The sequence below is a fragment of the Myotis daubentonii genome, chromosome 2 (assembly GCF_963259705.1).
Source record: "Myotis daubentonii chromosome 2, mMyoDau2.1, whole genome shotgun sequence".
Taxonomy (NCBI): domain Eukaryota; kingdom Metazoa; phylum Chordata; class Mammalia; order Chiroptera; family Vespertilionidae; genus Myotis; species Myotis daubentonii.
The window spans coordinates 105504416-105576504 of NC_081841.1; the positions used below are offsets into that span (position 1 = coordinate 105504416).

The 72089-nt window shown below is 42.1% G+C and overlaps 1 protein-coding gene and 1 pseudogene across 1 annotated transcript; both read left to right on the forward strand.

The window, feature by feature from the left end:
- Nucleotides 1-6899: 6899 nt before the first annotated feature.
- TEX26 (testis expressed 26) lies at nucleotides 6900-60258 on the forward strand. Its single transcript, XM_059681055.1, is given in 7 exon segments — nucleotides 6900-7220; nucleotides 11115-11196; nucleotides 44525-44786; nucleotides 45782-45935; nucleotides 52229-52405; nucleotides 54450-54611; nucleotides 59543-60258. Coding segments are annotated over 7 exon segments (981 nt in total). The 5' UTR covers nucleotides 6900-7159; the 3' UTR covers nucleotides 59626-60258.
- LOC132228154 (neugrin-like) lies at nucleotides 20395-21255 on the forward strand (annotated as a pseudogene).
- Nucleotides 60259-72089: the final 11831 nt, after the last annotated feature.

Here is a 72089-nt window from a genome sequence, read left to right on the forward strand (position 1 = left end):
GCTGCCGGCACGGGTTTCCTCCGGCACCCAGGACCCTGGCCATCGCTCCGGCCGGAGCCGCCTTCACAGCCCTCGCTGCTCTGGCTGGAGCCACCTTCAGTCTTCGCTCCGCCACTTTGCGCCTACATATGCAAATTAACCACCATCTTTGTTGGTGGTTAATTTGCATATCTCGCTGATTAGCCAATGGGAGGCGTAGTGAAGGTATGGTCAATCACCATGTTTGTCTATTATTAGATAGGATAGATAGTATTCCATTGTGTAAATGTATCATAGTTTTTTTATCCACTCATCTACTGATAGACATTTAGGTTGTTTCCAGATCTTAGCTATTGCAAATAACACTGTTATGAACATAAGGGTGCATATATTCTTTTGAATTAGTGTTTCTTGGGATATATTCCCAGAAGTGGGATCATTGGGTCAACAAGTAGTTCATTTTTAATTTTTTAAGGATCCTATATATTGTTTTCCATAGTGGTTGCACCAGTCTACATTCCAACCATCAGTGTACTGGAGTTGTCTTTTCTCCTCCTTGCTAGCACTTATTGTTCGTTGATTTATTGATGGTAGCCATGCTGGCAGGTGTGAGGTGATAGCTCATTGTGTTTTTAATTTGCATCTTTCTGATGATTAATGATGTTGAGCATTTTTTTATATGTCTATTGGCCAAAAATTTTACAGTGTAAGGCATTGGTAATTACCCAGTGGCTGGCCTGGCCAGCTTATTTCTTAAGAGTTCAGAAATGAGAAAAATACAAGAATCTAAGAGAATAGGATGGCTCAGGAGAGAGGTGACATTTATACAGAATTGACAAGAATTTGATAGAAGCAATAGTCTATACTTGCTGATATGGCTTTATTTGGATAAAATGTAAGTTTAGTGAGTGGCTAGTTAGAAGCATAGTTTAGACTTTCCCCCATTAAATTGGATTATCTCAATAAAATAGAGAATATTATAGAATTTTCTGAGTTTTTAAATAAAAAGTTAGCAGTCATTCTTTGACTTCTCACTATAACCGTGCTAGTGGCATGTAAGAACTAGACCTCAGGAAGATCTGAGTCTGAGATGGTTAATATTATGGGTCCAATTGGCTAGATCAGTGGTCGGCAAACTCATTAGTCAACAGAGCCAAATATCAACAGTACAATAATTGAAATTTCTTTTGAGAGCCAAATTTTTTAAACTTAAACTAAATAGGTAGGTACAGTGTTATTAACTTAATTAGGGTACTCCTAAGCTGGCCTTTGCTAAAAATGTCCTCAATCTGATTGAGGTACGTTTGCTGAGGTTGATCCCTTCCAACTCTCCCATCCACACTCGCCTTGTATACTTGTTTCATCTATCTTTTGTCACCCACGCACGATTTGTGGACGCAACTAGCACTAACCACTGTACAATGAGACTGCTGACTGACTGGCTCACTCAACTCGTGCATGAATCGCGTGTGCCTCCCCCGTGCTGCATATCCTGAGGCCCGACCGACCAACACCCCCCACTTCTTCTAACGCCACTTCTTCAAAATAGACTTGCCCAGGCCAAAAACTGACTTCTGCGCATGGGCCACAAAGCTTCAATCGCACTATACATGCAAGCCCGCATGTGGTATTTTGTGGAAGAGCCACACTCAAGGGGCCAAAGAGCCGCATGTGGCTTGCGAGCTGTGGTTTGCCGACCACTGGGCTAGACCATAGTGGTCAAACATTATTCTGGATGAGGGTGCTTTTTTTTTTTTTTTTTAAATTAAATCTTTATTGTTCAGATTATTACATTTGTTCCTCTTTTTTTCCCCCCCATAACTCCCCTCCTCCCAGTTCCCGCCCCACCCTCCGCCCTCACTCCCCACCCACTGTCCTCATCCATAGGTGCACGATTTTTGTCCAGTCTCTTCCCACATCTCCCACACCCCTTTCCCCCCCAAGAATAGTCAGTCCATTCCCTTTCTATGTCCCTGATTCTATTATAATCACCAGTTCATTCTGTTCATCAGATTATTTATTCACTTGATTTTTAGATTCACTTGTTGATAGATGCATATTTGTTGTTCATAATTTGTATCTTTACCTTTTTCTTCCTCTTCCTCTTCTTAAAGGATACCTTTCAGCATTTCATATAATCCTGGTTTGGTGGTGATGAACTCCTTTAGCTTTTCCTTATCTGTGAAGCTCTTTATCTGGCCTTCAATTCTGAATGATAGCTTTGCTGGATAAAGTAATCTTGGTTGTAGGTTCTTGGTATTCATCACTTTGAATATTTCTTGCCACTCCCTTCTGGCCTGCAAAGTTTCTGTTGAGAAATCAGCTGACAGTCGTATGGGTATTCCCTTGTAGGTAACTGAGTTTCTTTCTCTTGCTGTTTTTAAGATTCTCTCTTTATCTTTTGCTCTTGGCATTTTAATGATGATGTGTCTTGGTGTGGTCCTCTTTGGATTCCTTTTGTTTGGGGTTCTCCGCGCTTCTTGGACCTGTAAGTCCATTTCTTTCACCAGGTGGGGGAAGTTTTCTGTCATTATTTCTTCAAATAGGTTTTCAATATCTTGCTCTCTCTCATCTTCTGGCACCCCTATAATTCTGATGTTGGTACGCTTGAAGCTGTCCCAGAGGCTCCTTACACTATCCTCGCATTTTTGGATTCTTTTTTCATTTTGCTTTTCTGGTTGGATGTTTTTTGCTTCCTCGCATTTCAAATCATTGACTTGATTCTTGCGCTCCTCTGGTCTGCTGTCGGGTGTCTGTATAATATTCGTTATTTCAGTCTGTGTATGCTTAATTTCTAGTTGGTTCCCCAATATGAGATCGAGGGTCTTATTAGTTTTCGTGTAGATCTCATTAAGTTTATCGGTAGCTTCTAAACAGTTCTTGAGAGACCTTAAAAGTGTGGTTCTGAACTCTATATCTTCCTTTGACAATTTTGTCCTGTTTCTTTGTCTCCGCATTTTGTTATGCTTCCTTGGTGCACCCCCTAGTGGTCTTTGTTCGAAGTCTTATAGTTAAATCTTGATTGTTGTAGCTAATTCCAGGGAGGGTTTGACCTCCAGGCCAAGTGGCTACGAGAATCAGCTGTGTCAGCAGTGAGAGAACTTCTGTCCTCTAGGGAGGTGCTAATCTAGCCTTTGCCTGAGGCTATCCAGCAAATGCCTCTGTGCAGGGCTTGGGTAGGGCGGGTCGCACAGGATCAACAGGGTGGGCCGGAGAGAGCAGTTATGGCGGCTCTCAGTCCTGTCCCCAGGGGCTCTGCCTCTCTGAGTCCCAGCACCCGCTGCAAAGCTCGGAGAGAAAGCTGCACTCGCTCTGACCGAAGTCAGACAGTCCCGCTTCTCCCGTTTGAGTCTGGGTCCCTAAAGACTCGCCCGGATCTGGTGCTCAGAGTCTGCGACTCCCTCCCGATTGAAAACAACAACCGCGCCCTCCGCCGCCAGCCCGCTCTGCGCACTCCGCACCTCAGAATTTGACTTCAGCTCTGCACCTCCTCTGAGTGTCCGTGTGCGTTTCTCTTTCCTCCTAGTTGTAGGACTTCCACTCAGCCAGCGTTCCTGTGGTTCTGGGTGATGTCCCTTCCGTTTTTTGGTTTCACTTTTGAAGTAGTTGTTCAAAGCAGCAAACTCTGGCGTTAACCTATGCCGCCATCTTGGTTCTCCCTGGATGAGGGTGCTTTTGAATGAAATTAACATTTAAATCTGTGGACTTTGAGTGAAGTAGATTGCTCTCCACTATGTAAGTAGGTCTCTCCCATCAGCTGAAGGCCTGAATAAACAAAAGAATGACCTTCACTGAGCAAGAGTGAATTCTGACAGATAGCCTTTTGGATTTGAACTTCAACATCAGCTCTGCCCTGAGCCTATAGCCTGAGACCCACACTGCAGACATTGGACTTGCCAGGCTCCACAGCTATGTGAGCCAATTTCTTAAAATCTCTCTCTCTCTCTCTCTCTCTCTCTCTCTCTCTCTCTCTCTCTCTCTCTCTTTCTCTGTTCTATTTCTCTAGAAAGCCCTGAATAATATAGAGTTCATTACAAAAATTCAGAAAATGTTTTATGAGTTAATCAACTAAAACAAAGGAGAAATGGTAATATACTATTTTTTATATGAAGACACTTGAGTAAAATCATTGCGTACTGCATAGTAACAGAAAGTCTTTTGTGCAAACATAATGACCAAGCCAGAGAAACTTCACTCAGAACATTCATATCCAGAGTATGTGGACATCACTGTAGATTGTCTGTGACCTCTTCTCTTGCTTGTGGAAAAAGAGGCCAGGATTTATTAAAGTTCTGACCTGACTCCTTCATTCTTTTGCTTAACCCACTCCAGTAACTTCTCCTCGCATTCAGGGAAGTCCAAGCTTCTCAGCAGGGCCTGCAGGGCCTTCTGCTCCAGCCGTCTTTCAGCTTTCTCCTCACTCTTTACAATCTGGCAATGCCAAGACACTCAGGGGCTCTGGCATACTTGGGCTGTTCCGTGCCTTCTGGGTCCCTGCACAGCCTTGTAGCACTGAGAGAGGGCAGTAAACCAGGCCAGTAAGTGGAATAGGGAGATGGAGACAGATAGCTGAATAAGCTAGCTGAGCAATTTACAGCCAGATACAGAAGGTCACTTCCCTAGAGGTAACGTTTAGGCCTCAGTTATATTTCAGTTTTAGGCCCAGAAAAGCAGCAAAACCAGGTGCCTGGTCAATCCCAGGACTAGCTGCAATCTAATCAGTAAAGACCACAACCTTGAAAGACCACACCTGGAAAATTGATAAAAATTCTGCTAAAACTCTCCCCTGAAACCTCTCCTAAGGTTCCCACCTGTAAGAGAGAGATAAAACCCTAAAGACAAAGGACCCAGCAGGACCCAGCATGTGCTCTCCCTCTTCCCCCACAGGCACGCATCTCCTAAACTCTAAGGGTCCCCATGAGACTGGCAACCAGGGGAGCAATGGGCAACAGCAGCTTGTCCCAGGCTTATTCCCTGAACCTGTCTCTAAGTCCCCCTTTTCCCTGACTTCACGGTGAGCTAAAGCAGCCCAGCCTGGGCTCTCCTGTTGCTTCTTCTATGCTAAGCCCTCCCTTGTTTCACTGTCCCCAGCTTTAATACTCACCTAGAGTCATGTTGTGAAATCTTTCCTATATGAATTCAAGAACCTGCACACTACAAGACAGCCCTGGGCAGACCCACTAGGGCCAGGTCCCCTTTTTGGTAACAGCGACCTCTCCCTCTTCCCCTGGCTACCTCCCAAGCATCTGGGAGAACTCAGCTAAGACATTTCCTCTTCTAGAACAACCTCCACAAGCTCCCATAATACCCAGGGTGTTGCCCTTAATGTCATATGCAGCTCGTTCTAGTGCATAGTAGGTGTTTATGGATGGAAAAAAGAAAAGAAAAGAAAAGAAAAGAAACACCTACTTTATCATTGAAAGGGATTGCTTCAAGCAATACAAATTCAAAGGCAGGAGGCCTCCTGCCCTGTGCTATAGTGCTTATAATAAAATACACCTGTCCCCAAAATTCATTTTAAAGCTGAAATAAATGATAAAAAGAATGAAGATCAGAATAGCAGTAAGACAGAGGAGTAAGACCTTAGGTTCGTGTGGTTTTAAAATTTATAAATTATTGTGAGAAGTATTATTCATTTTACAGCCTGGTGAGGTAGGTGCTAGGAAACTCATTTTACAGACAAAGAAACGGGCTCAGAGAAGCCTGTTTTACCCCAAGGGCCCCCAGGGAGGAAGTACAAGGAGCTCTCCGTTCAGTGTGAACCCCACCACTTTACAGCTTACCCAGGAGGAGACAAATAAGTAAGATATTAATAAGAATTCACTTTTAAATTCTACATACTCACTGCTCTATTTTAAGAAATGCATTTCTCTTAAATTATGCTATGGTAATTAGCTCTCCAATTCCAGACCTAGTTATTGGGTGTTACTTTCTTAATTTAGATGTCACTACTAAGTCCTAACTTAGATTCATTCCTTTTAATAACATTGACAGAAGTCTATGCCTTCTACTGTGTTCCACCATTCATTGCTATAAAATTTGAGAGCCCAACATATGTTCTATTCCGTTATATGGATAAGACTCAACTTTCAGAACATGCTGGTTTAGGTCTTCATTTTAAAGAAATTCCCTGCATATCTACTTGGAATCCTTACTTTGATGCCTATTCTATGTCCTTTGGCAACTCCCTTTGTTCCACTTTACTGTTCCCCTAAGGTCCTATATTAGAACAACCCTTTAAGGATAAGGAATGGTGTAAATCAGTGGTCGCCAACTGGTGGTCTGTAGACCACTGGTGGTCGTGCGGTCCAAAAGGTTGGCAACTGCTGGTGTAAATTACTTTCTAAACATGCTGCCAGCCGTCTCACCTAATGTCTCCTCTTTGCATCCAAGGGGGAAATATCTGTGTCCTAAGCTGGAGGCATTCAATATTACTAAGCACCTACTATGTGTCAAATTATCAGCTAGTTGCCAAGAATATAAAGATAAAAACCTTCCACATTCTGGGAAAACTCTAACACATATGGGGTGAGACAGTTTCCTCTGCAGGGGCAGAAGAATTACAAAACACGACGGACCTACCATATGGAGGCGAAGATCACAAGCTCGCCTGCCGGCTCCTGTTCCCGAGGACGCTTCACTCTCCTGTCCGCTCCTAATTCCTGTGCCGCACGATCTGCCTGGGAGCATGACATTGTCTCAGGAACTCTGGTTCTGGTTCTACCTACACGAGACTCCCTGTGACTTTGTCTTCTTGCTTGGTTCCTACTTATTGCAAACATCTGTGACTACTTTGCCCTCTTTTGCTTAAACTGAAAGTTATGAATAAATGAAACTTTGCCATTGAAAATCTGACAATGTCTCTTTCTCTTCTATCTACTCCCCTTGTGTTCCTCTCCTCACATACACAAGACAGTGTTTAAGAAAGCTATATGAATCCATCAAAGCAAGATATCCATATTACTGGAAGCACATCTTGCTTTCCACACCTGGTTCCCCAGCCTCTGCACTGCTTCCCTAGTGCTGAGCCTCACGGAACTGACCCGCGTCTCCATGGCGACGCGTCACAAAGCATCCAAGCGCCTGCAGCATGCGATCCAGCTAGAACTAGAACGAGGGCCTTGACGACTCCCCGTTGAGGCAGGAATGGCGGCCCTGACGAGTGCCTGTTGAGACAGGAATGGCACAGCCTGGGCCGGAGGCCCCCTCCCCCTCCCAATGTGGCCGCAAGATTCGGCCTGGTAAGATTGTGGACCCTGCCAGCCGGCGGGGGCGGGAGGATCTTTCCTGGAGATGGGGAGCAAAGGCTGCTTTGGTCTTTAAGGGTGTCTGTCTCTCCCTCATGGGGGGACTCAATTTAAGGAGAGGCTGGGAGGGAAAATGAGAGGGTGTTCATGACTTTGCCACTATCCAACCCATCAGCATTCTTTCTGCCAATCTCTTCTTAAAATGCTCAGCATATTCCCATAAAATGCTTGGCTGGGGGATGGGGCAGGGAAAAGGAGGAACTAGTGCTTTTCCAGGAGGAAAAAACCCAAAGGCAAAGCAGGAAGAGAGGTCGGGAAGCTCTGAAGACAGCAGACCCAGCAGGAATCCCTATTCCCTGAGAAACAGTACAGAGAGTGGGGAGGTGCAGAACTCGAACACAGCCCCCAAGGGGATCAACACAGCCCCCAAGGGGATCCACAGTCTCCCTCCTCTTCTTTCCCCTCCCCCCTTCCACACACAGATGGTTGTAGCAGAGGCTGAGAACTATGGCCTTCAGCTGTTGCTTGTAACCTTTGCTAATTTTTCTTCCCAAGTGATTTTGTATTTAACAGATGTAGTGCTTTTAAAACTAATTTTGCATGCAAATACGGCAAATTTACTAACTCAGCTTTTTGCATCAGTGGAGGGAGAGCCACTCTAGCTGTGATGCTGGTGGCATGAATTACTGTGTAGTCAGTTCCATTCTGGCCCTTATGGCAGTAACACCCCTTTGCAGCCTTCTATCTGGGTAATTGTGGTTCCACAATGGCTACAGAGCAATGAGCGTTGTTCAACTGCAAATTCCCTAGAATCATAGTCCCATGAGAATGAATGAAATCTGTTTTCCATTCCTCTCAACCTCTTTTTAAATTGAGGATAGAAAATGAAAATAATTAAGAACAAAAATATGTGAGATACCCAGTTTCTATATGATGGCAGGGCAAAGAGGAGGCACCCTGTCTAGGTTTCTTTCACTGTCTTCTCTTCCCTTCTTGTTGGGAAATGTTGGCACCCTCCAGATATACCCTTCTTGGTTTACTTCCTCTGTGAGCGGCCATCCCTGCCACAGGGCTTCAAGTCTACAGGCTTTCTGGCATTTACTCTAACTGGGATGTTCCTCCTACTTTTCAAACTAAAATATTCAGCTGTCTACCAGATCCACTTGGAGGTCATGAAGGGTCTCAAACTCAGCATGCACAAGATTATTCTCCTGTCCTCCTAGATTTTGTGAGCTTGTTAAGCTTGTTAAGAGGGTCCCAACTGCTCAGAATAGAAGGAAGGCCAGCTTTTTTGACACCTTGATCACCAGGCCTCATTCGTTCTGCTCCAAAGTTCCCTTCTCCTGAGTGAGTTTCCTCTTCACATTCAGACTGGGCTCTCTCATAGCCACTTGTGCTACTCCATCTTCCCTTCCAGAAGTGGCACCCTTCAAAAGATGGGCCTGATGTGTCACTGCCAGCTTTGTCCCCAGGTAGCATGAGGTTGAGGATGACTGCTATGGTCTAACTACTATTGAGCTATTACTATAGATCAGTGGTTCTCAACCTTCCTAATGCCGAGACCCTTTAATACAGTTCCTCATGTGGTGACCCCCAATTTCATTGTTACAAATTGAACATGATTAAAGCATAGTGATTAATCACAAAAACAATATGTAATTATATATGTGTTTTCCGATGGTCTTAGGCAACCCCTGTGAAAGGGTCATTCCACCCCCAAAGGGGTCGCGACCCACAGGTTGAGAACCGCTGCTATAGATTGAGCTCTTAAGTGTTTTGTTACTTCCAAGGACAGCCATAAATTACCACAAACTGATGACTTATCAGCAAAAGAAATGTATTCTCTCACATTCTGGAGGCCCAGGAGCCCAAAATTAAGGTGTCGGAGAACTGCACTGCCTCTGGTGTCTCTAGGGGAGAAGCTGTCCTTGCCTTTTCCAGCCTCTGGTGGCCGTCAGCCTTTTTTGGAGGTTCCACTCAAATGATGACTTCTTTGAGAGCAGTACCTTCTCACAATTTCTTCCCACTTATTTGTCCATGCTTAAAATTCTCTTAACTTAGGGTATTTAATTCTGCTGTTGGGATAAAATGCTTTAAAGCATAAAATGATTCCCACAAAAGCAGGGATATCAAAGAATAAGGTCGTTTCACATAGAGTGGGATCTGAGCATGGATACCAGGAGTCTGTGTGAGCAGACATGGAGTGTGACATGTAGGGCTAAGGCTTTAGTTGGTTGGGGAAGCCTCTAGGTGGAGATGAAACTCAACCTGTATGAAGGCAGCAGGTAAATAGTCACATGAGACCCATTTGGATGTCATGGGTCCCGCTGCCCGGCTGGTTCCATGGGCCTGTTCAATTAAACACAAGCCCTGGTTGGGAGAGATGGGGTAGTGAACAATACGAAGTACACAGGTGGCCAAAATGAAATGTTAGGTCAGGGCTCTGTAAGCTCGGCAGTGGCATACAGATTTTAAGAATATTTGAAAATTTAAGAGGTAGTTGAGAAAGATCCTTGGCAGCCATTGTATTTAGGCGGAATGAGTGGGAGCAAACACACACTATGAAGTGGCTATAGTATTCTAGAGGTGAGGTGATAGACCCCAGACAGTGGTTTATTCAAACATTAAAGGCCGCATTTCAACCCAGTTTCTCCTGAAATGTAAAAAGCAACAGGTAAGTGGCCATATATGAAGAATGAGAGAAGGACTGAATTAAATTTAAAATATATTTTCCCAAGAAATTTGGTGGTGGCTTGTTGACAATGGGCAGGTAGGGCAGATAAATTCTGTTGTTGCTAGTGTCTGCTGAATGCTGAATTCTCAGTCCTCATCTTCCTGGATCCAGCCAACAGCATTTGCATACGTGACCCCTTCCTCCTGTGAATACTTTCTTCCTTTGGGGTTCAGGACATTACACGCTCCTGGTTTTCCTCTTACCTCACTGACCTCTCTTCTCAGTGTCCTTTCCTGGCTGCTCCTCCTCTTCCGACCTCTTGATGTTGGCACGCCCCAGGCTTAATCTCCTCTAATTATGCTTCCTTCTTTGTTGATCTCACCCACTCTCAGAGTTTTAAACACCTATACCACAGAATCTTGCACAGTCATTATTAAGAATGAATTAGAGTTACACTGGCTGAGTTTGAAGAGTTTCCCATACTACACTGTTATATGACAGAGAAAAGGACACTTCGTGGGAACATGAGCCCACTTTTTAAACTTTTTAATTGAATTTATTGGGGTGACATTAGTTAATTATATAGATTTCAGAAGCCCATTTTTTTAAATATTGGTGAAAATTAAAACCTCATATGTCAATGAATTTATACATGTATTTGTAAACCAGTATATGATTATATGAGCAGGTATAAAAGTCTGTAAAGAAACGGACATGGGCTACCTAGGAGGAGGGATGGGGAGGCAAGTGATAATAAGCAGGGAGAAGAAGGAACAAGGAGAAAGTTCCACACTGAAACCTGAAATACAAACTCTGAGCCCCTTTGTGCATATTCATTTCACGTGTTTATAGCTTTGTCTAATGTGATGTATGAAAAGTTGGTCAGTAAATTGGAAATTGTGAGCATTTTAAGATGTAGAATTTCAAATAAACTTTCTGCTTTATATTTTTATGTATTGCTTAAAGGTTTTAAAAAAGCATGTATGAATTCTCAAGAAAAAACAATAGACCTATTTTTATTTAGGGAGAAAACTCAGATAATTAAATTGAGCTTTGTCTCTTAATAGAGGCCACAAATTGGCTTTTATTCCTTTAGACTAAAAATTACCATCCAAATGTTATTGTCTTGCGAAATTGCTTTAATTATAAAACAACATTTTATCAATATATATTGGTCTGACCCATTTAAAAGTGTTATATTTTACATTTGGCAGGTAATACCCACTGGGACTCCTATGCTACCACGATGAAGACTGCATTCACTCCTAAGACAGGAGCAATACCTGCTTTAATTCGGTACATTCCTACTTGAGTCACACTTTAATTTGTTCATTTATATTCTACTAGGGGCCCAGTGCACGAATTCATGTACCTTGAAAGGAACTGTGGGCCACGAGGCTGGAGTAGGCACAGGGGCGGGTCTTGGCCCATCTTCCACGCCCCCTCCTGGCCCCTCCTGCTGTCTGTCGGCAGCCCCGCTCCCACTGCTGTCACTCCCATATGTTGATGGCGCTGGCCCTGCTCACACCCGCTGAAGGTTCTGAGCTATTGGGGCTGGCGCCAGCAGTGGGTGCGAGCAGCAGCTGCTGCTGCCCTGATCGCCCCTCAAGAGGAGGGGGAGGTGGAGAAGCCCTCAGGGGCGATCAAGGCCAGCAGCCACCGCTCGCACCTGCTGATGGCACCAAGCAATCGAGACCAGCACCTGGCACTGGCAGCGGGTACGAGTAGTGGCTCCAGTGCCAGCTGCGGGTATGAGCAGGGCTGTTGCTGGCAGCGGGTGAGAGAGGTGACTCCATCTCCCCTCAGGAGCAGGAGAAGGTAGAGAAGCCCTGAGGAGCGATAGGGGCTGGCATGGGGCACCGGCAGTGGGTGCAAGCGGGACTAGTGCTGGCAGCAGGCGTGAGTGCCAGCTGGGACCACGCATGCAGGAGCAAAAAATTTTCAGTAACCACCAGAGGCTCACCTTGAAAACAGAGACTGGCACCCCATCTTGGTCTGGTGCCCCCCACTCACCTGCTCCACCATCCCGCTGGGGACAATGCCCACCACGTTCCACATACGTCCCCTGGTGGTCAGCGCACTTCATAGTGACCAGTTGTTTGGTTGTTCCGCCGTTTGGTCTATTTGCATATTAGCCTTTTATTATATAGGACTATTCACAATTCAAAACAAATAGCAAGAGTAACCATAGAGAGCTTATGAAAGGTGCACTCAGGTAGGACCTACTGCATGCACAGTTCTCCAAGCATCTGAGAGTGAGTCCCCCTTCAAACAGTCTCTAAAACTCCAGCAAGAAAACTAAGAAAACAGGCCCAGAGATTCTTCGTCAAGTTACTGTGTGTCATGGCTTACAGTAGAGCCATAAGTATTCTAAAAGAATTGTGCTGCCTAAACACTGAGAATTAATCGAATCCATTACCTGAGTCATAGTGGGCAGGCAATGACAACTGAACGAATGGATAATATCAGCACTAGTGCCACAGACCCCTTACTCTTACCTTCACTCCTCCACTTTTTGCTTCCTAAAGCAATGTTGGCTGGCAACTTCTCCAATTCCACCTGAATTGTGAGTGGGATAATTTCCAACTTCACTGCTGCCTTTCTGAGCTCTCTGGTGGATGAGTGAGAGTGGGACTAGAAAAGCCCTGGCATCTTTCATGGCATCAGTGGTGGGTGGGAAATTAACAAGGAGACCCTTGACTTGCCTATGTTTACTCTGTGAATTGTTTTCAATAAAGAGGATCTTTTCACCTTAAAAGTTCAAATTATTGAGAAGTCAGATGGGTATTGGCAAGACCATGGCTGTGGAGTCAGGCAGAAATGGATTCTAACCTCAGCTCTCTGCTCTAACTTGTATTATCACCGCTACCCAGGCAAGTAGCAAGCCATCTGTGGCTCAGTGTTATGGTTGGCGGTGGTTCTGAGAACAGAATGAAAGCACTAGCACAGTGACTAGAGTGAAGAAGTTCCTCAGTGCTGCAAGACTTGACTTCTGAGTTATTGGCTATCCCACTGAGTCCCATTATGTCCCTTCCATTATGTCCCTTCACTGGGAGATTTATCTTCTGACAGTAATGATTCTGCAAGCTTCCCAGATAGTAACAGTTGTCTGAAGAAAAAACACTTGGGATGAAAGCCAAAAACAAATGGGTACTAATGAAGTCTGTGTCAGTGGGCCTCACTCAAACTGAAATGTTTATGTTCAAAGAAAAGTTTTCATCATAAACTTAAATAGTTACAAAAGATAAAACTTCAAGCCCATCCTAAATATTGACATTAAAAACTAAAACTGTTAATTCATTTCTTTAAATATAACCAGCGGGTAATCTAAACACTTTAGCCAATTGATATGCACTATATGATCCCTTTTTTATATGATCCTTTTAAACAATGCACAAACAAGCTCTTCTTTCATAGATAATGATTTCATTAATTTTCATTCTTGAACTTTTATTCCCACTCTACTTCCTCCATACAATTTTACCCTGCTGTAATATATTTTGGTTTAAAATCAATTTATTGATCATTTCATTATACATCCTGGCAACTATTTTAGTATATTAATTGAAATTAATTTTTAAACATGTTGTGTGACCCTAAGTTTTGAGTCATCACAATTATTTTTAGAACACACTTGCTGAAAGTAATACATACATTACCCATGTTAATAATTACTAAATACAAAAAGTAAATTTAAAAAATTTAAATACAAAAGTAAGTACACCTTAATGAAATAAATGGGCTATTTTGTTTTCAATTAGTTTATGTATCTAGTTTTGAGTGTTACTACTTTTGGAGTGAGATTGCATTCAGCATTAATTTTTTACTGCTTCTTTGAAAAATTTTTTTAAATTTGTAGATGCTAGTGTTGAGAAACCTTGTTCACATAAGCAGAGACGAATAGAAGGCATCTTTAGTGTCGTTTACACTCCAAACTCTCAGTTATATACAATGATTGATTGACTGATACCATGAGTGGTACTCATTCAATTTTTTTAAAAATATATTTTATTGATTTTTTACAGAGAGGAAGGGAGAGAGATAGAGTTAGAAACATCAATCAGCTGCCTCCTGCACACCCCCCACTGGGGATGCTCCCGCAACCCAGGCACACGCCCTTGACTGGAATCGAACCCGGGACCTTCCAGTCCGCAAGCCGACGCTCCATCCACTGAGCCAAACCGGTCTCAGCTACTCATTCAATTTTATTGAAAGCAAATAATTAGATGATCTGTCATCTAGTTATTGAATTATTTCCTTTCCCATTTTCTGAGAAGTATACTGAGAAGGCATGTCTTAACAAATAACTAGAAATTACAAGTTACTCTTTTACTTAGAGGAAACTTGTTTACTATTATATACTCAAAAAGACGTAGAGCCCTGGCCGGTTGCTCAGTGGTTAGAGTGTTAGCCCTCAAATTGAAGGATAATGGGTTTGATTTCTGATCAAGGGTTCATACCTTAGTTGCAGGATTGATCTCTGGCCCTGGTCAAGGTGCATGTGGGAAACAACCAATTAATGTGTCTCTCTCACTTTGATGTTTCTCTCTCTTTCTCTGTCCCCCTCCTCCTACACTTCACTATCTCTAAAGAAAAAAAAAAAAAAAAAGCCCTACCAGGTTGGCTCAGTAGATAGAGCATCGGCCTTCAGACTGAAGGGTCTCAGGTTCAGTTCTGATCAAGGGCATGTGCCTTGGTTGCGGGCACATCCCCAGTGGGGGGTGTGCAGCAGACAGCTGATCGATGTTTCTCTCTCATCGATGTTTCTAGCTCTCTATCCCTCTCCCTTCCTCTCTGTAAAAAAATCAATAAAAATATATTTTAAAAAATCAATGGAAAAATATTCTTGGGTAAGGATTAAAAAAAAAAAAGAACTTAGAAAATGGGAACATTAGTTTCAATAAATGTTTTTCCAAAACAATCTTCTTTTTTTTTTTTAAATAAAGAACTTTTGTCACATACTTAAAATATATTTTAATCAATATCTTGGAGCTGAAGATTAATTCATACAATTTTCAGCGTGTTTACTTTTTGGTAAAATCAGTCCTTGTCAAACCGAAAAGAAAAATTAGTTTACTTATAGTCAAAAGAAAATCTGACTCTATTTTCTGTTCAAATAAATGCATATATATTATTTAAGGAATATTATGAAAACTACTGATAAATTATGGAATGCATATTTTAGGATTATTATTGAAAGTAGACAAGGAAGTGTAAAAAGATTCAGGTCTAATATAGTTAATTATATCCAAGTAATAAAAATAATGCAATGAAATATGTAAGTTGTCTGTGAAGTGAGGAGTATAATTAAAAAACATGTTCCTTATTAAATACTAGAGGCCCGGTGCACAAAAATTTGTGCACTGGGGGCGGGGGGGTGTCCCTCAGCCCCACTTGTGCCCTCTCACAGTCTGGGACCCCTTGGGAGATAACGACCTGCTGGCTTAGGCCCGTTCCCGGGTGGCAGAGGGCAGGCCCAATCCCTAGGTGCAGCCCTGGTTGGGCTCAGAGCAGGGCCAATTGGGGAGTTGGGGCGCCGCCTCCTGTCATGCACAGAGCAGGGCGATCGGGAGGTTGTGATGCCACCCCCAGTCACGCTCAGGGTAGGGCCGATTGGGGGGTTGGGGCATGCCCCCTGTCACACTCAAGGCAGGGTCAATGGGGATGTTGCGGCGCCACCCCCTGTCATGCACAGAGCAGGGCCAATCAGGGGGTTGGGGCGCTGCCCCCTGTCACACACAGAGCAGGGCCCATCAGGGTGGTTGGGGCTCCATACCCTGTCACACACAGAGCAGGGCCGAATCAGGGGGTTGAGGAGCTCCCCCCAGTCACGCACAGAGCAGGGCCGATCAGGGGGTTGGGGAGCTCTGCCCTGTCACGCACAGAGTAGGGCTGATAGGGGAGTTGGGGCTCCGTACCCTGTCACACACAGAGCAGGGCGGATCAGGGGGTTCGGGGGCCGCCCCCTGTCACCCACAGAGCAGGGCCAATCAGCAGGTTGGGGCATTCCCCCTGTCACACTCAGGGCAGGGCTGATGGGGAGGTTGCGTCTCTACCCCGTCACACACAGAGCAGGGCCCATGGGAGGGTTGGGGCACCGCACCCTGTCACACACAGAGCAGGACCTATCAGGGGGTTGGGGCACTGCCCCCTGTCACGCTGCTCCAGGGGCCAGGAGGCCTCGCAGCTCCGCTGATCCCGGTGCCAGGAGGCCTCACGGCTCTGCTGATCCCGGTGCTGGGAGGCATATTACCCTTTTACTATATAGGATAGAGGCCTGGTGCATGGGTGGGGGCCAGCTGGTTTGCCCTGAAGGGTGTCCTGGATCAGGGTGGGGGTCCTGCTTGGGTGCCTGGCCAGCCTGGATGAGGGGATGATGGCTTTTTGCAGCTGGTCACACCCCCTTCAGGGTGGTGGTCCCCACTGGGGTGCCTGGCCAGTCTGGGTGAGGGGCTGAGGGCCATTTTCAGGCTGGTGGGTGACTGAAGCTCCCAACCTCTCCTTTTTTTCTTTTTTTTTTTATTCTGGGATTTATTTACCTTCTATGGCTGTCACTGGAGCTGAGAGCTGGCTTTAGCTCTGAGGCTTGTTTGGGTTCTATAATTGAAACACTGTTGCAACTCCAGCTCGGCTGGCTGGCTGAAAGCATGGGGTTTGTTTAGCTTCTATAATTGCAACATTGTTTCTTAGAGTGCAAACTCAGAGCCCAGCAGCGGCAGGCGGGGAACCTTGGCTCCCTCCTTCACTGGAGCAAGCAAGCCTGTTCACTTCAGCTGCCTGGCTGCCGGCCGCCATCTTGGTTGGCAGTTAATTTGCATATCACCCTGATTAGCCAATGGGAAGCGTGTCGGAGGTATGGTTCATTACCATGTTTGTCTATTATTAGATAGGATGTTCTTAAGTGTCTAGAACAGTGGTTGGCAAACTCATTAGTCAACAGAGCCAAATATCAACAGTACAAATTGAAATTTCTTTTGCGAGCCAAATTTTTTAAACTATATGGGTAGGTACATTCAACTTTAAATTCAACTTTAAATTCACCGTTTTCTTCTTCCGTTTTTCTTTGCTTCTTCTTTGTAGCCATCTCAAACAGGGCACCTAAAAAAATGTTTCATTTTATAATAATAAAGCCACCAACACAAAAGAATTACAATTCTTAAATTGATGACAAAAATACCTGTAGGATTTGCAGCTGGTTGGAAAAATACAGGTAACTTTATGCTTCAAGTAGGTACTTTTGTCACCCACGCGCGATTTGCAGACGCGACTAGCACTGACCACTGCACATGAGACTGCTGACTGACTGGCTCACTCAACTCCTGCATGAATCGCGCGCACCTCCCCCGCGCTGCGTATCCCGTGGCCCGTCTGCACTGCATCTCCCTCCCGTTGACCAACGGACACCCCCCACTTCTTCTAACACCACTTCTTCAAAATAGACTCACCCAGGCCAAAAACCGACTTCTGTGCATAGGCCACGAAGTTTCGATCGCACTGTACGTGTGTGCCCGCATGTGGTATTTTGTGGAAGAGCCACACTCAAGGGGCCAAAGAGCTGCATGTGGCTCGCGAGCCGCGGTTTGCCGACCACTGGTCTAGAACTTTGGTGCTTAACATTTGGGAAAAATTAAATAATAATAATATATAGAAATCAGAAATAATTTCACTGAATTCTTTAGACACCAACTCAAAAATTTATTATGCATTTTAAAAAGATAAAGTTGTATGAGATAAAAATTTATTGGTTTGGCAAGCTAGCATATATTGTTAATATTTTATAACATACAATAAAATGAAGACTGGCTGCATTGGGGTAAATATTTCATAATATGATTGAGTTTAAAAATATAATTTAAATACCTTATTGAATGATGAATGCAAAATCTGAAGAAAAATATCACAAGATTTTTATGTACCAGTTTTATCCAGTGAATCTTTAAAAACTTAGTAGCTTTGGGAAAGAGTCCAGTTACATTTAAAATTTTTATTTTATTTTATTTTAAAAAATATATTTTTATTGATTTTAGAGAGGAAGGAAGAGGGAGAGAGAGAGAGAAACATCAATGATGAGAGAGAATCATTGATCTGCTGCCTCCTGCACGCCCCCCCCTGGGGATCGAGCCCACAACCTGGGCATGTGCCCTTGACTATAACCAAATCTGGGACCCTTCAGTCTGCAGGCCGAGGCTCTATTGGCCGAGCCAAACTGGCTAGGACAAGCCCAGTTACATTTAAAAGAACCAGCATCACCATCATCTCCTGCTTCATCTACTCAGAGAATCTTTTCTTTCCAGTGAGGACATATCCTAGAGACTTTTTAAAAGTTGAAAAAATGCTTTCAACATATGGGGAAAAGAGACATTTTAAGCATTTTACATTCTCTGCTCTCTTCCCAGAGGCTTCTCCCTAAAGAGGAATGAACATTTTATAATTTTTAGGAGATGAAAAACTAGACATTACTCTGAATGATGCCACTACATGTACCTAAATTCAGAACATCCTGCACAGGCTGTGTACCTGGTGATGGCCTCACCCATCACTCTCTCAAAAATAAGCATAGGGGCTCAAGGCAGATGGTCAACATGGTGAGTGCTCTGAGTCTCCTGCTGGGCCACGTGTCCGTGGGTTTGTGACCCAGGGCGTGGCAGGCTCGGGATCTACCAGCTGTGAGCCAGACCCTGATTCCGACTGGGAACCAGAGGAGCAGGAGCTGCAGGAGATGGAGAGGTACCTGCTCCTTCCCGGCCCTCAGCCTGAAGAGCCTTGCAACCAGGTGCTGCAGGCCACAGCCCTGGGCAGTGGGCATCCTGCTGCCCCTGCTGCATTCACAGTGGCCCTTGCTTCCTCCCTTATCAGAGGCACAAGGGCAGGTGGTCAGCTCCTTTGTGATACAGGATTTTTGGACTGGAACATTCGGTGTTCTCCTGGGTAGGATGGCTTCCCTGGCTCTTTGTCAGTTGGAGTTGAGGAATGAAACCACGAAGGGAAGATGGTATAGCAAAGGTGGAAACTTATTGAAGAATAAGCACAGACTCCCACGTGGTGTGGGGGAAAGAGTCCCACTAAGTCCCTCCTTCCAGGTTTATAAAGGCCGCAAGTCCCTGTATGCTGATACCCTCTCTGATTGGTCAATATTCCCTTTGATTTAGTCACTATAGCAACTCCTGAATTCAAGTCTCACTTGAGGTTCCCTTCTTCCTCTCCCTTATTGTTCTTCCATTCCCTCTGGGCTCTTCTTGCTCCCTCTTTGAATGAGGGGCTGCCTTCCCTTTATTGTGTAAATGTGTACCTTTTGCTACTCCCAGCTCCCTTGTCTTATGGAAATATATCCTTTTGCAACTCTGTAGCCCTGTGTTTTTTCCATGGACCCCTTAATTTTTAAAATTTCCTAAACCTGCCTATTCCCCCCTAAAAATTCCTTTCACTTGGGAACACCCGTCTCTTGCTTTAGCCCAAGATGCTTCAACCACCCGTGTTGCTTCCATGCATGGCTCCTGCCATTGGTTCTCACCCCCCCCGCCCCCCCACCCCTCCCCCCCTGCCCTGAAACAACAGAAAAAAGCCATCTGTCCCAAGTCGATCCTGGGAAAGGATCTGGGGTGTTTACCTAAGGAGTTCCTTGAGATAAACTTTAACTGTGTAGGTGTGGGACATTCAAGTAGTGGCTAGTGAAGAGGCTACTCTACACAAGCAGGACCAAGGGGGCAGGCTCAGAACCAAAAAAGAGACCAGAAGCTTTAATTTAACTTTGAAGTGTACGCAAAATAATTCAATTAACTGTTGGAGGAATTACAACACATGAAACATATGCAGTTGCAAATCACACAGCATTTTATTACTCACACAATTCCTGGTGCTGCGGGTACAGGCTTAAGTGGGATTCCAGTGGTGCTGTCCTTGGGGATCTGGCAGTTAGGCTGGTCTGTCCGGATGCAGGGGGCCGGCGTTCCTCACCCGAGAACTCGATCGCATGATCACATCTCAATCCGGTGTTACTAGCTGTTCTTCTGTTGTCTGGCAGAGAGAGGAGCGTGGAGTGGTGTCATTTGCCAGATTAGCAAGAGGACGGGCCTTTGTGGCTGTCTCAACAGACGAGCACCAGGCTGGTTGGGAACCCCACTTTTAAAGCTTGCACCCCATTTGCAGTAGTCCAGGTGGCTATCAGTGAATTGCATGTTTGTCTCAAGCAGGGCGAGGAGCTACAGGTGGTTATCTAGGGAGAGTACATCACTCATTCAGATGGTTACTTTGACAAGTCACTCCGAGTTTTTTACTGAAGTTCAAATCCTTATCTATGAGGGACACAAGCTTCAGGGCAGTGAGGAATGTGTTCTTAATATCACGCTTTAAGTTTTAAGGAAAGTTAGCTCAAACATTTAAAAACATTTCTTAGACATTTTTCAGGCATCCTCAAAGCATTTTTAAACATTTTTATATATTACTACTACACTATCCTGTTCCAGAACACTCAGAGGCAAATGGAGCCATGAGGGGCCCCGCCCAGGACTGATGCGAGAAGCCAAGCAGCAGATCCGGTATTTACATGAAGAATTTCCAGTGTCTCGGTCAGTTCCCAGAATGGCTGAAGGCTTTGATGTTAGTACCAATGTGATCAGAAGGGTTTAAAAAAAGCAAGTGTATACCCACATTGGAGCAGAAACTGAAGCAGGATCAAAAAGTTCTTAAGAAAGCTGGGCTTCCCACTCGCTCCGCCAGCTTCCAGGCCCTGGGGATACCTGGAAGCTGCTTTCTGCAGGCCACCCTGTGTCAGGAGATGAAGCCTCATCCTAAGGTCAAGTTCATAGCACAGCTTTGAAGGTGATAGAACTAAATACTCAGAGTACAAACACTCCGAGGAGACAGAAGGGAAGGAATAAAGGAGTCCAGAGCCCAGAGAAGGAAAGCTTTGTGCCTGTTGCTTCAGCCCAAGGTCATCAGAGAGAGCGGCAGAAGTACTCCACCAGTGATTGTGAGGGCATCAGAGGCGCTGACAGTGATGGATTGCCAAGTGCAAAGAAGCTGGAAGAGTTGACGGCAAAAGAACTGGGTGACCAGAACTTCAGCAGCAGGTAGTGCAGAGGGGGCGCGAGTTCTTTGATGACAATGAGAACTTCCTGTACAGCATTTGAACTGGAGCCTGGCTTGTGGAGATGTCATGTAAAACATAGCTGAGCGAGTATATTTGAGCTGCCTGGATTTCTGTGTATGGATTATCCACCTTGGAAAATGATGAGCCTGAAAATGGAAATAGCTGCTTGGATTTCAATCTGACAAGAGACAGTGAACTTCACAGGGCAGATGTGTATGGGGGCAGCATGAATAACTGGCTAGGTATAGTCTAGTCTAGCTTCTGGAGCATGGCTCCTGGCCTGAGCCATGTGAATATTCAGTACTCACCCTTTTTGCTTAGGCCAGTGGTTCTCAACTTTCCTAATGCCGCGGGCCTTTAATACAGTTCTTCATGTTGTGGTGACCCCCAATTTCATTGTTACAGATTGAACATAATTAAAGCATAGTGATTAATCACAAAAACAATACGTAATTATATGTGTGTTTTCCGATGGTCCTAGGCGACCCCTGTGAAAGGGTCATTCGACCCCCAAAGGGGTCGCAACCCATAGGTTGAGAACCGCTGGTTTAGGCTTTCTATGTGTTGAAACCAGCCTGTGTCGCATGTGTTAAGAGTTTGTTGTACTTGCAATATGTGTTTGGGAGGAATTGAAAAGTTTTCCTTCTGACATCATTTACTTCTTGATTAATGAACACTAACAGTTCTGGAGCTGTTTAGTCAATTGGTTGTATTCATTATGTGCAAAATAAAATGAAATGTAGCAAAAAATAAAATAAACAAATATAAGACCTAGGCAAGTGTGTAGATTTGGAAGACAAGGGGGCTGCCTTGAAATCTAGGACAAAGTTTCCCTCCACTGGGCACCTCTATGACTGGAGGCTTATCTCACCCAGGTGAGGTGTAATGCACCTTCGTAAGGCCCTATGGTGGATTGGGGTAGGGAGAAAAGGCTGTGGGAAAGATAGGACCCATAGCTAGGCAGGTTTGCTCTCAGGCAGGTAGGTGCTTGTTAGGAGAGTACAATTAGAAATGGAGATCTGAGCATCAGTCCCTTTAACGCTACTTGTGCTCTGTTCCCTTTGGAGAATCTCTATGTATCTGTGATCACTTCCATTTGATTTAGGCCACACATCTGGATGACAAGCAAAATAGTCCACCATCCACCTGTATCCCATTTTCTAGATGTTTGGTTTCTTACGGACATAATCTGAATCTAACCTAGCCCTGTTTTTAAAAATTAGTCAATGTGAAATATTTCAGATATATACAACAAATCTTGAGCTATCACCCATCTTCAATAATCAAGAACACATGGATACTTTTTATGTGCACCCTCCACCCAGCCTTCCCACTGGGTAATGTTGAAGCAAATTCTAGACATCATATATCATTTCACTTCTAAATAATTCTTATGTATTGTATAATTTTAAAAACATGTAACAATACTATTATCTCACCTAAAAATTTTTAATGTCAAATATAGCCAATCAGCAATCAAGTTTCCCCAGCTGTGTCATAATTAAAAAAAAATAGTTGGCTTGATAGCCAGTTAGCCTGGAGGTCAAATCACCCCCGGCATTGCTGACAACAATCAAGGCTTAACTACAACAAGACTGTGCACAAAGACCACTAGGGGGTGCACCAAGAAAGCATAAAAAATGCGGAGACAAAGAAACAGGACAAAATTCTCAATGGAGGATATTGAGTTCAGAACCACACTTTTAAGGTCTCTTAAGAAGTGTCTAGAAGCCGCCGATAAATGTAGTGAGATCCTCAAGAAATCTAATGAGACCCTCGATGTTATGATAAAGAACCAACTAGAAATTAAGCATACACGGACTGAAATAACGAATACTATACAGACTCCCAACAGCAGACCGGAGGAGCGCAAGAATCAAGGCAAAGATTTGAAATGCGAAGAAGCAAAAAACACCCAACCAGAAAAGCAAAATGAAAAAAGAATCCGAAAATATGAAGATAGTGTAAGGAGCCTCTGGGACAGCTTCAAGCGTACCAACATCAGAATTATAGGGGTGCCAGAAGATGAGAGAGAGCAAGATATTGAAAACCTATTTGAAGAAATAATGACAGAAAACTTCTCCCACCTGGTGAAAGAAATAGACTTACAAGTCCAGGAAGCGCAGAGAACCCCAAACAAAAGGAATCCAAAGAGGACCACACCAGGACACATCATAATTAAAATGCCAAGAGCAAAAGACAAAGAGAGAATCTTAAAAGCAGCAAGAGAAAGAAACTCAGTTACCTACAAGGGTATACCCATACGACTGTCAGCTGATTTCTCAACAGAAACTTTGCAGGCCAGAAGGGAATGGCAAGAAATATTCAAAGTGATGAATACCAAGAACCTACAACCAAGATTACTTTATCCAGCAAAGCTATCATTCAGAACTGAAGGTCAGATAAAGAGCTTCACAGATAAGGAAAAGCTAAAGGAGTTCATCACCACCAAACCAGTATTATATGAAATGCTGAAAGGTATCCTTTAAGAAGAGGAAGAAGAAGAAAAAGGTAAAGATACTAATTATGAACAACAAACATGCATCTATCAACAAGTGAATCTAAAAATCAAGTGAATAAATAATCTGGTGATCATAATAGAATCAGGGACATAGAAAGGGAATGGACTGACTATTCTTGGGGGGGAAAGGGGTGTGGGAGATTCGGGAAGAGACTGGACAAATATCGCGCACCTATGGATGAGGACAGTGGGTGGGGAGTGAGGGCGGAGGGTGGGGCGGGAACTGGGAGGAGGGGAGTTATGGGGGGGGGGAAGAGGAACAAATGTAATAATATGAACAATAAAGATTTAATTAAAAAAAAACAAAAAAAATGGTAGCTTATTAGGTCACGTAAATAAGAAAGTCCAAGAAGTGTATCTGCCTTCAGTCACGTCTAGAAAAAAAAAAAAATAGTTGGCTTGAAATTGAATCCAAATATGATCTACATATTCCATTTGGTTATTATATCTCTTTGTTATTTAATCTATACATTTCCCCTCTTTTTTCCCCCTGAAACTGTTTTTGTTGAAGAAATGGATTATTTTTCTGATTTCACTCACATCATGTTATTAAAATATACCTTGTTTCATGTATTTTCTGTAATCTGACATTCCAAAAACGTCATCAGACTCAGGTTGAATATTTTGGCAAAAATATGTAATGGCTGGCATTGTATATGTCCATCCAGCGCATCATACCTGGTGGTTCCTCTTTTTGAGCTATGCATGAAAATTCCTGGTCACCACCTGAGTGCATTATTTAACCAGGGACTCGCAAACCAGTGACATCCTAATTCTTATATTTCTTCCTTTTCCTAACTGGAATACATCTGTAGAGAGAAACTTTCCTTCACTGACTATTTGGTGACACAGAAGTACAGTTTTTAAAGGAGAGTACTCAGCTCTTTAAAATATGAATTAAAAATTAATGAATTTCCAATTGTTATTCTTTTAAAATCTCATTTTAGTCCTCTCATAGATTCATCCTAAGATGAAGGATTGTTTCTCTTCAGGGAATCTGGAAATTAAATGATTTCTGGTCCTTAGTTTATTTTTATTTTATTTTTTTTACTTTGCCATATTTTTTAAAATTAACTTTATTGGAGTGACATTGGTCAACATGAACATAAAGGTTTCAGATGTGGGTTTCTATGTTACAAGATCTGTATATTGCACCATGTGCTTACTACTCAAAGTCAGATCTCCTCTATCCTACCCCTTCTCTCTGGCAACCACCACTCTGTTGTTTGTGTTCATAAGTTCAGGTTTATATCCCACATATGAGTGAAATCATATGGTTCTTAGCTTTTTCTGACTGACTTATTTCACTTAACATAATGTTCTCAAGGTCCATCCATGTTGTTGCAAATGGTGCTATTTCATCCCTTCTTACTGCTGAGTAGTGTTCTGTTGTGCACATGTGCCACATCTTCTTTATCCAGTTCTCGATCACAGGACACTTAGGTTGTTTTCATGTCTTGGGCACTGTGTATACTGCTGCAATGAACATAGGGGCGTATATATCTTTGTGAATACATGATTTTGAGGTTTTCGGTTATTTACCCAGGAGTGGGATTGCTGGGTCGTATGAAACCTCTATTCTCAATTTTTTTAGGAATTGCCAGACTGCTTGCCATAGTGGTTGTACCAGTCTATATTCCCATCAGCAGTGGATGAGGGTTCCCTTTTTCCCCCCACAACCTCTCCAACACTTGTTATTGTTTATCTCTAACAGGTGTGAGGTGATATCTCATTGTACTTTTTATTTGCATTTCCCTAGTTGTCAGTGAAGTTGAACATCTTTTCATATATCTACTGGCTGTTTGTATGTCTTCTTTAGAAAGGTATAGTTTCAGGTTCTCTGCCCACTTTTTGATTGGGTTGTTTGTTTGTTTGGTGTTGAGTTTTATGAGCTCTTTATATAGTTTGGAAATTAAACCTTTGTTGGAGATACTGTTTGCAAATATCATCTTCCAGCTGGTTGTCTGTCTATTTGTTTTGTTGTTAGTTTGTTGTGTTGTGTTTTTTTGAGATCATATAGTTTATTCTAATCTTGCAGATGAGTATACAGACAGAGATTATAGGAATTTTTGAAAGGCATAGAGTCAAGTAGTAGCAGAGCCAAGGTTAGAACTTGCATTTCCCTTTTTTTTTAAACTATATTTTTTTGATTTTTTACAGAGAAGAAGGGAGAGGGATAGAAAGTCAGAAGCATCAATGAGAGAGATCGATCAGCTGCCTCCTGCACACCCCCTACTGGGGATGTGCCCGCAACCAACGTACATGCCCTTGACCGGAATCGAACCTGGGACCCTTGAGTCCGCAGGCCAACGCTCTATCCACTGAGCCAAACCGGTTCGGCAAGCATTTCCCTTTTTATTTATTCTTTAAAGTATTACATGTACTATTACATATGTCTCCTTTCCCCCCCATTGACCTTTTACTGGCCACCCACTCACCCCAACACATGCTCTCACCGCCCTAGTGTCTGTGTCCATTGGTTATGTTTATATGCATGCATACAAGTCCTTTGATTGATCTCTAACCCCATACTTCTCCCCTCCCCTGCCCTCCCTCTGAAGTTAGAGAGTCGGTTCGATGCTTCTCTGTCTCTGGATCTGTTTTTTTTATTATTATTATTATTAAGTCCTTATTGTTTAGATTATTACAGTTGTTCCTCTTTTTCCCCCCCCCATATCTCCCCTTTACCCGGTTCCCACCCCACCCTCTGCCCTTACCCTCCCCCCACACTGTCCTCATCCATAGGTGTACGATTTTTTTCCAGTCTCTTCCTGCACCCCCCACACCCCTTTCCCCCCAAGAATTGTCAGTACACTCCCTTTCTATGCCCCTGATTCTATTATATTCACCAGTTTATTCTGTTCATCAGATTTTTTATTCACTTGATTTTTAGATTTACTTGTTGATAGATGTGTATTTGTTGTTCATAATTTTTATCTTTACCTTTTTCTTCTTCTTCTTCCTCTTCTTAAAGAATACCCTTCAGCATTTCATATAATACTGGTTTGGTGGTGATGAACTCCTTTAGCTTTTCCTTATCTGTGAAGCTCTTTATCTGACCTTCAGTTCTGAATGATAGCTTTGCTGGATAAAGTAATCTTGGTTGTAGGTTCTTGGTATTCATCACTTTGGATATTTCTTGCCACTCCCTTCTGGCCTGCATGGTTTCTGTTGAGAAATCAGCTGACAGTCGTATGGGTATACCCTTGTAGGTAACTGACTATCTTTCTCTTGCTGCTTTTAAGATTCTCTCTTTGTCTTTTGCTCTTGGCATTTTAATTATGATGTGTCCTGGTGTGGTCCTCTTTGGATTCCTTTTGTTTGGGGTTCTTTGCACTTCCTGGACTTGTAAGTCTATTTCTTTCACCAGGTAGGGGAAGTTTTCTGTCATTATTTCTTCAAATAGGCTTTCAGTATCTTGCTCTCTCTCTTCTTCTGGCACCCCCATAATTTGGATGCTGGTATGCTTGAAGTTGTCCCAGAGGCTGCTTACATTATCTTCATATTTTTGGATTCTTTTTCCTTTTTGTTTTTCTGGTTGGGTGTTTTTTGCTTCTTCATATTTCAAATCTTTGACTTGATTCTTGTGATCCTTTAGTCTGCTGTTGAAAAACCTTCTAACCGTGGTTTTGAACTCTATATCCAGTAGTTTGCTTTCCTCCATTTCTATCATTTTTAACCTGTTTCTTTGTCTCTGCATTTTGGCTGCTTCCCTGTATTGATAGAGTGGCTTTGTGTGCTAGGTGTCCTATAGGGCCCAGGGGCTCAGCCTCCCCAATTACCTGAATTGGACACTCTTGGTGCACCCCTTTGTGGGCTTTGTGCACAGTCTTGTTGTAGTTAAGCCTTGATTGTTGTAGGTATCACTGGGAGGAATTGACCTCCAGGCCAATTGGCTGTGAGAATCAGCTGTGTCTGCAGTGGGAGAACTTCTGTGCTGGAGACACCCCTATAGGGTAAGATTTGCTTTAGTGGGGCTTTGGTGCTCACTGAGTCTGTCACCTGAGTGTGTCTCTTATGGATCTGCGGAGTTGTAATCTGAATGGTCCCACTCTGACCAATGGGTACACTGGCTCTTGGATCTCTAAGGAGGTGCTAATTTAGCCTCTGCCTGAGGCTACCCAGCAGGACCTATGGAGAGATCTGCAGATTCCTCTTCTTTGTTTGGGGTTTGGAGGTGCCCAGATGAGGCCCAGCTGTGAAGTAGTGCAAGCTGCTGTTGGGCCGTGGGCCTTCTTTTGGATGTTCTGGGTCTCTTTGACTCAGCTGCAGTTTGTTAGGTAATTTTAGATTGCAAAGCGCCAGGGCATTCATATGCAAAAGCCTCTGCTCACAGCTTGGGTGGGGTGGGGTCTCAGGGAATCAACAGGGTGGAGCAAACAGCTATGGCTGATCCTCAGCTCTGCCCTAAGAGGCCCCAGGTCTCAGTGTCCTGTGGTAATCAGTAATCGCTGCAAGCACCTCTGAGAGAAAGCTGTCCTCAAGTTCTGCCCGATGCCAGACAGTTCAGTTTCTCCCCATATGAATCTGGGTCCCCAGAGACACTCCTGGAACTGGAGTTCAGAGCAGTCGGGAGCTTGTGTCTCCCTCCTGATTGAAAAAGACAACCACGTCCTCAGTTTCCAAGCCTTTCCACTCGCGCTTCCGTACCTCTGCACTTGTTTTTTTTATTTTTTTATTTAATGTATTTTATTGATTTTTTACAGAGAGGAAGGGAGAGAGATAGAGAGCCAGAAACATCGATGAGAGAGAAACACCGATCAGCCGCCCCCTGCACATCTCCCACTGGGGATATGCCCGCAACCCAGGCACATGCCCCCGACCGGAATCGAACCCGGGACCCCTCAGTCTGCAGGCCGATGCTCCATCCACTGAGCCAAACCGGCCTCGGCACCTCTGCACTTTACTTCCGCACCTCCTCTGAGTCTCAGTGTGCTTTTCACTTTCCTTCTAGTTGTAGAATTTCCACTCAGCCAGCCTTCCTGTGGTTCTGGATGATGTCCGTTTTGTCTTTTAGTTGTAGTTTTGAAGTGGTTGTGCGAGGCAGCAATTTCAGGTGTTTACCTATGCCACCATCTTGGTTTCTCTCCTCTCTGGATCTATTTTTGTTCATCAGTTTATGTTCCTCATTATATTCCAAAAATGAGTGAGATCATGTGATATTTTTCTTTCTCTGACTGGCTTATTACACTTAGAATAATGTTCATCATATCCATCCGTGCAGTTGTGAATGGTAAGAGTTCTTTCTTTTTTTGCAGCAGCATATTTTTCCATTGTATAGATGCATGGCAGTTTTTTAATCCATTCATCCACTGATAGGCACATAGGTGGTTTCCAAATCTTAGCTATTATAAATTGTGCTGCTTTGAATATACAGGTACATATGTCTTTCCTGATTGGTGTTTCTGATTTCTTGGGATATATTCCTAGAAGTAGGATTACTGGGTCAAATTGGAGTTGCATTTTGAATTTTTTGAGGAAGCTCCATACTGTTTTTCACAGCAGCGGCACCAGTCTGCATTCCCACCAACAGTGCACAAGGGTTCCTTTTTCTCCACATCCTTGCTAGTACTTGTCATTTGTCAATTTGTTGATAATAGCCATTCTGACAGATGTGAGACGGTATCTCATTGTTTTGATTTGCATCTCTTAGATGATTAGTGACTTTGACCATGTTTTCATATGTCTTTTGGCCTTCTCTAGGTCCACTTTCGAAAAGTGTCTATTTAGGTCTTTTGCCCATTTTTGAATGGATTGTTTATCTTCCTTTTGTTAAGATGTATGAGTTCCCTATAAATTTTAGAAATTAGGCTCTTATCGTATATAACATTGGCAAATATGTTCTCCCATGCAGTGGGCTTTCTTGTTGTTTTGTTGATGGTTTCTTTTGCTGTGAAGAATCTTTTTATTTTGATGTAGACCCATTTGTTTATTTTCTCCTTAGTTTCCATTTCCCTAGGAGCTGTATCTATAATGATATTACTATAACATATGTCTGATATTTTGCTGCCTAGGGATTCTTCTAAGGTTTTTATGGTTTCCCATCTCACGTTTAAGTCCTTTATCCATTTTGAGTTTATTTTTGTGTATGATGTAAGTTGGTGGTCTAGTTTCATATTTTTGCCTGTATCTGTCCAATTTTCCTAACACCATTTATTGAAGAGACTGTCTTAACTCCATTGTATGTTCTTGCCTCCTTTGTCAAATATTAATTGAGTATAATGGCTTGGGTCAATTTTTGGGTTCTCTGTTCTGTTCCATTGGTCTATATGTCTGTTCTTGTGCCAGAACCAGGCAGTTTTGAGAACAGTGGCTTTGTAATATAGCTTGATATCTGGTATTGTGATTCCTCTAACTTTGTTGTTCTTTCTCAAGATTGCTGTTATTCGGGGTCATGTCTTTTTTTGTTCCATATAACTTTTTGGAGAGTTTATTCTAGCCTTGTGAAATATGCCATTGGTATTTTAAGGGGATTGCATTAAATTTATAGATTGCTTTGGGTACTGTGGACATTTTAATGATGTTGATTCTAAAAATCCATGAACGTGGTATATTCTTCCATTTGTTTATGTGTTCTTCTATCTCTTTTTTCAATGTCCTGTAGTTTTCTGAGTACAGGTCTTTTACATCCTTAGTTAAGTTTATTCCTCGGTATCTTAATTTTTTTGGTGCAATAGTAAATGGGATTTTTTGTTTGTTTGTTTCTTTTTCTGTGAGATAATTATTGGTGTATAAAGAAGCCATACATTTCTGGGTGTTAATTTTATATCCTGCTACATTGTCAAATTCATTTATTAAATCTAGTAGTTTTTGATGGAGTCTTTAGGGTTTCCTATGTACAATGTCATGTCATCTGTGAATAATGATAGTTTTACATCTTATCTAATTTGGATGCCTTTTATTTTTTCTTCTTGCCTAATCACTATGGCTAGCACTTTCAGACTATGTTGAACAGGAGTGGTGACAGTGGGACTCCCTATCTTGTTTCTTTTCTTAGGGGAAAGGGTTTTAGGTTTTGCTCATTGAGTATAAGGTTGTCTGTAGGTTTTCCATATGAGGTTTTTATTATGATGAGGTATGATCCCTCTATTCCCACTTTTCTCAGAGTTTTTTTTTTTTTTATCAAGAAAGGGTGTTGGATTTTGTCAAATGCTTTTTCTGCATCAATTGATTTGATTATGTGATTTTTATTCTCCATTTGTTTATGTGATGTAGCACGTTTATTATTTGTGGACATTGTACCATCCTGGCATCCCCAGAATAAATCCCACTTGGTCATGGTGTATGATCTTTCTAATGTAATGCTGGATCTGATTCGTTATGATTTTTTTTTTGAGGATTTTAGCATCTATATTCATCATAGATATTGGCCTGTAATTCTCTTTCTTTGTAGTGTCCTTATCTGGTTTTGGGATTAGGGTAATGCTGGCTTCATAAAAAGAGTGTGGAAGTATTGCTTCCTCTTGAAATGTTTGGAATAGTCTGAGGAGGATAGGTTTTAGTTCTTCTTTGAATGGTTGGTAAAACTTCCCTGTGAAGCCTTCTGGCCCAGTGCTTTTGTTTGCTGGAAGTTTTTTGATTACTGCTTCACTTTTCTCCATAGTTATCAGCCTATTCAGAATTTTTGATTCTTTCTGATTGAGTTTTGAGAGGTTGTATTTTTCTAGGAATGTGTTCATTTTTTCTAGGTTGACCACTTTGTTGGAATAAAGTTGTTCATAGTATTTTTTACAATCCTTTGTATTTCTCTAGGGTCTGTTGTTATTTTATCTCTTTCATTTCTGATGTAGTTTATTTGGATCCTCTCTCTTTGACACTCGGTGAGCCTGGCTAGAGGTTCATCAATCTTGTTTTTCTTTCCAAGAACCAACTCTTGGTTTTATTGATCTTTGGTTTTAATTTTTGGTTTGTATGTCATGTTTTCCAACTCTGATCTTTATTATTTTCTTCCTTCTGCTCTCTCTGGGCTTTTCTTGTTGTGCTCTATCTAATTCTTTTAAGTGGTAGAGTTAGATAATTTATTACCAGTTTTTCTTATTTTTTGAGGTAGGTCTGTAACGCTATGAACTTTTCTCTCAGGACTGCATTCACTGTGTCCATTACATTCTGGATTGTTGTCTTTTCTTTATCATTTATTTCCAGGATGTTTTTTATTTCTTCGTTAATCTCTTTGGTAACCCAATCATCATATCTAATAATAGACAAACATGGTAATTAACTGTACCTCCATCATACTTCCCATTGGCTAATCAGGGCAATATGCAAATTAAATGCCAACCAAGATGGCGGCCAGCAGCCAGGCAGCTGAAGCAAACAGGAGGCTTGCTTGCTCCAGTGAAGGAGGAAGCCAAGGTTCCCCGCCTGCTGCTGCCGGCCTCTGAGCTGCACTCTAAGAAACAATGTTGCAATTATAGAAGCTAAATAATCCCCAGTAACCTGCTTTCAGCCAGCTGGGCCTCAGAGCTGGAGCTGCAACAGTGTTTCAATTATAGAAGCCAAACAAACCCAGAGACCTGCTTTCAGCAGCAGAGGTCTCAGAGCTGGACCCGAGCCTCAGAGCTAAAGCCAGCTCTCAGTTCCAGTGACAGCCATAGAAGGTAAGTAAATCCTAGAATAAAAAAATAAGACAGAAAAAAAGGAGAGGTTGGGAGCTTCAGTCACCCGCCAGCCTGAAAACGGCCCTCAGCCCCTCACCCAGACTGGCCAAGCACTCCAGTGGGGACCCCTACCCTGAAGGGGGTGTGACCAGCTGCAAACAGCCATCATCCCCTCATCCAGGCTGGCCAGGCACCCAAGCGGGACTCCCACCCTGATCCGGGACACCCTTCAGGGCAAACCAGCTGGCCCCCACCCATGCACCAGGCCTCTATCCTATATAGTAAAAGGGCAATATGCAAACTGACCCTAACAGCAGAATGACTGGGAATGACTGGTCACTATGACATACACTGACCACCAGGGGGCAGACGCTCAATGCAGGAGCTGCCCTCTGGTGGTCAGGGTGCTCTCACATGGGAGGAGCTCTGCTCAGCCACAAGTCAGGCTGATGGCTGCCAGTACAGCGGTGGTGGTGGGAGCATCTCCTGCCTCCTCAGCAGCGCTAAGGATGTCCAACTGCAGTTTAGGCCTGCTCCCCGCTGGCAAGTGGACATCCTCTGAGGGCTGCCGGGCTGCCAGAGGAATGTCTGATTGCCATCTTAGGCCCAATCCCATGGGGAGTGGGCCTAAGCCAGCAGGGTCATCCCCTGAGGGGTCCCAGACTGCGAGAGGGCACAGGCCAGGCTCAGGGACTCCTCTCCCCCCCGAGCGCACAAATTTTTGTGCACCGGGCCTCTAGTCTATATATATAAAAGCTCAGTGACCAGAACAGCAGAACGACCAGAACAACTGGAAGGACTGGTTGTTATGACACACACTGCGGCAGCCAACCAGCCTGACCTGTGCCCTGATTGCCTCCCCCCGACCCCTCCAACTGGTCCCGCCCCTGATTGGTCCCCCCAGCCCTGATTGGGGGTGGAGCTGGCTGACCAACCTCCTGTAGCCTTTCCCCCCAGCCAGCCCCGCCCCCAATCGCACCACCCCAACCCCAATTGGGGGCAGAGATGGCTAGCCAACTGCCTGTAGCCCCTCCCCCTTGCCGGCCTGGCCTGATGAGCCCCCATCAGGGCGGGATGACTGGACCCCACCTTACCATGAATTTGTGCACCAGGCCACTAGTTGTTTAATAAGATGTTATTTCACCTCCAAGTGTTTGAATTCTTTGATTGTTTTTATTGTCATTTATTTCTAATATTATACCACTAGTAGCCCGGTGCACGAAATTCATGCACATTAAAAGGGAATTAATTTCCCTAACCGGTTTGGCTCAGTGGATAGAGAATTGGCTTGAGGACTCAAGGGTCCTGGGTTTGATTCCAATCAAGGGCATGTACCTTGGTTGCGGGCACATCCCCAGTGGGGAGTGTGCAGGAGGCAGCTGATCAAAGTTTCTCTCTCATCGATGTTTCTAACTCTCTATCCCTCTCCCTTCCTCTCTGTAAAAAATCAATAAAATATATTTTTTTAAAAAAGGGAATTAATTAGCAGAGATATTTTAACATTGCTATTTGCCCTTTCTCTATAATAGAAATGTGAGAGATAAAAGGAAATTAGTAAAATGTATATGAAAATAATATATAAATTTATTAATAAATAAACAGTAACAAAAGGATATAACAACAACAGAGGCATGATATAAAAACGACAAAAATATGATAACAACAAAAACATGATATAAAAACAACAGTGATGCAAACAATGACTGATAAAGTGATTAAACTTATTCTAATATCTCCCTGTACACCACATTAAGAGTGAAAACACTTTCAGAGTGCTTGACTAATTTCTCTTATGATGAACTACTTAGAACTTTAACTGTAACGTCACATGCTGTTCAAACTCGAGAGAAAGCAGCATATAAATGACCATGTGCAAAAACGGGTTCAGGTAGAAATATGCCTACTCTGTCTAGAGTTTGTCCTTGTGATTTATTAATAGTCATCACAAATGCTGGTATCACGGGAAACCATCGTTGAATCAATTTAAATGGGAGGCCAGTGTCATATGGGGACAAATTTATTCTTGGAATCAGAACAGCCTCTCCCTCTGAAGATCCTGTTAATATTTCAGCTTCGATAATGTTAGGTCGTAATCTTTTGATAATAAATCTGGTACCATTACAAAGACCCCATTTACTATTGAGGTTTCTCAATAGCATGATGATTGCACCCACTTTCAATTTTAATTTATGACACAGCATTCACGAAGGATTAATACTATTAAGAAATTCCATGGGAAAATTTTCTTTTGTTTCTTTGTTATGGGGTGGGTCCACAACATTAGTAACAAAGAAACAGAATTAAATCTTTATTGTGGGGAGCCGCTACAGTGTTTTGGACAGGTTCAAGTCTTGGACTAATGAGGGGGCACAGTCCTCTCATTGCCACGTGCAAGTCCCAGCTTGGAGGGCAGGGCCCTCCCAGCACAATTATAGCCAACAGCTGTAGTTGTAAGCTTGAACCTATGGTCCAAACACGTGGCCCCACGTGCCTGAGTGATGTAGGCTTGAGAGAGTTAGGGTGCATGTATTTGAGTAGGACTGAAACCCAGGAGAATGTTGTAAACATCTTGGTCACACCCTTACTTTGCCTCGTAGCATCTGTTATAAAATAAAGGCATGGCTGTGGGCATGGTCGGTGTCTCTCAGAGAAGCAGCATCCCACCGAGACCTGGCTTTCATTCTCTTGTCTGTCTTTTCTAAGCCTTTCAGCCATCCCACTCAAGTTCACCCCATGCTGGCTTGGCACACTTTAGAAAGATCTGCCTCCATGCTCCCAGGGCGGGTTCCTGCCTCAAACTCTGCCCTTACAGGAAACAGCTCCAGGAAACAGCTCAGGGGAGGGTGCAACCATTGCCAAGACAACCCCTGTAGGACTGACTTCCTTCTGCTTGGTCACTGCTGTTCGTCTGTATGTGACGAACACCACCCATGGTTTTTATATAAGTAGATTGTGATCTGAGAACATGCTTGATATAATTTCTAACTTCTTGAATTTGAAGAGACTTTGCCTATGTCCCAATATGTGCTCTATCTTTGAAAATGTCATATGTCACATGAGAAGAATGTATATTCTGTAGCTCTGGGGTGAAATATTCTGAAGATGTCGATTAAGTTCATCTGATCTGAGGGAGTCATTTAGGATTGAAGTTTTTTGCTGATTTTTTTTGTCTAGAGGATTTATCTAGTGATGTCAATGGGGTATTAAAGTCCCCTACTATGATTGTATTCCTGTTGATCCTTCCCTTGATATCTTTCAGAAGTTTTTTTTATGTATTTGGGTGCTCCTGCATTGGGTGCATATATGTTTACCAGAGTTATATCCTCTTGTTGTATTGATCCCTTTAGTATTATGAAGTGGCCTTCTTTATCTCCTTTTATGGCCTTCACTTTGAGGTCTATTTTGTCAGATATAAGTATTGCTACCTTAGCTTTTTTTAAATTTCATTTTCATTTGCCTGAAAAATATTTTTCCATCCCTTCAATTTCAATATGTGTGAGTCCCCTGTTCTGAGGTGGGTCTCTTGTAGAGAGTATATGTATGGGTCATGTTTTCTTATCCATTCAGCCACTCTGTGTCTTTAGATTGGAGCATTTAGTCCATTTATGTTAAAGGTTATTATTGATAGGTACTTGATTGTAGCCATTTTTATTCTTTATACCCATGTTCCTTCTTCTCTTTCAGTTTCTTCTTTTTACAATAGTCCCTTTAGCATTTCTTGCATTGCTATCTTGGTAGTGATAAACTCCCTGAGCCTTCTTTTGTCTGCAAAACTCCTGATTTCACATTCAATTTTGAATGATAGCCTTGCTGGATAGAATATTCTTGGATTCAGTCCCTTGCTTTGCATCACTTTGTATACTTCATTCCATTCCCTTCTGGCCTGATGTATGTCTGTTGAGAAATAATTTGATAATTTAATGGTAGATCCCTTGTAGGTAACTCTCTGTTTCTCTCTCATAGCCTTTAAGTTTCTCTCTGTCATTAACATTTGCCATTGTAATTACGATGTGTCTTGGTGAAGGTGTTTTGGGGGTTCATCTTGTTTGGGACTGCCTGTGCTTGTGTGACTTTTTTCTTCCTCATATCAGGGAATTTTTCGGTCATTATTTCTTCAAATATGTTTTCTAATCTTTGCTTCTCTTCTTGTTTTTCTGGTACCCCTATTATATGTATGTTACTTTGTTTCATGTTGTCCCAAATCTCCCTTAGGCTCTCCTCCTGCTTTCTATTTTTCTCTCCAATAGCTGTTCAGATTGGGTGTGTTTCTTTACCCTGTCTTCTAACTCACTAATTCAATCCTCTGTTTTTTCTAGTCTACTGGTAAATCTTCTATTGTGTTTTTATTGTAGCTATATAATTTTTTATTACCTCTTGATTCTTACAGAAGTTGTTGATTTTCTCATCCATCCAGTTTATGAACTGTATGATCCTTACTCTGAATACTTTTTCTGACATATTGCATGCCTTACTTTCATTTTCTGGCAATTCCTCCTTTTATTTTCTTGTGGGTTGTTTCTTTTTCTCCCTATTTTTTCTCTCACCGAAGGGTCCAAGTGTTGAGTCACACAGGGCCTGTGGCTGAAGTGGAGGGCTAGGCAGAAGGGTCATGCACCACAAGAGTCACTGGAGGGCCCAGGCACCAGGATGCACAGGGCCTGTGACCATAGCAGTGGGCTGGCAGGAGGGTTGCGCACCTCAAGAGTCACCAGAGTCCAGGATCTGTGACAAGGGGATGGTGGGGGGCAGGAAGGGGCCCTGGCTGAAGCATCTGGTTGGCATGAGGGCTACACACCCTGAGAGTCAATGGAGAACCCAGTCATCTGGACATGAAGCACCTGTGGCTGCAGCGGCAGGAGGGTTGTGTACCCCAAGATTCACCAGAGTGCCCATGTGCTGGGACATGCAGGGTATGCAACCGCAGCAGTGGGTTGGCAGTGGGGTTGTGCACCCCGAGAGTCATCTGAGTGCTTGGGCACTGGGACACACAGGGCTTGTGGCGGTGGCGGCAGGCTGGTGGGAGGATTGTGCATTCTAGGACTCAGAGAAGCCTGCACCCAGAGAGGCTGGTGTCCTAGTGTCCATGGGTCTGCAGCTGAGGTAGCAGGTCTTTGGCCGGAGTGGTCCCAGGTGGTGTCTAAGGCCAGTCTGGGTGTTGGTGAGGCTGGACTCCTAGTCACGGAAGCTCTCCCCTTCAAGATGGCATAGTTTCTATTGTTTGTTTTTTAATCTCTTTTAAGAATGCTTTGTAATTTTCAGTATATAGGTCTTTCATGTTCTTTGTTAAATTTATTCCTAGGCATTTTATTCATTTGGTTGCAATTGCAGAAGGAATTGTTTTTTTCATTTCTCTTCCTGAAGTTTTATTGTTAGAATACAAGAAGGCAATGGATTATTGCATATTGATTTTGTATCTTGCAACTTGACTGTATTTATTTATTCTTTCCAATAGTTTTTGTGGAATCTTTAGGGCTTTGTATATACAGAATCATGTCACCTGCAAAAAGTGATAGTTTTTGCTTCTTCCTTTTTTTATTTGAGTGCATTTTAGTTCTTTCTCTTACCTTATTGCTCTGGGTAGAATTTCCAGCACTGTGTTGAATAAGAATGGTGAGAGTGGTCATCTTGTCTTGTTCCTGATCTTAGAGAAAAACCTTTCATTTTTCTGCCAATAGCTGAGGATTTATTATAAATGGCCTTTATTATGTTGAGGTACTTTCCTTCAATTCACATTTTATTGAGTGTTTTAATCATAAATGGATGTTGTATCTTATCAAATGCTTTTTCTGTATCTATTGTTAAGATCATATGATTTTTATACTTTTGTTAATGTGGTGTATTACACTGATTGATTTGTACATGTTGAATCATTCTTGTTCCCCTGGAATGAACCCCATTTGATTGCAATGTGTTATTTTTCTTATGTTCCATTATACTCACTTTGCTAGTATTTTGTTTAGGAATTTTGCATCTGTATTTATCAGAGCTATTGGTCTGTAGTTTCTTTCTTTGTGTTATCTTTGCCAGGTTTTGGTTTCAGGGTTATGTTGACCTCATAGAATCTGTTAAGTATTGCCTCTTCTTCAATTTCATGGATGAATTTGAAAAGGATAGGTTTTAAATCTTTTTGAACGTTTGGTAGAATTCACTGGTGAAGCCACCTGGTCCAGGACTTTTGTTTTTTGAGAAGTTTTTGATGGTTGTTTCAATTTCCTCACTACTGATAGGTCTATTTCTTTCTCTCTTTTTTTTGGCTTTTATTTATTTATTTATTTTTTAATTGAATCTTTATTGTTCAGATTATTACATTTGTTCCTCTTTTTCCCCCCCATAACTCCCCTCCTCCCAGTTCCCTCCCCACCCTCCGCCCTCACTCCCCACCCACTGTCCTCATCCATAGGTGCACGATTTTTGTCCAGTCTCTTCCCGAATCTCCCACACCCCTTTCCCCCCCAAGAATAGTCAGTCCATTCCCTTTCTATGTCCCTGATTCTATTATAATCAACAGTTCATTCTGTTCATCAGATTATTTATTCACTTCATTCTTAGATTCACTTGTTGATAGATGCATATTTGTTGTTCATAATTTGTATCTTTACCTTTTTCTTCCTCTTCCTCTTCTTAAAGGATACCTTTCAGCATTTCATATAATCCTGGTTTGGTGGTGATGAACTCCTTTAGCTTTTCCTTATCTGTGAAGCTCTTTATCTGACCTTCAATTCTGAATGATAGCTTTGCTGGATAAAGTAATCTTGGTTGTAGGTTCTTGGTATTCATCACTTTGGATATTTCTTGCCACTCCCTTCTGGCCTGCAAAGTTTCTGTTGAGAAATCAGCTGACAGTCGTATGGGTATTCCCTTGTAGGTAACTGACTATCTTTCTCTTGCTATTTTTAAGATTCTCTCTTTATCTTTTGCTCTTGGCATTTTAATTATGATGTGTCTTGGTGTGGTCCTCTTTGGATTCCTTTTGTTTGGGGTTCTCCGCACTTCTTGGACCTGTAAGTCCATTTCTTTCACCAGGTGGGGGAAGTTTTCTGTCATTATTTCTTCAAATAGGTTTTCAATATCTTGCTCTCTCTCATCTTCTGGCACCCCTATAATTCTGATGTTGGTACGCTTGAAGCTGTCCCAGAGGCTCCTTACACTATCCTCGCATTTTTGGATTCTTTTTTCATTTTGCTTTTCCGGTTGGGTGTTTTTTGCTTCCTCGCATTTCAAATCATTGACTTGATTCTTGCGCTCCTCTGGTCTGCTGTCGGGAGTCTGTATAATATTCGTTGTTTCAGTCCGTGTATGCTTAATTTCTAGTTGGTTCCCCAACATAACTTCGAGGGTCTCATTAGTTTTGTTGTAGAGCTCATTAAGTTTATCGGCGGCTTCTAAACAGTTCTTGAGAGACCTTAAAAGTGTGGTTCTGAACTCTATATCTTCCATTGACAATTTTGTCCTGTTTCTTTGTCTCCGCATTTTGTTATGCTTCCTTGGTGCACCCCCTAGTGGTCTTTGTTTGCAGTCTTATAGTTAAACCTTGATTGTTGTAGCTAATACCAGGGAGGGTTTGACCTCCAGGCCAAGTGGCTATGAGAATCAGCTGTGTCAGCAGTGAGAGAACTTCTGTCCTCTAGGGAAGTGCTAATCTAGCCTTTGCCTGAGGCTATCCGGCAAATGCCTCTGTGCAGAGCTTGGGTAGGGCGGGTCGCACAGGATCAACAGGGTGGGCCAGAGAGAGCAGTTATGGCGGCTCTCAGTCCTGTCCCAAGGGGCTCTGCCTCTCTGAGTCCCAGCACCCGCTGCAAAGCTCGGAGAGAAAGCTGCACTCGCTCTGACCCAAGCCAGACAGTCCCGCTTCTCCCGTTTGAGTCTGGGTCCCTAGAGACTCGCCTGTATCTGGAGCTCAGAGTCTGCAACTCCCTCCCTATTTAAAACGCCAACCGCGCCCTCCGCCGCCAGCCCGCTCCGCGCACCGCTCCGCGCACTCCGCACCTCAGAATTTGACTTCAGCACTGCGCCTCCTCTGAGTGTCCGTATGCGTTTCTCTTTCCTCCTAGTTGTAGGACTTCCACTCAGCCAGCGTTCCTGTGGTTCTGGGTGATGTCCTTTCCGTCTTTTAGTTTCACTTTTGAAGTAGTTGTTCAAAGCAGCAAACTCCGGCGTTAACCTATGCCGCCATCTTGGTTCTCTCTTATAGGTCTATTTAGAGTTTCCAATTCTTCATGATTTAGATTGGGAAGGTTATATAATTCTAGGACCTTATCCATTTCTTCTAGGTTATGATCCTTTGTTTATTTGTAATACCTGTGGCGACTTAGCCTCTCTCATTTCTGTTTTTGTTTATATGGGTCTTTCTCCTTTTTTCCATAGAGAGTCTAGCCAGGGGCTTGTAAATTTTATTAATCTTTTCAAAGAACCAGCTCTTTGTTTTATTAAATTTTTTTTGTATAGTCTTCTTGTTCTCTATTTCATTCAATTCTCCTCTAATTTTTATTATTTCCACTAGTGGCCTGGTGCATGAAATTCATGCATGGGGGAGGTATCCCTCAGCCCAGCCTGCACCCTCTCCAATCTGGGGCCCCTTGGGGGATGTCCGACTGCTGGCAGTCAGACATCCCTCTTGCAATCCGGGACTGCTGGCTCCTAACTGCTCACCTGCCTGCTTGCCCAATTGGCCCTAACCACTCTGCATGCTGGCCTTCTGTCCTGCTCCCCCTGCCCCCCGGCCAGCCTGATCGCTCCCAACTGTCCTCCCCTGCCAGCCTGATGGCCTTCAACTGCCCTCCCCAGCCCACCTCATGGCCCCCAACTGCCCTTTCCAGCCCACCTCATGGCCCCCAACTGCCCTTCCCTGCTGGCCTCATGGCTCCCTAATGCCCTCTCCGGCTGGCCTGATGGCTCCCAACTGCCCTCCCCTGCTGGCCTCCTGGCCTCCAACTACCCTCCCCGGCCGGTCTCCCAGAAGGTCTCCTGGTCTAATTAGCATATTACCCTTTTATTAGTATAGATTTTTCTGCTGTTTTTGGGTTTCTTTTGTTGTTCTTTCTCTAGTTCTTTAAGATGTGATGTTAGTTTGTTTACTTGGGGGTCTCTTGTTTCTTGAGATAGGCCTGTAATGATATAAACTTCCCTTTTATTACTGCTTTTGTTGCATCACAGATGCTTTGATATGTTATATTGTCATTCTCATTTGTCTCTACATCTTTTTATCTCATCTTTATTTCTTATTCAACTCAGTCATTTTATAGTAGTATTTTGTTTAATCTCCATGTATTTGTACGTCCTTTATGCAGTTGATTTCTAATTTCAAGGCATTGTGGTTAGAGAATATGCTTGGTATAATTTCAATCTTCTTACATATTTTGATGCTAGTTTTATGATGCAATTTATGATCTATCCTTGAGAATGTTCCATGTGCACTGGAGAAGAATGTATAATCTGATGTTCTTGGAGGAAAGGTTCTATAAATGTCAATTATGTTCATTTGGTCTAGTGTTTCATTTAAGGCTGATATTTCTTTATTGTTTTCTGTTTGGTTGATCTGTCTAGAGCTGTCAATGGAGTACTAAGGTCCCCAACTATGGCTGTGTTTTGATCTGTTTCTCCCTTTAATTCTGTGAGTAGCTGTTTTATATATTTCAGTGCTCCTTGGTTGGGTGCATATATATTAACTAGTGTTATGTTTTCTTGATAAGTATCCCCTTTATCATTATAAAGTGTTCATATTTGTCTCTTGTTATCTTGAAATCTATTTTGTTAGATATAAGTATGGCGACACCTGCTTTTCTGTGGATGCTATTTGCTTGGAGAATCATTTTCCACCCTTTTACTTTAAATCTCCTTTGTGTTTTCAGTTTAGATATTTCTCTTATAGGCAGAATATGGTTGGGTTTTGTTTTTTGATCCACTCTGCTACTCCATGTCTCTTTATTGGTGAATTTAGATCATTTACATTTAGGGTAAATTGATGTATGAGGATTTTCTATAGTTATTTTGTCTTTGGTTTTCTGTTAGCTCTGTGCCTCCATTGGTTCTTTTCCTTTGTGTTTCTGTCTATTGTTTTTGTTTGGTGGTGTTTCATACTTATTTCCTCCTTTTTTAAGCTAAGTGTCGTGGTTTGGGGATTTTTTTGTATGGTAACCATTAGGTTTATAAAAAATAAACTTGCATATATACCATAGCTTTTTTTAACCCCTGAGTGCATCTGATCTTTATCTTCCTTTGCCAGTTCAGATCTTTACCCCCTCCTTTTTTATGTTTTTGTTGTCACAAATTATTCCTGCTTATGCTGTAAGTTTTTTGGTGCTGTTACTTGTAGTGTTGTGACCTTATGTTCTTTGTTTCAGGAGGATAACTTCCTTGAGTATTTCTTACAATGAGGCTTTCTGGTTATTAAATCCCTCAGCTGCTGTATGTCTGAGAACATCTTTATTTCTCCTTCATATTTAAAGGATAATTTTACTGGATATATTATTCATGGCAAGTGATTTCTCTCTTTCAGATGTTTGAATATTTGGTTCCATGCTCTTCTGGCTTGTGCAGTTTCTGCTGAGACATCATATAAAATTCTGATGGGTTTTCCTTCTTTTCCCTGGCTGCTTTGAGAATTTTTTTCTTTATCATTAATTTTTGACAGCTTTAATACAAAGTGTCTTGAAGAGGGCCTTTTTGGGTTGAATTTCAATCTTCTTACTTCAACCTAAAAAGGCCCTGTTCTGTTTGCTTCTTAGATTCAAGTACCTAATTCTTTCCATAGGTTTGGAAAGTTCTCATTCACTATTTGTTTGAATAGAATCTCTGTTCCATGCTCTCTCTCCTCCTCCTCTGCAATGGCTATAATTCTAGTATTGATTTTTTGGGGGATGGAATAAGATAGTTCTCATTGCTAGATTACTATCCTCAATATCACTAATTCTTTCCTCCATCTGGTTAGCTCTGTTTTCTATGCTCGGTAGTTTACTCTTAATCTCCTTAATTGCATGCTTCATTTCCAGGATTTCTGATTGGTTCTTTTTTTTTAATGTTTTTATTGATTTCAGAGAGGAAGGGAGAGGGATAGAGAGATAGAAACATCAATGATGAAAGAGAATCATTGATTGGCTGCCTCCTGCATGCCCCCTACTGGAGGGAAGGGGGTCGAGCCCACAACCCAGGCATGTGTCCTTGGCTGGAATTGAACCTGGGACCCTTTAGTCCATAGGCCGACGCTCTATCCACTGAGCCAAACCAGCTAGGACCTGATTGGTTCTTTTTTAAAGTTTTAATCTTTTTGGTAAAATTCTCATTTTGTTCATCGATTTGTTTTCTGAGTGCATTGAATTGCCTGTCTGTATTTTCTTGCATCTTGTTAAGTATTTTCAAAACTGCAATCTTGAAATCTCTGTCATTTATATCACCTATTTCCATGTGTTCCAGCTTGCTTTCTGGAGATTGTTCATTTTCTTTCTGGTCATCATAGTTACTGAGGTTAACCATGGTATTTGCTGTCCTCCTTTGCCTACGCATTTATCTCTGAAGAGTTCTTTCTACTATTTCTAGTAAATGGCACTAAATCGCAATATTTTTTTACCTCTCTGATCTCCCAATCTTGAACCTCTGTGGCTTCTGTCAGACAGTACAGCTGCACTGCTTGGGGGTGGGGTTTGTTTTGCCCTCACTCTAATGGCAACCCCTGACTCCATGGGATCCCATCCCAAGCTCTCCTCCTGGGATCAGTCACAGGGGGAAACAGCAGTTCTACTGTAATAGCTCTTGGTTTACAGATAATATGCTCCTGGATCCAACTACAAGGGCAGCAGGAGGCGAGTTTGAGGAGTACAAGCAGTGGCAGGGCTCTGTGGTTCCATTTCTTTGTCTGAAACACCACCTCTGGCCCAATAGTGGAGAGCTGCACAGCAAAACCCCATTCTCTGTCAAGCATCTGCTGATTCAGACATTGTTTGTCCCTTCGATGCTTGCCTGGCTGGGCTGCCCCTCTACAGCTCTCTGTTCCTTCTGGCCAAATGAAGCCCCTGCTACTGCCAGATTTCTGCCCTCTCCTGGCCAGCTGAGCCATTAGGCTTCAGGGCTGCATCTGTGGGCTGTCTGTGTTTTCCTCCCTTCTTGTCTTCCCATTTTTTTATTTCCAGTTGCCCACCTTTAGATGTTTCAATGCATGGGTCTCTCAATAGTGTGCCTGTGTTGAGAAGGGATTATTTGTTGAATTATAGTTGGTTAACTTGTTGAAATTTCAGGAGGAGAGGGCAAGGGGCTTTCTCACACCACCATTTTTCTGATGTCCAATAATTACTTTTTACTTTTTGGCACTGAGTCTTAAGCCAGCCAACCTTAAAAAATATGTAACAACTAAAATTATTTGATGTGTGCTGTTGTGAGACTTTGTATTTAATCCCTTACTCTAATTTACACTATCTTTTCTTGTAGTCAAAAAAGCATCCGAAGATTAGGATATACATATTTAATTAATGATTCTCTTCACAATCGGACACAATACAATGATGAGTACGTTTGGAAGTTACATTCTAAAGAAGATTTTATCAAAGCTAGGACTCCAAGAGAGATTGGGAGTCACAATTCTCACTCCAGTCAAGTAAGATAATACCTACATATCTATTTAATTGAATACTGTATCAATAATCCAATACTGAGAGTTTGAATATATCACAAAGATCCTTCATCATCTACAGTTATGGTTCTTCTTAGACTCTTTTGTCTACCTTTACACATTTATTTCTAACTACTTCTTCCCTAGCCCCTCATTTTAAAATGAAAAAATTAAAATGAAATTTACATAGAGAAATTATAAGGGAAAGAAGGGGATGGAGAGGGAACTTGAAGATTAAAAGAGACTTGAAAGACAAATTTGGGACAGTGAGTATCCCTTACTATTTTGAGGGATTTCAGTGTAAAGGCAAACTGAGAAATATTTTAGTAACTAGAGGAGAAATAGTATGAAGAGAGAGTTTTCTTTTTAAGATAGGAGAAATAAAGGCAGGCTCCGGTACTGATGATAACCTCCCAGGAGAGAGGGAGGAATGGAAGTTGCAAGAGAGAGGTGAGAATTGTTGGTAATGTGCTGGAGTAGACTAAATGCAGGCTTTTGGGTTCCAGGTGGGGTCACCTGCTGGGTGACCCAGCAACTCATCTGCCAACACAGATGTGGTAGCTGACAGGTGATGTGGTGTGCTGTGTAAGTTCTCTTCATCGGCTTCAATTTTCTCATGGAAATAGGAAGCAAGAGGAAAGAGAGGGAAGATAGAAAGGTAGTGGAAGTTCTAAATTTTATAATCATAAACCTCTTTGGAGACAAATAGGAGAGAAGACTTGGGGCTCCCAAGGCAAAACAGCAGCTGTCTTTCCTGTGGCCAGAGTTAAAATTCACACGTCTTCTCCTCTGGTCTTGTCTGAATATTTCTAGTTGGAGGCACAATTCTTTGGACTTTACAATGATATATTTTTCATTAACATAAAAGTTAAAGAAGTGATAAAGTACCTGTGTAAACTGATAGCTTTGTAAACTGGTGCACCCTGTGGACAGGCACAGAATCTGCATGGTGCGCACAATGGGACATCTAGCTGAGCCTGGGAAGACTTAAAAGAATATGTACACACGTGCATGCACACATGAACCATTAGGTGAAACCATGTGGATTTTTTTGAAAATTGTGTTTTTATTCATAGGACTTCTTTCACTGGACACTACCTCCAGTTCACTCAACATCAGTGAAGAGGTACTTCCCTTGGAAAATCGCCGCTTCGATGGACAAGGTCAGGAAGGCTGTATCTAATCAGTTTATTTCCCATACTAGGAGAGACTTTGTGGACAGAGCCGAAGGCAAGTGTGCCCATTTCTCTTCTTTACTGCTAATGCACTAGGCACTGGAGTCCCAGTTGTCTCTTTATTCAAAGAACTCACAGGAGAGACATGGGAAAACTGCAGTTTACCAACAGATACAGTCAAGTATAAAATGCTGCATGTTGTGAGAAGTGCAGGATGCTATAGGTGTGAACAATGGGACATCTAGCTGGACCTGGGAGAGAGTCCAGGAAAGTCTTCTTGGGATGAAGGACAGAGACAAGTGAGGCAGATGAAGCTGAAGGCGTAAAGTTAAACATCCTATTTCCAATTCTGAACTGCTTATTTACTATTCTTTAAAATTAGAACTTTTATTAAACCAGTTCATGCATATACTTATAAATAATTCCCTACAAGCTCATAATGCATAGCAGCAGTTTCTTTACCCACCTGTCTATGCCCAGTCTTACTACACATTGATAATCATTTTCAGTCATTTCAACTTTTTTTTCTTATGTCACCCTCTGCATTTTAAAATACTGTGCTCATTCTGCTATTTTTTTGTTCATCAATTTTAGACATTATAACTGACTTTCTTATATGGCAGTTGAGGATTTGTCTCTCCTATAACTCTTCCTCACTCTTCCTCCATCCATGCTCTCAAAATAATTATATTATAAAATTTTGGTTAATTAAAATGTTAGGTGTTATATTATGATTATGATATGATATATATGTAAATATTTACCACTGAGCCAGGTGTTATTTTATGATTATGTCTCTATTTACTTTTTTTCTACCAGAAATAATAACCTTTTTTCATTTGTTTACTTTTCTATGCGCCTGTCACTAATTTTTTTCAAATACTTTGTCACACACTTACCAAGATTTTCCCCAAATACAGTTTCAGACATTGTATCAGTTTGAGATTTTACTGGAGAACTGACACCTTCCATTTCCTCTAATCTAGAAGAGTTGCTCTGCAAATTTGCCACCCAACTGTGTCCTGGTACTTTTTCATCATTCAGGCATTTCTTTGGCCTCTTCCTGCTCTGTATCTCCTTTCCTGAGTCCACATATTTCCCTTCCCTCATTTTGCTAAGACACATCTTCTAGTAGCTTCCTATTAAAGGGGGTGTAGGAGGAACTTTTTGAATATGTTCTTACCAATATGAAAATGTCTTTTTTTTCTTTCATTATATTTGTTGATAGTTTGTCTGGGTATAGAATTCTAAGATGATAATCATTTTCCCTCAAATCCCTCAAATGACTTCTAGCTCCCAGGACTGGTATGTAAAAGACTAATGTCATTTTGATTCCTGATTCTTTCATATTTTTTTTTCTGGAAGCTTTTAAGACCTTCTCTTTATTCTGGATACTGTAAAATTTCACATTTGCATGCATTACTGAGAATCTCATTTATTATGTTGGACAAACAAAGATTTTTTAAATCTGGATACTTATGACCTTTGATTTTAGAAATTGTTCCCATATACTTTTCCCCTATTTTTCTCCCATTTCTTTTCTTTGTTCTCTTCTGGGACTCCTATGAGTAGGTTTGATCCTTCAATTTTCTTACATTTTCTCTCCTACTATCTTCTCTTTGTATTTTTATCATGTTTAATTAAAATGTTTTTTACTTTTTAATCCAATTCTTTATGTTTTAAATTTCCAAGCTCTCTTTCTTCTCCTCTCTGATTAATTTCTAAAAATAATATTCTGTTCTTGTTTTGTGATGCAGCAATTCTCATAAATTTTAGGATATTTATGATATACTTTTTAGTGCTTTTATCTGTTCTTTGCTTAATCTCTATTTTTCTCTGTGTCTTAATGGTCTAGTGAAAATCTAGGGGCTTTTTGTTCACATTTACAAGGGAGTGAAGGCAGATTTACTATGAAACTAATAAAACTTAAGTCTCACTTTTCTGGACTTTTTTTTCTTAGAGTGTATTTACTTAAAATATTAAGCTACAGGGTTCACAAAATCTGATTGGAGGTACTCACATCTGATTGGAAACTACATACAGAGATGGGGCTTGTTGGCTGGTGCTTGACTTAGGTAAACATTGGTTGTTGTATTCTGAGAGCAGGATTGGGGAAGGGCCTGAGAGCTTCCTGCTTGCTGTGCATACTCTTCCTGAATCCTCCCTTTTCTCTGGTCTAGAATCTCACTACACCCTTCTGTTAACTGGTGTGCCAGAAACCAGAACTCCTTTGATTCAAGTTTGCACTAAATAAATCTCTAGTAAGGAAGGGGATAAGATCAAAATATCTCCATATTGTAGATAAACATTAAGGGTCATGGAAAAACATCAGAAATGCCAATATTCTTAAAGAATGTCATTGAGTTTCCAATCAAAGTTGTCCTTTCAGTATGTGCAAATTACCATGTGTTCTTGTGTAAATAAATGCCAAAGACCAGTCAAGACACTCTTCTAAATCTCTTAATTCCATTTGCTTCTCTCTCTCTCTCTCTCTCCATAGACGCGGCCTTCATTCAGGCTACCAATATCTCTCCCTTGAATGACCTCTAACCCAACTCCCGTTTCTGGTTTTGTCTCCTCTAGTTCATTGTCCGTCCTATGGCCATAGTGAGTATAAATTACATCACTTTCCAGTTTAACATCCTTCAATGACTCCCCATTGTCATCAGGGTCCTGTGAAATCTGGTTCTTGCCCACTGCTCCAGCATTTCCCCTCACCAGTCCCCACACTATGAGACTGATTGCTTTCCATCCTCCAGACTCACCAAGCCCCCTGCAGCCTCACACTTCACACACACTGCTGCTTCTCTGTGAACTGCCTCTCCCTTTCTTCTTTTAGCCCATGTCCATTCATCATTTAAGTTTAAATGCAAGCTGATTTTTCTCCCAGGAGTCTTCTCTCATCCCCCAAGTTTGGATCAATGGCCTTTCCATATGTTTTTATAGTTCCTCTTCTGCAGCATTTATTACATAGTATTTTAATTATCTATTTTTGAGGGGAGGGGGGAGTATCTGTTTCTCTAATGCAGTACTTTAAGTTTTGGAAGCTCAGGGATCATGTATTACCGAGTGTACTCATAATTGAATTGTGGTGAATGAGTGAGAAGCACTAAAAGGTACTTTTTCCTCAAAAAATTCAGGATTGGAGAACTCTGCTTAGATGACTTATAATAGCAAATAAAAGCAGCAGAATTGGTTCTCACTTGGCTATAGATTATGTGCCAAGGGTCCTAATGGTTTTGAATGGTCCTTGCTGTAGGTTCACTTTTGGATTGGACCTTTCAACAGATGCCACACCTAATCTTAAAGGAGCCAGTCTCTCTCTTTGGGCTCTAAGTGATGTAGTGTTTGTCACCATTATCAAATGGAAAAGAAACCAGTGGGACCTGAGCTCCTGAGGAGAGGGATGATACTGGCCTTGGAGGGGGCGTTAGCTTTGGGCCAGGTTGTCTTATCTGTCTATACTTCAGTACCACTGTAGGGAATTCAGGTGTTGGTTGGGCCCCTTTGTATCAGGAACTTCTCTCCTTAATAGTGCTGAAGAAAATCATTAACATGACATTTTATAAAGGCAATGAAAGCATTAGTTGAGAACTAATAACTGAGAATTATTTTATGCATTTATTACATATGCAGTCATTAGTGTGTACTTCAGATTAATTGCTAATCGACAGCAATTATGTTCTAATTTTTCTTTTGTTCACTCATTAACTTAGTAAATATTTAATGAGGTCTATTACTGTGAAAAGTACTAAGGATCAATAAAGAATATAACAATCTTTTTCTTCAAAGAAACTCTGGGTAAGTCTAGGCCCCAATTATTGTGTTTTCTGGGTCTTCATCTCCAATTACTCTACTTCTTGTTGGTCCATCCTGGTCCACATAGACCAACCCCTCCATAACCTTCAGAGCCTGGTTCCTAACTTATCTCTCCTGCTTCCCCCTAAGCTATTTTTCCCTGCCCTGCATACCTTCCACTCCCGGCAGACAGACTACATTTCATGAACACACTGTGTACCTTTTGCTTCAGTGTTGGTCCTTTATCAAAGCACTCCTTTTGTTATGTCTGCCTTTTAATTCTCATCTTTCTTCCCTTTCCATAATGGAGCTCATTACACTCTCTCTGGGCTTCTGTAGCACTTATTCAAGGCTCTGAATCAGTGATTCTTAATCATATGAGAAGATTGTTCACAGTATAAGTGCCTGGTTCCCACTGCTAGAAATTCTCGATGTCTGGGATGAGGTTCAGCAGATATAATTTGGAAAAATCATCCCTGTTATTTCTGATGCATTATCTCGATGTAATAATTATTGATCTAAGTGTTATACTTGCAAGACATCACATTCCACATGTGTTTGTGCTGTATCTTTTTTTCTAATCATGCTTATTTAAGGTTATCATAAGGTAGAACAATGGCTTAATTATCTCTAACCTTGGCACAGAACACATATAGGAACTAAACACATTTGCTTTTGAGTAGGGACATCAAGTATTTCAACAGGAATTTGTTTTTCTCCTATGAAGCTATTAGTAATTTATAGAATCCAAGTTATAGATGGTGTTTACTAGGAAAAATCTCAGATGATTTTTGAAAATATTTTAAGGGATCTCTGATTTTGAGCTCTAGAGTTTTCTTCTCTCTATAATCTTGTATTCTCCTGAGGCAGCTTATAGGTTCATTATGAGGGTCATTGAGTACCCACATCCTCTCTTTCTGAGTCATCTAAATTAAAAGCATGCTGATCTAGACAGAGATAATTTTTAAAAAATCAATAACAAAACGCTCCTGGGTAGATAACATCACATATTGTATGATGTACAATGTACATTTGAATGTATTTTGAAAAGACCTATTGAAAAACCTCAGAGAGAAGGCAGGACGGAGGGATTGGAGATCAACCAAAGGACTTGTATGCATGCATATTAGCATAACCAATGGACACAGACACTGGGGCAGTGGTGGCTTGTTCTGGGGGGCAGAAATCGTGGGGGGGGTGTCAATCGGGGAAAAAGGACACATAAAAAAGAAAAACTAATTGGGAACAAGAATTCACTTTAGTTTCAATAGTAATTGGCACCCTTTGGACATTGCTTATGACATCCATGGTTTTAACATCTTTGTCCTGAATAAAGTTGGGGGTGTATGCTTCTGAACCAACATTTTGTAGCAAGAATTAAAGGTGAACTCATGTAAGTGAGAAGGTTATGACCATCTCCTCTAGAATCTGGTCGAGTTCTATGAAACTTAGCATTCAATTAGTGCTTAATAAATATCTAATGATTATTTATACTAATAATAGAGGAATATGCAAATTGGCTGGGACACCATCATGTAATGGCAGCAGGGCCATGGCAGAGAGCTCTTAGCATGCCTGCGCCAGGGGTCCAAAGCACGCAGAGAGGAAGGGAGAGCAGATAGGCAGTTATGGGGACCAGGCCAAGAGTGGAGAGCAGATAGGGGGAGCAGGCCAGCAGGGGGGAGCAGTTAGGGGGATCAGGTCAGCCGGAAAGAGCAGTTAAGGGCCAGCAGGGGAACAGTTAGGGGCATCAGGCAGGCTGGCAGGTGAGCAGTTAGGAGCCAGTAGTTCCAGATTGTGAGAGGGATCCCGGATTGGAGAGGGTGCAGGCTGGACTGAGGGACTTCTCCCTCACCGCCCCCCCCCCCCAGCACGAATTTCATGCACTGGGCCTCTAGTAGATAATGATTATAGAATATTTGTTAGCAGATTTATTTCAAAGAAATAATAGTGGTATTGTCCACTAACAACAATGATGTTACCTAACCCTCCACAGTAAGGAATAAGCTTTGAGTGGTAATGGGGATGATATACAATGCTCCATCTAGGGCTGTCAGGTGCAGCAAATAAAAATACAAGATGTCCAGTTAAATTTGAATGATATCAAGTAGATAAATACTGAGTACTTACCTAATCTTACACTAAAAATTATACATTATTTGAAATTCAAATTTAACTGGCATCCTGTTTTATATGGCAAACCTAGCCCTATCTAAAGCACCTCTCCCTGCTCCCTAACCCTGCCCCAAGGACAAGGCAGGCCTGCTGGAGTGAGGAATGCCTTTTGAGAACAAAGAGTACTCCTAACCAGCAAAACATGTATTCATTAGAAACTGCTTCTAATCACTTGAGCGTATACTTTCTGTGCCTGATAAAGCAGAACATTATTTCTTGATTGAAATTGACCATACCAGTAAATATAAGAAGAGTGAGGTTTAGAGTGATAAATTGGAAGCTACTGCCAGAAGCTAAGTGGAATGAAAATATGACGCTATTTAGAAATAACTGACAAGGAGTAATCATTGTCTTTTGTTTCCAACCTCACCCCAGCTCAGAAAATTAAGCAAAGTTCTCAGATGTTTCTGGAACGGAAAAAGTTACTTCCCCACCCCACAGACACTGAATTTCGACACAATTACCAAGTTCCAGCTAAAATTCCTGAGTGTCAGGATTTTAGTTTCAAATATGGATGCTACTCACGCCCACCAATCGCTTCTCAGGGCCTAGGTAAGTGCACCTGTAGCTTTTATTTATTTTATTTTTCACATGTAGCTTTTTAAAATTTTTTATTTTTTTCTCATCTGCTTTCACTTTTGTTGTTGTTGATGTTAATCCTCACCCGAGGACATTTTTCCATTAATTTTTAGAGAGAGTGGAAAGGAGGGGGAGAGGAAGATAGATAGAAACATTGATGTGAGAGAGACACATTGATTGGTTGCCTACCTCGTGTACTCTGACTGGTGCCTGGGATTGAGCCTGCAACCGAGGTACATGCCCTTGACCATAATCAAACCCATGACCCTTTAGTCTGTGGGCTGATGCTCTATCCACTGAGCCAAACCAATTAGGGCTCACCTATAGCTTTTCAAGCAACTTTAGGGCAACCACTTTGGGTCCCCACCCTGTTAGGGGGAGTCCATCTATCACTAAATTTTGCTTCTGCTAACAAAAAAGAAAAGCGAACAAACAAAAATTAAGCAACTTCATAGATGTTATCCTCTTGCTTAAAGATTCCTCTTAATCTTAATAAAAGCCTCAGAGAATGACAGTGATCCCTGCATGGAATTAAAACTATGCCTCCATAGTACCTCCCCTCAAATTCAGGGAATGAGTAAATCTCAAAGAGAAATGACTGCTTATTCCAAGAAATGAGTGCATCCTGGGCCTGGGAGGGACAGGTGTTGGGATTGGGGGACACCCCCCCCTCCATTATAATATGAAAGGAAGAATTCAGTTTCTATAAATTTATAGGAAAAGGGATTAGGTGGGAATCAAATTGTCTTGTCAATTATTCACTGAAAGTTTATCCACAAGTCACACCCTTCAAGCATCTTCATATTTAAGGGGTGGGTGTGTATGTGACTGAGATTTCTATTGCTTTCAACGGAAAAAGTTCCATGACCCAGTCACCTCCACACTTCTGGCTGAGAGTTGGGTGTCATTTTGAGATAGTGACTGATTCCTGGCATTGAGTTGGGACCAAGTAGTACTTTACATAGAAATCACAGAACAGATGCTCAGCGTCTGGGGTTAGAAGGTGGCCGAGAAGTGACTTGTTCTAGGTTCTCACTTCCTATGTGAGTCACTGCTAAACCATACTTGCCAAGGGGTGATGTCATCCCTGCTCAGACTCTTCAGAGGAGTACTCATTCCCAAGGAGTTCCTTCATTCTTAGATATTTTAGCTGTTTGAACATTCTGAACAGTTAGAATCTTTCTTGCTCAACTTCTAGCCAATTTTTCTTCTTCCCACAGAGTATAAATCTATTGTTCTATGAAAACCTTAGTACATGGCTTCTAAGTCTCCTGCACTAAAAGCATTTTCAGACCCTAAAAATACTTCTCAGATGTGGTGTCCAGTCTCCTCACCTACCCAGTCCCTCCATCAGGCCTATGGTTCATTTCAGGGAGGCAACTTGGAACTGAAGCAGTGTTTAAGGTGTTCTCCTGGTTTACGAAGATTGGACAAATTGTGGACAGATTCTCACATCATCTTAATTGCTTTCATTTATTTATTTTTTTGGTAACTCCATGACTACTAGAACCCACATTAAATGAGCAGCGTTCAGAATCAAATGTAAGTGGCTGGCACCTCACACCTCCGTTAGTCTGAATGTGCAATGAGTGCTGACTGTAGATGCTATCATTGTTCCAAACTGCTCCTCGTATGGCACCTGGTGGAGGCCTCTTTATGTGTGAGTCCCAGTCTTCCCAGGAGATGGCATGAAAGGGAAACAAAGCAGGAGGCAAATGCTATCATCCTAACATGCTGACCTGCAGAAGAGTTGATTCCAGAGAAAACTTCTTTTCTGAAATTAATGGTCAAACTCAACCTTCTGGTGATCATCTCCAACTCCTCCCACTCCCACAATAACAGTGCTGAGTCCCAGTCACTCCACCTACCCGAGTCACTCACACAACGCCTTCTGTTCCAGCACCATTAAGTAGACATCAGGTTGGACTCAGGGCTGTCAGGGCGTGCTCAGCCAATAAGGGCAGAAGTGCCTTGTTTGGTGACAACATCTGTCTTTCCTTCCCTGGTGTCCCCCTAGTCCCTTCCATACTATGCAGCCACATGAAGATTCAGGACCGCACAAAGAGGCAGACCATATACCAGAGTGACTACGGGAAAGCCTACCTGGATTTCTTAATGATCTTGAACTCATTTACTCCCTCTCAAGTAACCGAGTACCTGCAAAGTGTTTCCTACAAAGGTAAGATGAGGTCTTGAGTTACTTGTTCATGAATTTACAGGTCATAATACATTGTTTTACATGAAATAGAAATTGTTCCAACTTCCAGACACTGTAGTTAAATGTTCACAAAAAAAAATATTGCCTCAAAATTTCCATAGTTTTTGTGTAAACCTCAACCCATTGAAAATAAATTTCCCTTAAAAGAGGCCCCAGTAACTTTATTCCCAGTTATTAAAAAGGAAACAAAGCTTTTCATTCATTTCTAACCTTACTTGCCTGTGGCTGAATTGTTCCAGGGTGACTTTTGCTTATAGTTAATGGTTTTCTCCGGTGGCTGTGTATACTGTCTCATAGATTTCTTTTATTCTGTGTAATCTTTATTTCCTGTTTGGTAGTACTTTTCTGTGACAGGTGTTTTAGGGTACATGAGTATTTTCACATGTCACATCCTCAGAGAGAGTAAGTGCCATCCTCAGTATCTGCTGACCCACTCCATGTAACAAGGACTTATCCCAGGTTGGGGCCTAGTGACAGGAATCTACTCAGGAACATCTCAGGGCAACTGGCCAGTCCGGACATGGAAAGTGTGAACCCAGAGAAGAGGAATTGGAGGGGAGGAAATGATACTCATCTGACAGCTGCCTCTCAGCACCCAATGCTAGTGTTCATGTCCTATGATTCCTCATTTTTAAGCACATGACCAATGCAGACATGTATATTTATTTAAAGTGTATACATATACCACTAAACTAATGTATTATGTTTATTATAAATCAGAAAAAATGTGGAAGGAGGAAATAAGAGCAAACATAATAGAGGTTAGTATTCCTCCTTGCACCTAGTGGACCATCTCATTCGCCCTACCTGTGTTCTAGGCTATGTGGTGGTCACTGCCTTGTTCCGTGCCCTGTGGTCAGGCTTGAACTCAGTAACCATCCACCTTCTCTTGGGTCCCCAATTTCTGTCAGCAGCCATGATCAGAAGAGCTTCTGAAATCCTTGATGAAACTCTTTTATTCGTGGATTTGCTGCTCCACACCAGACTGAAACCCTGCTGGAGGCAAGACTAAACAGGGGATGTGTGTGAATGTGCTTGTGTGTGTGTGATTGATTATATGGGTTCTGTGTGTGTGTGTGGGGGGGTACCTTCCACCCTCACAGATGAAGGGCTGATGCCCTAAAGACCCCTAAAAGAGCTTGAGTGTTGGATCTCAAAAAGGTACCAGCAGCAGATGTCCTGCCTCGATCTAAGGCAGAAGCAAAAGTCTGTATTTCCCATCGGGAACTTCATTCCTGTTAACAGATGCCTCTGGGCCAGTATGACACACAGAAAGACATCGAGGGGCTCCTTGAAAGATAGGGTCCATCTCAGATCTTCCCAGGTGGCAGAGCAGAAGTGTGCAGTGGGCCAAGCCTGCTCTTTGAGCCTTTCGCCAGTTTGGGTTCAGATGTATAAAACCATCATCTGCATTTTATCAGGGATCAGCTCACCTTTAGAAGCCACCATCTGTTTGACCTGTAGATTGAGTATTTCTGTCTTACGGAGGCAGTTGCTCCCGTCTGCCCAGAACTTGGGACACAGATGGAGCTGTCCCTTCTCTGCCCACATGGAAACCATGCAGGCTGCCGGGCCCTCTGTTCTTGTCTGTGTGTCATTTGCAATCAGAGCCTCCGCCATGTGTCCTGAGTGTGAATAAACACTCCTTACAGCGCTCTGGCAGCCTCTGCTCCGCTTCCTTGGGTAAACTGATCCTTCACAGAAACACTGTCCCCAGTTGAGCTTTTCTCCCTGGACAGTTGAGACATGACCTGTTACCTGACAAGGAAGCTTTGGGGCCAGTCTGGGCATTGGTTTCTTCTTAGCTGTCCTGCTTCCCTGGGTCCCTTGGGACAGCACAGAGGGCAGGCACCCCAATGCTCAGGCCCTGCATCCTTGCCACTTTGCACTGACTTGAGTCATGTAGGATTTGCTTCTAGTGGGCATCTAGTTTTTCTTTCTTAGCTTTGCTTTAGAGTGGCCTACTCATCAATGCCAGCTGTGCCAGAGGCTGACAAGCAAGTAGGAGGCTCCCTTGAATTCTGAAGCCAAAACCTCTTGTCATGTCCACTGTCTGGGATGACACTAATACTTTTCTGGCAAATATCTCAGCAGAGCTCATTTGTGGCAGAGCTGACTAGGTATGCAAGAGAATGCAAACTGGGCAGGTATGTTAGGTTGATTTATCACCACAGCTTAAGTTATTTTATGGGATTATACCTCTTAGCACAGGAGCCCATTCAGGTTTAGTTTGAACGAGAGAGGGGAAGGGGAAGGATCAGTATAATGGCCTAAGTCAGGGGCTGGGGAGGTGGCGGGGTAAAGCGGGACTGAAAACTCCAGGAAAACACAAAATAAAGCCTGAGAAGAAGGAGGGGCACCTGATGGTGAACTTTTTGTTCCTGCTAACTCTGCATGTAGCTCTTTGGTATTGAGTTTCTGTATTTACAACTTGAGGAAATTGAACTAGATGTCTGTAGTGGCCATTCTGTTTTCAAAATGGGTTTAATCTTCAAGTGACTCAAACATCCTAAGCGGCTTGCCCTTTGGGCCTCTGTTACATACTGGTAAAGACAGTCATCTCCCCACTCACTCCCCCTTGAAAGACAAAATTATCTGAAATCTGCTTTTCAGAATTTTAAGCTAAGACTCTCCCCCCTCCCCATCTGTTCCTCCAATTAAAACTTCTATAAATATGGCCATTCAAAGGGTTTTTCTTCCTAGGGTGTGTTCAGTATTGTTAAAAATGCATTTATTTACTCACTCAATCAGCATCATTAATCGAATACCTATAACGCTCATTTGTTACAAAGAAACATAAAAAACAAACCCTCCTTCTTAGGGGGAGACAGTGCATAGTTATCATGTCTTGTCAATCAAATACTCGGTAGGTCCAGTAGAAGCCTGTGAGGGGTACTCTCAACCCTTTGGGCCAACAGTGGTTAGGGAAGGCTGCTCAAAGGAGGCCTCCTTTGCATGACAAGGATGAATTGGGTGACAAGGAGAAGCAGGGCCATTCCTAAGCAGATGAAACAGCATAAACAAAATCATGGGGTCTAAATCTGCATCTATGCATAATAAATATGGATAGCATTTGGATTACAACTGGCAGCCTTTTTGAACAGTTTTAAATTGACATTAAATTTGACACAATCTCATCCTTTTTATTAATTTATGCCAAACTTGATTCATCTTATATGCTTATCTTTAGTATCAAAGATTATTTTTTGCTCCTCTTAAAATCAACTCTTTCATGTAAGATTGAAAAATAGAGATATTTTAGGCTGAAAATTAGGACTGACAGTAGCCAATATTGGCACTATGGAGCAATACATTGCTAGTAGTTGTACAATAGTACAATTATTCTGGAAATAGATATGGAAGTTTCTCATAAAGTTCAACATATATCTTCTCTATGACCCAGAAATTACACTTCTACATACTTACCACCCCCTCTCCCCCCCCCCAAAAAAAAACAAGGCCCACAAAAAGACTTGTACAAACATGGTTAGAACCACTGTATTCTTAATAGTCCCAAACTGGATACAACCTGAATCTCCATCATCAACAAATGGTGATATACTCACATAATGAAGTAGTACTAGCTAATAAAGAATGAATTATTGATATATTCAAAACAAGGTATGAACCTCAGTGTGCTGAGAAAAAGAAGCCAGACACCAAATAATATATTTTATATGATTTAATTTATTCTAACATCTACAACAGGCAAAACCTATCTATGAGGAAGGAGATCCTAGAACCTTAACTATCTTGGGGTTGGAGGTATTGAATGGGAAAAAGCATGATGGTTTTTTGGGGGGCAGTGGACATGATCTACACTATGATATGGGTGTGGGTTACACATGTGCAGGTGTCAAGCCATTGAATTGCACTGGAAGATTAGTGCATTACACTTTTCATAAAGTATAAATTTTCATAAAGTGTGAGATTCCATTTTTAAAATGCTGGGGTCCAAAGATCTGGGTAGGGTAGGGATGGTTCAAAATTAAATGTGAGATCACAAAAACAAATAAATGCAAGCCTAATTGGAGAGAAAACAGGAACAAGTTCACAAACAAACACACATCTGATCTATAGACCTCACTGGCTTTGAAACATCGACCGTGATAACATGTGATCACTTGCATTATTCCTTTCTTTTGGTTATTCTGGTTTGGGCTGCACAGGTGACAATTGCTGGGCATGAGCAAAGTTTTACAGCTCCACTCTGTACTATTTAAAAATATATAATTAGAGTTAGGGAACCACAGATGTTCAGGCCAGGCAAGTTCTTTGTTTTCCAGACAGGGGACTTGAAGGTCCTTCCCATAGTTATTTAACACTCAAGAACAGTAAAGCCTACCAACATTGGTAGAAAGAAAAACAGCCCTGGCCTCAATGGAACTTTTGGAATAATGGTCTCTGTTATTTATCATCACTATATACTACTATGAACCCAGTGATAAAGGGTAAAGCTGTAGTATTTATTGAATGTCTTTATGGACCAGGCACTGTCTAGGTGCCTCACACAGCATTCCTAACCATTCCCACACCTGTGCAAGGTAACTACTATTACCTGAATTCAAAGATAAGAAAATAAAAAAGGAGGTCAAATGACTTGCTAATACTTGCCAGTGCAGAACTGAAACCTGCATCTATTTCATTCCCAAACCCATGCTCTTTTCATAAAAACTTGCTAATCCCTTGAATATTATTTGCTCTATTTAATCAGTAATCACACAACTGTGCCTTTTTAGCCATTAGACATAATATTCTTTGATTACTTTGGTTTCATCAAATTTGTACATAGAGTTCTATTATAAGATATTTGCCTCTCTCCTAGAATTTCTCTATTTAGCACTTAAATAGTTAAATGGAAGTTTTCATTCTATTTTTCTTCATAATTTCAGACAGAAAAATTCTTGATCGCTTTATTCGCTCTTACTATGACATTGACAAAGGGATGAATGAAAAAGGAAAACAGTCCAAGTGAAGAAAATATGAAAATCAAGAAAAGGGCCTATGGGGCCATTTTATAAAAATATCAAGGAAAAACAATATCCAAATTATTCCAAATATGATATTTGTGACTTTGTGTAATTTTGTTTTCTTTCAAGGTTATAAATCCCTACCCCATATCCCAACAAATCTCTTAACTGTATCCAGTAGGTTTTAATATAAAGTGTTTTCAGCCTTAGCCAGTTTGGCAGTGGATATAACGCCTGCCCTCAGACTAAAGGGTTGAGGTTCCATTCCAGTCAAGGGCCCTAGGTTGCAGGTTGATCCTCAGCAAGGGCCCTGTGGGAGGCAACTAGTCGATGTGAGTGTGTCTCTCTCACATTGATGTTCTCTGTCTCTCCTCCTCCCTTCCATTCTCTCTAAAAATATCCTTAGTTGAAGCTTAACAAAACAAAACAAAACAAATAAAATAAAATAAAATAAAGTGTTTTCCTATTCTCTATTGGGTACTTAATCTGTGATTTTAATTTAGACTTCCTCTTTGAAACAGGAATAATGTGGAAGAGGTTTCTTAATTTTCTAATAATTACAGGATTAAAAATATTTTTAATATTGATTTTTGTATTTGAAAGTACAAAAAACATACTTTGGGAAATTTAGCAAAGTTTTCTCTTATGCCAAGTACATAGGTAATTTGTGTATTACATAAATATAAGAAAAGAAAAAATCTATAGTTTATTGTATTTTTCAAACCTCTGTGTCTGTTCTTTAATAATATACTTGAACTGTCAAGTTCTGAAAGAATATTAAAAACATTCCACAATAAAAATCTTTTCATCAATATCTGCTTATGTTTCTGGGATTTTGCTATATTGTTTACCTCTTAATGTTTATGACTTATACACAACTTGTTCATTGATTAACTTTTTCTTATTACATTTTTCCTCTTTCACCTTGTTAATGCTTTTGTCCTTGAGTTACATTTTAGTTTGTATTAATGCTGACTTTATTTTTTTCCTTTTGTATTTGCTTAGTATATGTTTGCCTTAATTTCCAATCTTGCTTTGTAACTTTGTCTCTGTGTATTCCTAGAAATAACTGATGTCTGGGTTTTATATTATAACTAATATCAGAGTCTATGTCTTTCAAGTCATGCAATCTATATATATAAAACCCTAATATGCAAATAGACTGCATGGCTAAACAACTGAACAACCGAACAACCAGTCGCTATGACATGTGCTGACCGTTAAGGGGCACGCATGGAACATGGCAGAGCACAGAACATGCAGGGGATGGTGGAGCAGGTGAGCAGGGGCACCAGACTAAGATGGAACACTAGTCGTTGTCATCAGGGTGAACCTCTGGTGGTTACTGAAAATTCTTTGCTCCTGTGCGCCACGGTCCCGCCCAGTGCTTGCACCTGCTGCTGGCACCGGCCCCACTTGCATCCACTGCTGGTGCCAGAGCCGCCACTTGCACCCACTACCGGTGCCCAGTGCTGGCCCCGGCCCCAATTGCTTGGTGCTATCAGCAGGTGCAAGCGGCGGCTGCTGGCCCTGATCACCCCTCAGGGCTTCTCCATCTCCCCCTGCTCCTGAGGGGCGATTGGGGCCAGCAGCCGCTGCTTGCACCCACTGCTGGTGCGGGCCCCAATCACTCTGCGCCATCAGTGGGTATGAGCGGGGCCAGTGCCTCAGTGCGTGGGAGTGGTGCTGGTGGGAGTGGGGCTGCCGGCAGACAGGGGACAGGGGATGGGTGGCTGCAGGGGGAGGGGACAGGCAGGGGCACGAAGGATGGGTCTGCAGCCCACAGTTCCTTTCAAGGTGCACAAATTCGTGCACTGGGCCCCTAGTAAAAGAATAAGTGTTTGAACCTGTTCTATTTTGTTTAAAAATGCTTTCACGAATGAGTAGAAAAATAACATTACTTTTAACTGAAGATGACAATAATTTGTAATAAATAAATACACCACAATGGATCATATACAATTGATCCTTGAACAATGTGGGGGTTTAGGGGCACCAACTGCCCACAAAGGTGAAAATTTGCATAGAACTTAAGGCAGTTCACTGCATATGTGGACTCTCAACCACCAGCTGACTCTTGACTATGTTGAACTGTGAGGATCAATTGAAAAAATCCACATATAAGTTGGCCTACAAAGTCCAAACTCACATTGCTCAAGAGTCAACTGTGTGGTTGACTGTTAATTACACAGTAAACCCTCAGTTTTTCAAATGGGACTACATCAAAATAAAAAGCTTCTGCACAGCAAAAGAAACCATCAACAAAACAATGAGAAAACCCACTGTGTGTGAAAACATATTTGCCAATGACATATCTGATAAAGGCCTAATCTCCAAAATTTATAGGGAACTCATACAACTTAACAAAAGGAAGATAAACAATCCAATCAAAAAATGGGCAAAGGACCTAAATAGACACCTTTCAAAAGAGGACATTCAGAAAGCCAAGAGACATATGAAAACATGCTCAAAGTCACTAATCATCTGAGAGATGCAAATCAAAACAACAATGAGGTACCATCTCACACCTGTCAGACTGGCTATCATCAACAAATCAACAAACGACAAGTGCTGGAGAGGATGTGGAGAAAAAGGAACACTTGTGCACTGCTGGTGGGAATGCAGACTGGTGCAGCCACTATGGAAGACAGTATGGAGTTTCCTCAAAAAACTGAAAATGGAACTCCCATTTGACCCTGTGATCCCACTTCTAGGAATATATCCCAAGAAACCAGAAACACCAATCAGAAAGGATATATGCACCCCTATGTTCATAGCAGCACAATTCACCATAGCTAAGATCTGGAAACAGCCTAAGTGCCCATCAGTAGATGAATGGATTAGAAAACTGTGGTACATCTACATGATGGAATACTATGCTGCTCTAAAAAGGAAGGAACTCTTACCATTTGCAACGGCATGGATGGAACTGGAGAGCATTATGCTAAGTGAAATAAGCCAGTCAATGAAGGAAAAATACCACATGATCTCACTCATTCATGGATAATAGAGACCATTGTAAACTTTTGAACAATAATAGATACAGAGGCAGAGCTGCCTCAAACAGATTGTCAAACTGCAGCGGGAAGGCCGGGGAGGGTGGGGGTGCAGGAGGTAGGGGGGTAAGAGATCAAGCAAAGGACTTGTATGCATGCATATAAGCATAACCAATGGACATAAGACACCGGGGGATAGGGGAGGCTAGGGGACTGTCTAGGGCGGGGGGAAAAAATGGACACATATGTAATACCCTTTGTAATACTTTAAGCAATAAAAAAAATAAATAAAATAAAAAAATAAAATAAAAAAAAAACCTTGATTTAACAGACTTTGGACTTCAGACTTAATGGACAAAATTATTGGTCTGTGTGTCATATGTGAAAATTAATGCCCTGTTAATTTTAAAATGCTTTTAACCAACATTTGCTTATAATTAAATTAACAGGTTACTTTTTTGTTATTAATTCACTTATTTTTAATAAATTTTAGCAAATAGGTCATATGTTGGAAAAAACACTGTAGTCATTTCACCGACATAAGTAAATATTACATATCTATAACTATAGTCTACATCAGTGGTTCTCAACCTTGGCTGCACATTAGAATCACCTGAGAATCTTTTTAAAATCCTGATTTTTGGGCCTCATCCTCTGGAAATTCTGTTTCTTTGTTCCTAACGTTGTGGCTCCACCCCATAACAAAGAAACAGAATTTCCAGAGGATGAGACCCAGAAATCAGGATTTAAAAAAGATTCCCAGGTGATTCTAATGTGCAGCCAAGGTTGAGACCCACTGGTCTACATATTTAAATCCAAGAGTCACCACTTGTAAAAATGTTCAGCAAATGATTAGCACGTGATCACACCACAGCACCCATGGTAATTGGTTCTGTTGTTGCATGGTGTGACTTTCCACAGCAGTTTTAATGCACGCCAGCTGATGTTCCCACGTGTGCTAAGCCATGCCTCAGCTTTGTTTGTGTGCTTTAGTTTACACATGGTGACTTGAGAATGCACATATTTGCTAGATCTATTCAGTATAAATTTAAAATTACAGATACACATAGAAAACTTTGTGAAATTAAACTCTTCATACATACTTAATTTTAATTACACAAACTTGTCTGCATAAGTAAAAGCAGGTAAGTTAACGTCAATTTTTTTAACATACGCATTTGGAAAACCTACTTTACTATATAACATACTTTCAGCATTAACAGACACGCATTCGCCCGAATTAGTCCATTATGTTGAGGTGTGACTGTACGCTGAAAGTCTCTCTGTACAGGAGGTGCATGAATCAGAGCAATGCTTCTCAGCCTTGGCTACACATGAGAAGGGCTTGGAGAGATTCTAAATCCTGATGCCCAAACCACTTCCTAGACCAATGAGATGAGAAATTCTGGGGCTGGAAACCAGCAGCAGTCTGTCCTGAAGTTCCCCAGGTAATTTCAGTGTGCAGAGGGAAAGACCCACTGACCTACAGGAATGACCTAATTGGCAAATTGTACCTGCTAGGGTTAAGCTAATAGTTCAGTCAAGGTCTAAGAGGGAAATAGCACCCATCCACCCCACTTGTTTCACATGATGGGGCTTAACTGCAGGGGCTACTTCTGAGGGTGAGGTTTGCAGAAACAGCAATGGAAGAAAGCTGGCACCGTCTGTAAGCCTGAATGAACACTGTGACTGAAGTTCAGAGTGGAGGAGCTGCTGTCCCCTGAGAGCTGTGGTAACGAAGGAAGTAGGCACAGCAAGAGAGACATGAAATAGGGAGAGAGGGGGAAGAAATACTCCACTCTCACTTTCTCCTTCCCTCTGATATAATATGACCTGCAATGGCTCCCATTAACCAAGCCCAACAGATGCCCACCAGAAAGTATTACAGGAGATGCAGCCCAAAGAGTCAGTCTCCAACAGCACGGAGCTGTCTATAGAAGGTGTTAAAAGGGATTTGTAGGTAAAAAAAAAAAATAACCAACAAAAGATCCAGACTTTCTGAACCAAAACCAATAGTGTGCCAAATAATGAATACAATTTCTAAATGTAATTTTATAAAACACTTTACTAAACATAAAATTACTTATGGATTTAAAGAATCATCCTAATGAAAAGTAATATTTTATGAAATTGGGATTGCTCTAGAAAATCCAAGGTGTAGGATTATGACAAATTAAGCTTTATTCTTCATTCAACATTCATTTAAAAATACTTTTTAAAGGTCTTTTGTGTCAGACACTGTGCTGTATTAGATACAGAAATCAAAGACACGGGATCTATTCTTAAAGATTGGAGATACTAGTGGAAAGTAAAGACAAGTTAGCAAATGTAATCTTTTATCAGCCCAAAGCAGTATGCCTTACTTTGGGGTACTTCTTTACTGCTAACTCCAAGCACATGTTTCTGATGTCAGCTGAAACCTCACTATGCCCTGCCCAAGCTGGTATGTCTCTTCTCTGGCCACAGTCAGGGTTCAATCCCAGAATTTCCCCAGGGGAGATGTGGTAGAGCTCTCTTTCCTTTGTGGCCATGAGGCTAGAAGAAGACACATCCAGAGGTGCCTGTAGTCTTTCTTCCAGCTTCCTGGGGACAACCAATCCAAGAGAATGGCGACATGAGAGAGGCCCCATGAAAGAGAGGATCCTGATGAGACTGGAGTGTGTCCCTGAGGCCAGCTCCACCCCTGCCACATGAAACAATTCATTTCTCCATTTGATTAAAACTGGATTGAGCTGAATTTCTTCCACTTGGAATCAATAGCATTCTAATACAGAAAAATAACGTCAACAAGCTCTGAAGAGCAATATAATAGAGTCATACATAGGTTGCTAGGGAATTTCTGAGTGGCTTGCCTAACCCAGCCTGAAGGGTCAGGCAAGGTTGCTGGAACAGTGTAGTGTCCTGATCTTTACTAGAGGTAATGGCACTATAATTATGCTATTTTCAAAAGCAAGAGTTTCAAATTCAAATGCCTAAGGGACCTGGCAGGTAACCTAAATGAGGGAAGTGGGCCAGGTGGGAGACCATAGGGTGTGGTGAGGCCTATGGTGAACTGAAGAGTGTCTGCCATATCTAAAAGGGGCTGCTGAAGCTCTCTCTAGTCAACAGTTGCCCTATCAGACAGTAAGTTAAGTAGAATTTTAGGAAAATCCAGAAATGCTTTTGTTTAATTTATATACAATAAAACTCACTCTTTTGGTGTACAGAGCTATAACTTTTGACAAATGCCTGAAGTACTATATTCAACAGCATAATCATGTTACAGAAAAGTAACACCCCTAGTTTTCATCCTTTTGATTTTTCTAGAATGTCCTATAAAGGGAATCATACAATATGTAACCTTATGTGTGTCTGGCTTCTCTCATTTAGCAAAATGAATTTTAGATGATTTTTGATGTTGTGTAATCTATAGTAATTTGTTCCTTTTTATTGCTAAGCATGGATGTGCCACAGTTTATTCACTGGTTGAAGGACTTTCTTTACCTGCACTAGCCTCATTTCTAGGCTATGGGAATTCAGCAGGAAAGAAGAGAAATTTCTGTAGTGAAACTTATGTTCCAAAGGAAGAAACTGATAACTAATAAACAAATGTATGCTATAATGACAGTTATAAGAATACAAAGAAAAATGTACATATACTACAAATATATATTTAATATATAATACTAGAGGCCTGGTGCACAAATTCATGCACAGGTGGGTCCCTCGGCCTGGCCAGAAATCGGGGCCTATGGGGGGGGAGGGGCGACTGGCCAGCCAGGCGGCGGGGCTGCAGGAGGTAGGCCTGCCAGAGGGAGGGGCCACAGGAGGTTGGCTGTGGGAGTGGATTGACCACCAGGGGGAAGCTCCTGCATTGAGCATATGCCCCCTGGTGGTCAGTGTGTGTCATAGCAACTGGTCAACCAGTCATTCCGGTCGTTTGGTCGTAACAGTTGTAATGGTCACTTAGGCTTTTATATATATAGATACTATGTAAATATACAATCCAATATTGAATTAAGGAGTATGAAGGGAAATACAGAAACTAAGGATAGTGAAGTGTATTGGGTCACTCTTTTAGGCAGGGTGGGCAAGGAGATAGAAGATAGCATCAAGCTAATTCATGACCGAAGTGAGGGAACAGGGAAGAATCTTGTGGGTACCAGGAGGAAGAGCCTTCCAGATAGAGTAGACAAGGGCAGAAGGCCTGTATGCTCCAAAACAAAGTCACTGTGTTGCCAGAGAAATGAGGGCAAGAGAGGAGAAGGTAAGGATGGGCGGGTAGAAGGACAGGTCACAAGAACTTCTGAAGCCATAGTTTTACTTTGAATAAGATGAGAAGCATGGCTGGGTTTTGAGTAGAGGATTGACATTATCTAACTTCTGTTTTTTAAAAGATCACTTGACATAGAATGTATTGTAGGGGCGGGGGCGGTGAAATTAAAATAGGAAGACTAATTGGGACACTATTGCCCTAGTCCTGGTGAGAGCTGAGGGATATACTGTATTTTCTTTTCTTTTTTTTCTGTATTTTCTTTTCCATCATCAACACTGATGGCCGTGATGTTGGAAAGATACAGGAAAATAGGCAGTTACTGCAGCATGCCAAACACCTGCAAAACCCTGGTGGCATGGGGCAATGAGCATTTCTTATCCATGCCTCTGCAGCTTGGCTTAAGGGGCTCATCTAGGTTGGGTGTGTTGCTCTTGGTCAACTGGATTTGATGAGAGTGACTCTGCTCCACATTCTGGGTCCCATCTGAAGGGCAGCAGCTACCCAAGGGAAGTTTTTCTCACAGTAATGACAAAAGTACCTGAGATCCAGTGGGAACATGTGAAGCCTGTCAAGGCCTAGGCTCAGAACTGGCATGCTGCCACTTTGGCTAGTTAGTCAAAGCGCAATATCAAGCCCAAAGTCAAGGGCAGCACATCGTCAAGGTTAGCACATCATGCCTTGTATGGGAGGATCTACAGAGTAATAGGGCAAGGAGTATGGATTCGGGGAGGAGTAATAATTGGGGCAATACTTCAATATGCTTGAGTGTACACTACCCATCAAAGAAAACAGAAGAGAAAGCTTAGGCTCATCTTGAACTGATCAAGTCCAGGGTGAACCTACATCTCCCTTTGTTCCTGTCTGCTTCTCACTGATTCAAAGTACACTTGATGGTCCCTTTAGAAGGGACTCCCCAGTATAAGTTCCATCCTTTCCTGATCCATCCCATTTGTTATCTGTTCAGTTATGCCCAGACCACTTCCCAGGCTGGTGCCCTGAATATGTATTTCTCTAGTGTGGTTGTTAGGAGAAACATTTCATTTCCCATCTGCTGACAGTTTGCTGTCTCTCTAAAATTTAGGGGGGTGGGGAGAAGAAAGAGAAAGAGAGACTTGTAAAGGATAGTGAGTAATTTATTCAGATCTATAAACAAATCAGGCTATCATCTTCTAGACAGAATCAATAATATAATTTTAAGCCCACACACATTTGCAAATGCTAACACTCCAGCACAGTTGGGTTGCCATGGGCAACCAGGGCGTGCAGCTTGTGATCTGAAACCAGCCTGGTGAGCAAGTTCTGCAGACAGACTCCAAGGAGCAGAGGATGCTAGTGTTGGCTCTGATCTGGCTGCCACATGAATGCACCCTTGCAGTGATGGTTTGGATTAGTTTTGGTATGCACTGTTGAGCTTTTTAAAACCCCTATTTGCACAAGACTTCTATGATATTCCTTCTGTGTTTATGTCTAAGCAGGCTGGGGGCTGGAGTGGGGAGGCAAGGGAAGGAGCTATGTGGAATAGAGCAGGTGACAAGAAACTCCACTCATAGCTGCTGGTGGCCAGAGCAAAGAAGGGTGTTGCTCAGGTCAGAGATGAGGGTCAGACTGGTTGGTAAACAGGAAAAGTGGGCTCAATGGGTCTTCACCCAAAGAGGGCTTGATAAGATATTGGGAGCTGATGGTTGTTTGCTGAGAAAACAAGAGGAAGAAACAGGAAGTTGTTCAGGGTAGGAGAAGGTTGTCTGAGCAAATACAAACACTGGGACTGGGGTAAGGACAGGCAGGTCCCACTAAAATGGCTGGGGGAAGAGGGGTGGTGGGGATGGAGCACAGGAAGGGCCCATGATGATTCCATTTAAATATGTCAATACAAACCTAAATTCACTGTCAAAGGAGCCTGTCTCAGCTCTGGCTGCCATCACAAAATGCTATGGACTGAATCAGGCTTAAACAACAAACATTATTTCTCATAGTTCTGGAGGCTGGAAGCCCAAGCATCAAGGTGCCAGCATGAGGGGTTCTTGCTGAGGGCTCCCTTCCTGGTTAATAGCCAGACAACTTTCCTTGTATCCTCACATTATGGAAAGAGAGATAATTTCTCTCTTGTCTCTTCTTATAGGGACACTAATCCCATTCACAAAGGCTCCAACCTCATGACCCAATCACCTCCCAAAGGTCCCATCTCCAAATAGCATCACATTGGGAATTAGGGATTCCACATATAAATTGGAGGTGGAGACACAAACTATGAATTATGGGATGTTCCTGGTGAGAGAGCTGTGATAGTCCCAAGAAAAATGAAAACATTTAGTGAGGAATGAGGTGATGTTTGATGACACTATAATGTATCCTGTCTGCCCTTGCTGGTCCCAGTCCTGATCAGACACAGAAAAGGGCAAGCTGGTAGAGAGACCCAGGTGACATGCCACTCCTGGCACTGAGCAGCACATGCCTGGACTTGTGACTGAGGCTTCTACCTCAATTTACACACCTGCTGCACTACCTGGGGTGTGAGCAGTGTGAGCACTGTGAGCAGAGGTCTCAGGTGAGATTAGACTGTGTGTTCCTAGTTGGGAAGGAGACCTGGATCAAGCGGGTTTGTGTGGGTTGGGGTTGGACCTGTCAGGAAAGGTTTTTGTTTGTTTTATTTTTTGTTTTTTGTAAGAACATTTAAGTTCTACTCTCTTACAAATTTCAATTATTTGGCACAATGTCATCAACTACAGTCACATGTCACACCTTAGATCCTCAGGCCTTATTCACCTCACAACGGAAACTTTGTACCCTTTTATCACCTCTCCCAATTCCACACCCACCCCTGGCAACCACCACTCTACTTTCTGTTCCTATGAGTTTCATTTATTTATTTATTTATTTATTTATTTATGTAATTTTTTTACTTAAAAAAAAAAATCTGTATTGTTCAGATTATTACAGATGTTCCTCTTTTCTCCCCCCATAGCTCTCCTCCATCTGGTTCCCACTCCAGGCCTTGCCCACCCCACTCACCTCGTTCATAAGTATAAGTTCTTTGTCCAGTCTCTTCCTGCACCCCCCACAACCCCTTCCCCCTGAGAATTGTTAGTCTGCTTCCTTTCCATGCCCCTGATTGTATTACATTCACCAGTTTGTTCTGTTTATCAGGTTTTTTGTTCATTGGATTTTTAGGTTCGCTTGTTGTTGTTTTTTTGGTTGTTTTTTTAAATTAAATCTTTATTGTTCAGATTATTACAGTTGTTCCTCCTTTTCCCCCCATAGCTCCCCTCCACCCGGTTCCCACTCCCCCCGCCCTCCCCCATCCCCCCACTGTCCTCATCCATAGGTGTATGATTTTTGTCCAGTCTCTTCCCGCACCCCCCACACCCCTTTCCCCCCAAGAATTGTCAGTACACTCCCTTTCTATGCCCCTGATTCTATTATAATCACCAGTTTATTCTGTTCATCAGATTATTTATTCACTTGATTTTTAGATTCACTTGTTGATAGATGTGTATTTGTTGTTCATAATTTTTATCTTTACCTTTTTCTTCTTCTTCCTCTTCTTCAAGGATACCTTTCAGCATTTCATGTAATACTGGTTTGGTGGTGATGAACTCCTTTAGCTTTTCCTTATCTGTGAAGCTCTTTATCTGACCTTCAATTCTGAATGATAGCTTTGCTGGATAAAGTAATCTTGGTTGTAGGTTCTTGCTGTTCATCACTTTGAATATTTCTTGCCACTCCCTTCTGGCCTGCAAAGTTTCTGTTGAGAAATCAGCTGACAGTCGTATGGGTACTCCCTTGTAGGTAACTGACTGTCTTTCTCTTGCTGCTTTTAAGATTCTCTGTCTTTTGCCCTTGGCATTTTAATTATGATGTGTCTTGGTGTGGTCCTCTTTGGATTCCTTTTGTTTGGGGTTCTCTGCGCTTCCTGGACTTGTAAGTCTATTTCTTTCACCAGGTAGGGGAAGTTTTCTTTCATTATTTCTTTAAATAGGTTTTCAATATCTTGCTCTCATCTTCTGACACCCCTATAATTCTGATGTTGGTATGCTTGAAGCTGTCCCAGAGGCTCCTTACACTATCCTCGCATTTTTGGATTCTTTTTTCATTTTGTTTTTCCAGTTGGGTGTTTTTTGCTTCTTTGTATTTCAAATCTTTGACTGGATTCTTGCGATCCTCTAGTCTACTGTTGGAACTCTGCATAATATCCTTTATTTCAGTCAGTGTATGCTTAATTTCTAGTTGGTCCTTTTTCATAACCTCGAGGGTCTCACTAGATTTCTTGAGGGTCTCACTACATTTATCAGCATTCTCACCAGACTTTTTGAGGGTCTTACTAAATTTATCGGCAGTTTCTAGGAAGTTTTTGAAAAACCGTAAAAGTGTGGTTTTGAACTCTATATCCAGTCATTTTCTTTCCTCCATTTCTGTCATTTGTAACCTGTTTCTTTGTCTCCACATTTTGGCTGCTTCCCTGTGTTGGTAGAGTGGCTTTCTGTGCTAGGTGTCCTATAGGGCCCAGTGGCTCAGCCTCCCTAATTACCTGAAGTGGACATCTTGGTGCACCCCTTTGTTGGCTTTGTGCACAGTCTTGTTGTAGTTAAGCCTTGATTGTTGTAGGTATCACTGGGAGGAATTGACCTCCAGGCCAATGGGCTGTGAGAGTCAGCTGTGTCTACGGTGGGAGAACTTCTGTGCTGAAGACACCCTTATGAGGCAAGACTTGCTTCAGTGGGGCTTTGGTGCTCACTGAGTCTGCCCCCTGAGTGTGTCCCTTATGGATCTGAGGAGTTGTAATCTGGCTCTTAGATCTAAGAAGGTGCTAATTTAGCCTCTTCCTGAGGCTACCCAGCAGGAGCTACAAACAGATCTGCAGATTCCCCTTCCTTGTTTGGGGTTTGGAGGTGCCCAAATGAGGCCCAGCTGTGAAGCAGTGCAAGCTGCTGTGGGGCCTTGGGCCTTCTCTTGGAAATTCTGGGTCTGTCTGGCCCAGCTGCAGTTTGTTAGGTAATTTTCAGAGTGCAGAGGGCCAGGGCATTCATATGCAAAAGCCTCTTCCACAGCTTGGGTGGGGCGGGGTTTCAGGGAGTCAACAGGGTGGAGCAGGCAACTATGGCCGATCCTCAGCCCTGCCCTAAGGGGCCCCACGTCTCAGTGTCCTGGTAATCGCTGCAAGCACCTTTGAGAGAAAGCCGCCCTCGAGTTCTGAGTTCTGCCCGCTGCCAGACAGTTCAGT